The following is a 63,886-nucleotide window of genomic DNA, read 5'->3' on the forward strand; positions in this document are numbered from 1 at the left end:
TGTTGTTATTCTGAAAGTGTGTCAAAATCTAGACAGCAATGGCATTACTTTAATTTGGTTAATTCCCATTGTGAGCAGAGAGAGCTCCTTAAAAATAATCATTAAGATGATAAAGATTCAACACAAGAAAATCAGCTGTAAAAATCCCTAATCTTTGCATTCTTTGCTGCTACTAAGGTCATGGTATTTTATGCTTGATTGTTCAAGACATGTTTGTTCTTGACAAACTACTGCATCTGTAAATGACAGAGAGTACAACTTTATGTGATTACTTTGTATCATCTTCAACATCAATGAGCACTGCTCTGTCTTTATAAGCACTTATATTATGCTTGTCAGTCTTTATACTAATCCTCATCTAGACTCAGTTACCCATTCAGGTCTTTTGGAGATCAGGAAAATGTGTCAGGCTAAATGAAGGACTGCCACATCTCTACCATATCCACTTTCTCAATCTCTCTCTCACACACAGAGAGAGAGAGAGAGAGAGAGAGAGAGAGAGAGAGAGAGAGAGAGAGAGAGAGAGAGAGAGAGAGAGAGAGAGAGAGAGAGAGAGAGGGTCTGTCAGGCATGCTGAGGCTGCAGGGCTCCTTTAACATTCTGATGAGAGACATCTATTAAATGTCACCCTGCTAGGCAGAAAACCACAGGCCCAGATCCTAACACCAGGGAGCAAAGAGAGCGAGACTGAGAATGAGACAGTTAGAAGAGTCTCTAAAGAAATTTTACAGGTATGAGTCACTCAGAAAATGACAATATGCGTAACCTTTTCACCAGCGCAGTGTTTGAGACAAGAACAAGACAGCATCAAACCAGTTTGTCTAATAAGTTCTCTTCAATTTAACTGTACATAGAGTATACAAAACATTCTAATCCATAATAGCCTAGCAGGAGCATCTTAATAATGTTCGTCTCCAAAATGTACAATTCTAGCAAAATAAGTAACTACAAAGAGATTTTTTTATTTTTTTTTATGGACATCATAGATGCCTGCAATGTATTGGCATGCCTCTGAACTGATGAGCCTCTAACACTACAACATTAGAAGAAAGCAAGGCAAGAAACAACAGAACACGATGGTACACACTTAATTTCCTTCGACTACAAGTTTGATGGATTCAGCAAGACTCTAGGGAAGAGCTTTAGAGAAACAGAATCTTTACTGGTTCCGTACAGGCCATATTGCCATGGCAACGCGAGCCCTTTACAAGGGTGTGTGTGTGCAGGGAGAAGCCTGGGATTGCGGTTTGCAGCACTTAATTTTTCTCCTCTTATTTTAGCTGTTAATTTTCACTTATCACTTTTTCTGACTTAAGTAAGAAGCAGGTAAGTTGCTCTTTCGCCCCATTTCATTTTTAATTTATTTATATGAATTTCACACTTGAATGTGTCTGGAAGGTTCAAGTGTATTTTGGGGTCTACATTTAATATGATCAAAACGGTGTTATTAAGAAGCACTAAGGATGTGTTGTAAGGGTTATGTTTAGTTTTCTTCAGTGGATTGTTTTCATGTTGGATTGGCTATTTTGTTTTTGTTAAAAAAAAAGTTACAACAGCTATTATTTATCCACCTCACCTCTTCCTCACTTGCACATGACCGTGTGAGGCATTCAAATAATTAATGTGCGGACAGGGATGTATAAATGTGGCAGGCTGCCCTTTAATGCAGGAACTCTGTCCATCTGTGTTGTTGCAGATTTATGCACACCTCCACATGCTTTCTGCTGCAAGAGGCCATGACACAAATTTCTTGCTTTGCTCTTTTTACTGAAAATTGCATTATTGATTGTCACCCCCACCAGTTTGCACTATCAAATAAGCCTTCAACCTTATAAGATTACAGAGTCAATATGTAAGCATAAGACTAATGCTGAAGTGCTCTCATGGCTCCACAAATTCTCATGTAAGACGTTGTATTATGCAGATGAATTTAACACGCTACAGCACGGGTTCTTAGGGCTTTCGGCCAAGGATAATAACAATGATTTATACAAGCTGTACAGCACTGAAGGAAATACGTTAGTTTACTTCATGAGCATATTAGGAGAAGCACAACAAGAGCCATTACAGCTTACAACAACAATAAGAGAGGATAACTCAGCCTGACCAATTTATGTAATTGAAAATGAGTCTGTCATCACTGAATTATAATACACACTATATTACAGAGAAAAATGTTCAAAGGCTCTTCATTTCTTCAGCACAACCATGTGCATTTAGCGCTTTCTGCTGGGTTTAGATCTGTGTGGTTTTCAGTTTAAATGTATACCTCTAATTTGACACACACACATCTGTCCATCCTCAACCCTGTGCCAAAGAAGTGGAAACTGACAGAATCGTGCCTATAGGATCCATTATTCATCAGTACTAGCGAGGAGCAGCGTTTTGCTCCTGGAGAATATTTATGTAGCTCTATTACGGATGCTGTTCACGCAACAGCATTTCTGCTGAGACATGGGGTTATTTGTAAATGTTACGCATTACGCAGGCTTCCTGGAGACTTTGGGGATTCCGTGATCTGACAAAAACGAAGCACACGTTTGGACAGACGACAAATTCTATAATAGCTGAAGTAACATGCAAGGAATGCTAAATGCATGTTGAAGGGAATGGAGTACATTGCGAAGACGCGGACTGCGTAGGAACGATGCATGTAGGAATTCCTGAGAAGAAATGCAGGGTGGTTTGTAGGTAGTTGGTTTGCATCATGACAGGAAGATAAAGTAAGCACTCAGGCCAGGCCAGGCAGGGACAGTGTTTGGGCTTTTGAGGCAGTCTGGGGTCTTGAGGATCTGAACAGAACAACAAAGTGCCAGACAAAAATGCCCTGAAAACAGGCTCTGAATCATTAAACCAATGCTCCTCCACATGTCGTTTCCGTCTTCCTGTTGCATTTGGTTACAGTGATGCTACGTGCCTACTCAACACATACATACAGTAAAGTGTCATGTAAAGAATTTGGCAAGTGTATCTTGACCAGCACTTTTCTTCAGAGATTTACCAAACTGCAACATGCCAAAACATAAAAAAGGGGAAAAAGTGCTTGCCCATGCTAAACTCACATGAAATGTGATTTTTACAAATCCGTTTCAAGCTACATTCATATGTGATTTGAAATTCTATTCACCTCACGTGAAACTCACTTCACGTGGTTTATGTGACTTCCTCGCGCCACGTAAAACGCAAACGTCAGACGTTGTTATAGGAAACATGCTAAAATTCTCTGCTGAAAAATGACAATATAACGGAGACATATTTTGAAATACCAGCCTCCAACGGTTCTGCTGCTGCCTCAGAACACGCATAGACCAGCGCGCGGCTACACATTTCCATGTTGTTAAATTTAAATAAGACAACATCTCTATTGCAAACCCCTCCATGTTGCGGTTGTTGTTTTTGGCGTATTCCTACCAAGAGCTGCATGGACACACAAATCGGTTCTGAACAGTTGCGCTACACAATGTGGACATCAATCATTTTAGATCAGATTCCAATCAGATACACAAATAATCAGATATGGACTGACCGTGTGAACGTAGCCTAGGTGTTAGTCAAAGGATCGAAAAGGAAAAGGGAGCCCACCCCAAGATGTTTAAGAGTCTGAGATATTTTGTGCTATTTTATTGCCCGCCAGGTCAAAATCTTGAATCAGATTTAGAAAAATAATAGCTTACTATTTCCTCAATGGGCCACATTATTTAAAGTATCATTCATGTCTGTAGCAAAAGGTATGGGATTAACTGATGAATTTTAGTACATGCAAAATGTAATGTAATACATTCAGCATATATAGCTCCTGTAGCTCAGTGGGTAAGAGCATTGCGTTAACAACGCAAGGTTGTGGGTTCGATCCCAGGGGATTGCACATACCTATGTATAAATGTATAGGATAATGCAAAGTAAGTAGCTTTGGATAAAAGCGTCTGCCAAATGCATAAATGTAAATGTAAAATATATACTAACAGGAATAAAATACATAAATTGCCAAAATCAATATAAAAATCTCACCAACCATAAGCTTAATCAAAGATGAACCACTCTGGAATCATCTCGATTATCCATCTGCCTGAATTATTTCACGTTTTAGCTTCCAGTTAGGGTATATGGAGAGCAAAATTAAAACTATTTATCCTTCAACGATCTTCCCTTTTTAAGGTCTAGTTCATTATCAGTTTGTGAGTTACCTCTCACCTAAGCAAAGGCTTGGATATACAAAAATAATACAGGAGCCAGAGGAAGACATACTGAAGGATATGGCTTAGGAAAATACTTTCACTTAAATAGAAATCCTGTCTTCAGAGTCTTCAGTAGTCTAGGAGGTGGGGAACACCACTGGATCAATTAAAAGCCCAGCCTTGACAGTTATGGAGGAGAAAAATACTGCTCACTCTGGCATAAACGCTGCTTTTAACACTTCTTGTGAAGCTGTGCTTGAGGACTACTAATCAGGCGTGACCTAGCAGCAACCTTTTGAAGAAAAAAAAAACTGACTGGGCTTTTATCAGAGCCAGATATCAACATTCTCAGAGGAAAGAAAACAGCCAATCAAAACGGAGTATGCAAGGCAGTTATAGTATAAACTATGCCAATGCAGTTACTGAATAATACATATGCACCCACTCACTCAAACGCACATTCCTGACATTTATTAGACACTCCCACACCATTATCTAAAATATGCAGCAATTGTCATGTTTGCTCACTGAATGGGTTTGCAGAATTCATTTTATTTTTTTCTTGAAACACTCACAAGGGTTTATAGCATTCAATAAGTTTAATCTAGGTCAGGCCGTTATATCAAATAACTTTGAAATCATTTAAAAATATAATATAAAATAAACCAACACTGTGAATGTCGCAATAATTTATTGCACCATTTTTTTTTCAAGCTTTGTTGTACAAGTTAAAGACCACGCAATTAGATAAGCTTTGAGATCCTAACCTTTCTACCGACTTGCAATGGGAGTGTTAAGATGTTTTAATAGCGTCGGTAGCAAAAAATGCCATTTGTGTTGATGTGTTCAAAATGTCCCTTTCATTTTATTTTAAAACTTTACATTTAATATGAGTAAGCACAAGCACAACTCATAATGACTTCTCTAATTCTCAATGATGACACTTATTTTAAGCACTTTTCTGGTTCTTCATTCTTCCGGCTCTGTGGTCAGATAATCAGCCTCTAAATCACTCAGAGCAGACCTCATATTTTCACATACTGACCTGTTTACATTTGGCCTGTTTCAACCTTTGGTTAATAAGAAAGTAAGAGAATTTATATAACCGAGTGCTTATAGAACCAAACCTAAGAGGCATGGTGTATTGAAAGCCACGGACTCTCTCCAGGGAAGTGCTATTATGTGCTGAGTGAGACAGAAGCAATTAGGCTGCAGTAACAGAGATTATAGACATAGATATGAATGTAGAGATGTAAAATGAATGGGGCCTTGTTGATACAGTTCCTTTGTAAGTTTTAAAACACGGTAATTGTTGAGGATCTTCAGTAGCTAAGGAAAAGTCCAGAGAGTTTTTATTTAGCCATCAACTTGTTTGATAAAAATAGTAACAACTAAGATTACACCTATTGACACAATTTAAAGACTGTTTTTGTCCACATAATGAAAGTAAATGGGGTCCAAAACAACACTATATTGGCAAAGAGAGACATATTTAATCTGTGTTCTACAGAAGAAACTAAATCATACAGGTTTGGAACAAAATGAGGAAGGTTGAGTAAATTACAGAATTTTCATTTTAGGGTGAACTACACCAATGCATCAAGGGGAGCTCTATCTGAATTTCCTCGGTGCCAAGGTTAGGCCAGGGGGGGAAAACACAAATGGAGCTGAGCAGAGGAAACTCTGCAGGGACAGAAAATTAGATTTATTTATCTCTTTCTCCCTCCTTTAAAAATTCAGAGAATAGCAATTTATATTCAAGAGGAGATGCAGTTTGTGCTCTAAATTCTCCACTACATTCAGAAAGCAACCACAGGAGCTGAGGACAAGGCAAGAAAGGGACCTAATCTTTCTTCCACATACAAACAGGGCATGCCAAGCTCTCTGTCAGAGTGCCGGGTAAAAGGATAAACAAGAGGAAGTGGTGCTGCTACAGGCCTCTTTTCACCATGCGGTGCATCCTCTAATGAGGAAAAGCTGCTCAAATGCCCTTCTTTAAATTCTTCTTCAGTCTCCGGCATATTTCACACCTAGCTGGACAGAACACACTTGTTAGAAAGAAGTATGGTGGGGAGGAGTTATGAAGGTACACCAAAATATTAATCGTATGAACTTCAATCAACAGGTTTTTTTGTATTATGCAATTACTCAAAAACTACATTTTTACATTTACATTTATGCTCCTGGCAATTGGACCCCATTCACATAGCTTTTACTCTATCAGTTGAGCTACATTTAAGGAACATTTTCTATAAACAGTTCAAGTGTTGAGTAGATTTCACCACCAAAAAGTTAGGATGCAGTAGGTGGTTACCAGGGTGTTCCTCTAAACTTGATAAGGTGTTATAAGCGGTATGCAATTAATAAAAGATCCCTTTCTTATGCAAGTAAAATGATCTACACAAGGTTTTAAATAAAGTCTGTGTGTTAATCAATTGGAAGTGAATTAACTGCAGAAAACTGTGCAGGAGAATTTCAATACAACACTGTCTTGCAAGCACTCTGCACAATAGTGAAAGCTTTTCTCAAAAGTATGATTGAAACGAGGTTAGGAAGGTGAAGCAGGAACATGCCAGTGATTCGTCTGTGGGATTCAATGGAAATCAATTTGTGGTAGTACGGTCACACAAGGGTAGGCTTCAAGGAGACATACAATTTCAAAAGACCTCCCCAAAACAGCACATCAGAGTGTTTGTGTAAACTCTCTCTGATACAAAAAGTCACACTGTGCCATGTTAAACATGAACAATGCCTTTAGATTTTTGAGGGTGTTTTGTTGTTAAAATGTGGGGGGAAATGAAATCCACTCATGAAATAGAGATCCATCAGTCAAAGGACAAGAGGCTTAAAACATGCATACCGAAGCATCCTACAGAGTTTTACTCTGTTTACTTTGTTGTTGTTGTTGCAAAGATGTGACTTTTGACCTCTGCGCTTTCCTCCCAAGAATCAAGATGTGGGAGAATTTTATTTACCAAAACTAGAATTAACAGATCTGTGATATTCCTTGGAGGATCTTGTCTGAGTGATTTCAGATGTGCTTGTTTTATCCATTTATCAAACACTGTGCTATACAGTTGCTAAGCTCAGGCTTGTCACTTGTGTTTGTATCTCATCTCAAGTGTCCCTGGAGAGAATCTTGACTGAGTCTGCCTCTGAACGAGGCTGAATGATACACAACCAGCAAAGTGTTTAAAATTCTTGTAATAACCTTCAGGATCAGATACTGGGTTATATGAACAAAGTAGTGTCAGCATGACAGAAAATACAGGTAAGACTGGGTAAATGGCTCCATTTGGTTCCCCTTTCATAACGTGTAACTTGTATTCTGTCATTTTCAGAGCAAACATATAGATTCTGCATTTTTTCAGTAATTGGCTGCCAGTCTTCTGAATCAGACAGCATGCTTGTATGTTTGCCTGAAGTTTTCATTTTAATGGAGTTGATCAAGACCCTGAAGCATATAAAGGTTTCATATCCTAGTTCCAAAAGCTTCTGACAACGTATTACAGGCACATCAGTCTTTATATAATGAATGCTGATTATAAAGGAATATATTACAAGATTCAAAGCTATGTTATCTATGCTGTGCATTTCTACAAGGTTTACAGAAAGAGATTAACTAATTGACTGGGTCTTAACCAGTGGGTCTTAACCAGAACAGTTGTCGATCAAAAGTCGAGGATCTATTTAAAGGGATGGTTCGGAGTAAAATCAACCTAGGGTCCTTTGCACCATGAACTCGAGCCAAACACCCCCCCCAGAAGCCTTTTTTCCCTTGGTCGAACATTATTAAAGTTAGAGCTTATTTAGAGATATCAGCCGGATGGTTTAGTGCAGGCGCTAATGGAACCAAGGTTGTATCTCGTAAATTACTCCAATAATAATGCCCAGAATGGTACCGAACTTCTACAGTAGTACAAATAGGTTCTGTACTCATAAAACAAGACATTGGAAAGTTTGTAAGTACATCAGGAGTTTATTTAAATAACACTTGCCTGATGGCTCTATGAGAGTACACACACCGGCGGCGCCTTTCGGCGTCTGTCCGCGGCGGCTCAGGAACGTTTTCAAAATCCTGCCGCGCCACAGAGCGCCATTTACATAGTTTTATATTAAATTTACATGTATGTGTCTCAAATCGTAGTTAATGTATATACGGACTTCACCCTGTGCTGCAATATACATTTAGTTTTATATTTATTTACAGAAATCAGAAAATTGCTGATGTTATCGGATTTTCAGGTGACAGTTGTCCTAGACGTGGCGCGACGCGGCGCTGAGCTGCGCGTCCGGTGTGCGGCCGCCTTAAGCATGTAGTGTAACGACGAATAAGTGTTGACAATTTAGTGTTAAATAATAATTGTTGCAAACTGGTACTACCAACAAATTATTAGTGCATTCCTGGAACTGGGCGTCGTTACACTACATCCTTATGCATCGTTTTTTGCCAGGACTTTCACGTGCTTTACCCAAAAAGCATGACAATTAAACACCATGGATTCCTGCCAATTTAAAAAGAAAAATGCTTAAGATGCATTTGACTTGCTATTCTGTCTACTCAACTTACATATCAGTTCTTGACAAAAAAAATGGTACAGTGTATTTCACATTCAACATAATGGTAGATGACCCCTTTCCACCCAGTCCACAATGACATTTACACATAAAACTAAAATGCATTAAAAGAATGAGGACTTTCTGATCTTTCATGAATCATCCTGGTGCCCACAATCAAGGCAGAATTGTGACTATGGATATGACACCAGACATATGGGTTACAGTAATGTTAGGAAAAAAAAAAGAAAAAAAAATTCCAATTACACACAAGAGATCTGTGGAGGTTTGCATATAGTTAGACAGACTCATCTATTCTGAATGTGTTGCACACACATGTTGAAATGTCACTGGTAATGGACTTTTTCAATTTTTAAAGGAGTTCTCTTGCATTGACATTTAAAGGCATGGAAACTCAGATGAGACAGCCTTAGGGCGAAAAGAGAGATGGCCGACTCGCTTTGTTTAGCGTTTTAATTACAAATTTGATGGGACATGGTTCAATTTGGATAAATTAAGATGTGGTACAACTAGAAAATTCTGCAAAACGTTTTAATGAACACACTGAAGGTAGCAGTGAACTAGTAGCTAAAGATGTAACAAATAAACATTTGATAAAAAAAAAAAGAAAGAAGATATTCCATTTTTCATTTCATATTTCATATTTCTAAATATCTGGAGAAAGCTGTTAGCATTCCCATTAATCTCAATGGCAGCAACCCCGCAAGTAAGTGACCTGGACACTGCAATCAAAAAACACTCGGTTGAAGCAATAAAAAATGACTGATCACTTTACATTAGGACACATTGAAGCCTCCAGTAAAATCAATTGTACTTCACACCGTTAAGAACTCTCCTAAAATTACAAATAAAATAAATAAATAAAACAATTACTTTTAGATCGGCTGGCATTTTCAGATTTATAATATCGCAATTTTGTTTAAAATAGTGATCATATAGTTAATTCAATGTAGCTATTTATTTACCTCAAAAAATAATCTGTAAAAAAAAAAAAAAAGGTTCAACGTGAAAACTGTGAACAGAGTTAGGGACTATTTCTCTCCTGAACTGCTTTAAAATATACTGCTAAATGACTATAATTACAGAACCACAGCAAATGTATTTAGTAGAGGTTATTTAGTATCAATATTGGTATCGACAACAGGGATAATGGCCTTGATAGTACTTGATACTGGATCAAGAATAAGATTAGTTACACATCCCTAATGTAAGGATAGTTCTGGCGTAAAAGAAAAAAAAGAACAAATACAGTATAACTTAAGTTGAATTATTAGAATAGTGAGCATTCTGATTCATCTTACAACAAATTTCCTCAAAAAAAGGAGGGGAAAAAAAGCCTTGTACTGCATATACACTCTTGATGATAAACAATACCCAGGTCCTTTGGAAACATCACACATACTGTTGGTGTATGAACTAGCTAAATGATAAACAGAACTTTTCCTCTTAGAATCATTTTGTCTGCTATGATGTTTTAGCACCTGACAGGACACTTTATTCATTACAGCAACTGCCGAGTAGCACTAATGAACGATGAGGTTGTCTGAGCAGAAATAAATTCAGCCTTTTGGTTGAAAAAGATGATTGTGAAATCTTGTCCCTTTGGGCATTGAAAATATATGAGAAGGTAGCTGTACCTTGGACACCAGAAGGGGGCAATGAAGGCCAAATGAGTCAATCATGGTTTTTATTTGCTCCTTTATCTCCTTAATATCTATGCGTTTCACTTTTTCTCTATTACTGTTAATCTGGCTACAGATTAAAGCAATGCCACACAATATGGTCAAAAATGATATCACAACAAAATATTTGATAAATATTGCAAGTCCATGAAAGTTAGAGACTATTATTTTAACTTTAAACTAAAATAAATAAGACATGACTATTCACTGCAGCCAACAAAAAGAGCTACTATTTAAGCATGTTGATGCGTAATTCCTCTTTAGAAAGCTGCTTTTCAATAACAGAGCTATTGACCATATGCACAGTGGAAAAACTCCATATGCTTAGGCAAACTTTTCAAAAAACCACCCCAATCATTGCAGCACCATCAATTACATACTTCTGCTTGCCTAATAGTGTCTCAGCAAACCAAAAGTTTGCTTGGCAAAACTATTTAGAAAAGGTAAGAAAAAAAAAAGTTAAGAATCAAGACAGCGGATTTATTCACTTTTGACTTGAGCTGCTGGAAGAGCATTCTGTCAAAACATAGACAGGGGAGAGGAAGAAGCCATAGGTCAGATTTGGACAGTGGCCATTTCAATTTGTCACTTGGATTACTGTAGATTGAACAGACTGCTACAGACACCATGGCAATGATAGCAGCTCAGGCAGTATGACAGATTTTCTAAGTTTTACTTCTTTTTTGGAGTAACATTCAAAAGAGTAATTTTGTATAGCACTGTGTTTGTGAACATTTCAGATGGCCAAATGGGCAAATATGAAATGGCATATTTTATTGAATATACCTTGAATTACAATGACATCATCTCTCTTTTTTTTTCAAGCGTGTCGTGTCATAACACCATGGAGTTGCTAATAAATGTTTGAAATTGTATGTGCCTTGTGGTGGCAAGGCCATTGCTAGGATTGCAATGAAGCATGGGCGTCAGTTTGGTTTGAAATGTGCTGAGGACTGAGACGCATTCGGAAGTGCATTTTCAGAAGTGCTGGGTACAATGACGCATTCATTTCTTTTCTCTTTCGCGCAGGTTATGTTTTGAAAGACGATGTCCTGTAGCTTACTAATATAAATACATTTAAATGTATACAAAAATGTGATGATGTCCGACTCGTTTTATGAAGAAGAAAGCCTTAAAGGGATACTTCACCGAAAAATGAAAATTCTGTCATCATATACTCACCCTCATGTTGTTTCAAACCTGTATGAATTTCTTTCTTCTGCTGAACAGAAAGGATGATATCTAGAAGAATGTCAGTAACCAGACAGTTTTAGATACCATTGACTTCCATAGAAGGAAAAAATATACTATGGAAGTCAATGGTATCTAAAACTGTTTTACCAATGGTATCTTCCCTTTAAGTTTTCAAAAAGCATTAGACATATGACCCACTATTCTGCTTCATAAGTACCATGTTGACAATGACATGACGTGGTTTAATGTACCTAAACAACAATCACCAGATTTTCTCTCTCATATTGCTCCTCATAACCACTGAAAACTGTCAAAAAAAAATCTAACCCAAAGTCCAATTATTATATCTGACATTAAGCGCTTCTGCTTCATTGAAGCTTTTAGGAAAAAGCCTAACGGTTAATGTAGGCTACCTAAACAACGATCACCAAATTTCTGATTCGATTTTTTGACAGTTTTAAGTGGTTATGATGAGCAATAATATGCATAATAATATGTACATGAGTAATAATATGTAACACTTAATACCAAAAAAGTGGTGGGTACAAAATGACTCATGACGAAATGTCCCCACCGAAATCGACGCCTATGCAATGAAGTATGTATAGCGCTGTCATCATCTTTACTTACTTTACTTCTCTGTGTCGCTGTTTTTCCCCAGTCACTTGCCAGTGTTGTCTCTTCTCCTCTTCTTTATATTTGCTTTCTCAGTATCTTCTGATCATCATTAAACATTTGCCCCACTGAGGTAGTGAATAGTGAAGGGAATGGACACTTCAGAAGCGAGAGACATGATCAGAACAAACTCTTGCTTGTTCTTGCTCTTGACAGACTAAAACAGATTATGATCCTGTCAGAGATGGAGAGGAACAATAATTATGTGACTTCACTGTCAGATTAAATGCTATAACTACTATAATACTCACCCTCATTCTTCTTACTGTCGTCATTATAATAATCTTCATCTCTGTACTGAATGTTGTCATCACCAATTGATTTCCTTCCTCAGGTTTCTTACTTCTTCTCTTTTTTTTTTCCACCACATTTTGGCATGGGTAAAATTCCATGGGTAAAAGTCCAAATACGTCTGGAGGCTACTTTAAATGCTTATTTCTGATGTGACAAATCTAAACAAGGCAACTAAGCGTACAGGTAGTTTCACAGAAAGGCATGTTTGGTATATTAATCCCTCATTCATTCTTTTCCAAATTTGTATTACAACATATCTCATTTGTGCACTTAAGTTAGGGAGGACGTAGCAAAAAGGACATAAGTATAGTTCTGAAGAGTCTGGTGTACTTAAGGTTTAAACCACATTGTAACATTTTACATTAAGATTGAAATGTTTAATAAAATAATATAGGCCTATGTATATATATATATACAGTGGTGTAGTGGTAAAAAAAGAGGTGGGTAAACTATCAATTCTGGTGGACCACAACTTGATCACCCGGTAAGGTGGGCCACTGCCTACCGGTGTATGTGTATCCTGATGACATCGCTATAGGCTATCATTTGATGGTACTACCAAGGGTATCACTGGTTGTTCCCTCATCATAGGTCACAAAATCACTATTCAATTCATACATTAATCGAAGTTCTTGTTAAAGAGACTCAAGAAGGAATAATATGGTTGAAATCTATAAAGTTGACTAAATGACAAAACAGAGAGAACAAAAATATTTAAGAGAGATAGAGAGGGAGGCTTATACCCAGGGCTTCCAATGCAATGCACTTGAACATAATGATAGGGATTTGGGGTTATTTTCATAGTCGATTAATCTGTTGAATATTTCCTCGATTAATTGATTGGTTGTTTGGTCTATCAGAAAAATGTGGATCAGTGTTTCCCTGTAGAGGGAAAAGTCTTTAACCTGGTGCAGGCTTGATTCCCTCTGAATGTCTTGTACAGTTGGGTTTTGACATGCTCATTACATTAAACCAGCTGCCTGTAATGAATTGTTAAAAAAAAAAAAAAAAAAAAATTTTTTGCCTAGTTTGAATGATTTTCTGTTGCGGCTGCGATCAAGTTTAATTCTCGCGCAGCTTGTGTAACGAGCGTGTGTTTTCTGCTCCGTGTGTGCCGTTCTCTTTGTTCCGTGTGTGTGTGTGTGTGTGTGTGTGTGTGTGTGTGTGTGTGTGTGTGTGTGTGTGTGTGTGTGTGTGTGTGTGTGTGTGTGTGTGTGTGTGTGTGTGTGTGTGTGTGTGTGTGTGTGTGTGTGTGTGTGTGTGTGTGTGTGTGTGTGTGTGTGTGTGTGTGTGTGTGTCGGCGCGCTGCGCTCTCTGCTCAACGTTCTGCTCTGTCATTAACGGCCCAAATGCTCGATTCGAATCATGTACCGATCGGCGATCACGCACTAGAAAAGCAAAGTCCGCTCAAATAACGTGAAATTTAGGTGGATAAACGCAATTTGAGGTGGATAAACGCACTTTGGAGGTGGGCAAACGCTATTTCCGAATTTTGGGAGGTGCGTAAACGGCGTTTACGTGCGTTTAGCCTCCACTACATCCCTGTATATATATATATATATATATATATATATATATATATATATATATATATAAAATTGTATTACAATGACAACTGTAATTTAATACATAGGGCTATACGATGATTTCATTGTCCAAGTCCGAGTAAAAGCAATTATAAACTATAACGTTATACTCTCGTATATTTAGCTGACACGCCCCAAAGACATTTTTGAGCGGATTTCTTTCGCTCCTATTGACACGTACCGTAAATAAGTAACTATACTGTCAAATATATGACAAATGTACAATATGTATCAACATTTCAGCAAGTTACATTGCTTACAGCATAAACCTTCGTCATGTTCAAGACATGCCGTTAAAAATACTGTGTGACCTTGACGACGACTATGATTGGCACTTGCCTATAAAACTTGTGAAACTCGAGAAACACTTTTCAACTTACCTTAAAAATATGTGTCGTTGTTGTCAAATATAAGAACTGTAATGGGCTTACTTTAATCAAAGGGGGGGTACATTGGATTGCGAAGCTACAACGCCGTATTCGACATATCTTCTCTTCAGCTGAGGTAAATTCCTTCAAGTTCAAGTCTCGCGCTTCTACCAGAGCGCGCACGTCGTCAGCGTCTTGTCACGACAACACGTCCTTTGTGACAGTTTGAGACCTGTTGCATGAAGTCGATTTCAGCTATCCAGGTAAGTTTGATATTATTTTTTTCGAGCTCAGGGTGTATTGTTTTTTTACTTGATTTTTTTTTTTTTACTTACGCTACACGGTGTAACAATATGTGTATTGTAAAATTGTTGCATGAGACTTTTATTATGCATGTAGCCCATGGGAAGCACCCGGGTTTTTTTTGTTTTACAGTCTATGGTTGAAACACACGGCTAACCGTCTCTGCACTGTCTGCAGGTTTTATTCTGGGTTAGACTAGAGATCTGATCGCAAACCAAAACGGGACCAATCAACTGTTCGAGCAAAGTGACATATCCGATGCAATAAAATACTCCCCCTGCATCTCTTGCTCCAAATTAAAGCAGTTTATAGTGGGGAAAATTTAGAGACAAAATTGGCCGTCTTTTGCAGCTGGTATTTATTAGGCTAGGCTATATTTATTATATTAATTACAATTATGTATTTTAATAAATTCATATTATTATACTAATTAATAACCTAATATTAAACTTTCCATTTACAATTTGTATATACACATACATATATAAATTAAAGCTTTAATATATATACAGATTTTAAACTAATCTTACGTGTGTTCTTGTGAGCTCTTTGTAAATTATTATTTTTTAAATTCAGTTGATTCACATGCATACAGTATTGTCACATATTTTCTTTCAACTGCCTTCCCAAACTCTCGCTTCAGCAGCAGTATTTATTCCTGCCTTGTAAATGCATTTAAATTAATGATATTTTTCATATATTTTTTCTCATGATATTTTATCTCTTCGCTGCACATGACACATTTTCAGGTGCACACGCTTCAGAGTTCGACTCTGGATCATCAAACCCTGAGTTGACAGAACGTGTATCCCGAGCATTGTGAGCCCTCTGAACCTTATCTAAACCAGGCTAGATTTGTATGATTTTGTCAATTCTAAACTTGCTCTGAAACTAGTTTGTTCAACTAGCTTTATGCAACTGGCCTCCGAAAACACATCTTAATGATTTAGGCTAATAATTTAAGTATTTTGCATATAGGCATAGATTATTTCCAATTAATAACAGTATGGACTTTTAACTCATTTAGCTTACATATAGCTAACGTTATACTAAATTTAAAATGTTATTTCACATTTATTTAAAAGGTTTTAGACTCGAATAATAAATGTGCTTTTGGTTGACACTTTGGTTTTGCTACTACTTCCCTTAATAATGATGATATTAACATAAATGACAACAGAGTTAACGTGTATGTCAATGCTGACAATGTTTTTGAACGGTCCAGTGATTTCTTTCGGCAGGTTACATCATTATTATGTCAGTAGGTCGTGGCAAGTGACTGTCTTTATAAATGAGTTATGGACTGCGTCCGAAATCACATACTTCCTTACTATAGGCCTATATTAGACAAAAAACAGTATGGGTGCGTCTCAATCAGCTCCCTAGTTCAGGGGACTGATCAGAGAGTCAGCCATTTTAAGGGCCGTCTCAATTGCAACATCTTACCAGTGCACTAAAACTTTTGCTCCCAAAAAAGTCTCACAATGCACCGTGAAAACAAACTCAAACTGATTCTTCCTCATTTCCTCGCTTCTCCGTCCTCCAGCCCATGACCCGAATATTGATCAGAGTCAGCCATCTTGAAGGACATCTCAATTGAAGTTGAAGTGTCTCTTGTTGAGAAACCTCTCCTCCCCTTATATTACCTTTGCAGTTTAAATGAACCATGTAGTTCACATATTTCAACAGTGTCTCTTGCTTCGATTCCTCTGTCCTCATTTTTTTCTACCCATAACTATAGTTGTCACTGACTTCTAAGTTTGTCCCTTCAAACCAGGAACATCTAACTTATGTTTGCTTATTCTGTGTATTTAGGCTTGCTTTAGCCTTGCATCATTTTCCATACAAGAGCAAACTATTTTTTCCCCAGAATTATATGGCTGCAAATTAAGGACCGTCTGAAACCTCCACATCTGTGAGGCAATTGTTCACCAGGTACAAGCAAAAAAAGTAGTGCAAGTGTATAGTGTGGAAGTATAGTCCAAATAGTGTTGTAGTTTAGTAGATTAAGACCTGTTTTACACATTGTGTTTTTGTGTCTCGTAAGTTGCATACTTTGGTGCCCATATTAAAACGATACAGTTTTAACACTGCCCACATGAGCAACATGATGCTGCCTTCCAGAAGCAGAGCACACGTCGCAAACTGAACTCAGCAGAAAATATGTTGAACATGCACTTCATTCACAATCTTTTTTTTTTTTTTTTTGCAATGGATGTTATGAACCAACATGCAATAACGGAGTGAACTACTTTCATTATTTTCGCAATGAGAGTTTGCCTCTGTAGCTGTGGTCTTGCATTGATGACATGGATGATGTAAGCTAAGTAGTGTTTATTTCAACTGAAGAAGAAGAAAAAAAAAGCAGCAACAGAGAGAACATCTTGTCCCACTTTAAAATGTCTGAAATGAGTACTTTCCTGTGCTGTTCTCTGTTCAAGGTAACCCATCAGAGTGAAACACAAGTTGTTGTCCATGCCTGCTAAGGCCTTGTCCGCACTTATACATTTTCGTTTGAAAATGCATCCGGTTTGGCCTTCCAGTCCACACTGAGACGGCGCTTTTAGCAACGAAAATTAAGCTTTTTGAAAACGCTCTCCAAACTGGATACATTTGTAAACGCCGTTTTCACGTTGTAGTGTGGACTGTAGTGTGGACCATAGTGTGGACTGTAGTGTGGACCATAGTGTGGACTGTGAAACCGGTAGTATTTAAAAACGATGACGTAAATTTAGTCATGTGACGCATATTGTACCAATAGATATTCATGTTTATACCAGTATTGTGCCTGTTATGTGCTATTCACTTTCACACTGTTGCTAAAAATATTCTACATTGCACACTCTTCATATCACAGTCCTGCAAAAATGACAGAATTTACTCACATTTGCTGTCCTGCGGTGATACATGAGAGCAGTTGCGTTTTAGACCAAACATATGGTGCATGCGTGCGACCTGGACCGCATCAGTGAATGCTGAGATATTTTACTAAATAAAATGATCCTGTTAGAAGAATTGCGCGATAACTTCATTATTTATTTTTCCATTTGAATCATATCAGTGATCTTTTGTGGGGTTTTACGCATGCGCAGTAAAGGTGAATTTAGCGTTTTCAGGCGTTTTTCTAAAGTTTCTCATCCACACTGAAACATCCGAAAACATCCGAAAACACCTGAAACCGCTAGTGTGGACGGAGAGTGTAAACGAAAACGATGACGTTAGTTTAGTCGTGACTCATATTGAACCCATAGGTATATATGTTTATACCGGTGTTGTGACTGTTATGTGCTATTCACTTTCACACAGTTGCTAAAATATGATACTTTGCACACTCTTCATATCACAGTCCTGCAAAGATGACAGAAAATTCACTGGCGTTTGCTGTCCTGTGGCAAAACATGAGAGCAGTTGCGTTTATTTAGACCAAACATATAATGGTGAGTGAGAGCGTCCTGATGCGTATCAGTGAATGCTGAGATATTTCGCTAAATAAAATGATCCTGCCAGAAGAATTGCGTGATAACTTGTCATCTCAGTGAGCTTTTCTGAGGGTTTACGCATGCGCTGTAAGGTGAATTTAGCGCTTTCCGATGTTTTAGTGTGGATGATAAACTTTTGGAAAACGTTAGTGTAGATGGAGAGCGTTTTGAAACAAAAACTCAGTTTTCAAATCTATCTAGATTAATGTAGACAAATCTAAGGGCGTTTTTCCACTGGGTTCGTTTGCTGCGGTCCGAATCCGAGTGCGCTAGTTCCCGGCGCCCCCCGCAGCGTTGGTCTGGTTTCACACTCAATTAGTTGTATCGAACCCAGGTGCGTTTGCAGTGATCTTACGTCATCGCAAACGCACACGGAAAACGCATGGAGAATACAACTCGACTGAGCATAGCTGTAATTTGTCTGTTTTTTTGGTGCTATTATGCACAACATAGTGAGAGACAACTACGTTTATGTTCATTACATGGTGTAATTCAGCACATATCCAGGGGACGCCGTGTTTCTGCTGCTCGCAGAAGATTTTTCACTGATGCGACAGTGATACGCATGCGCGGGATACTATACTTCCTGAACAAGCACGCACCCGAGTCCGTGTTGCTTGCACATTAACGCGAACCGCGCCACGGTTCGGGAGCAACCGAGCTCAGACCACCTCCTCCAGGTAGTCTCGGGTTCGGTACTCTAGTGCGCACCCGGGTCCGATGACAGCGTTCACATTAGCGATTTTTCATGCGAACCCCGGTCCGCACTAAACTGCCAGTGTGAAAGCGCCCTAAGACAACTGTTTTTTTCCTCCAGCATTCAGGTCAAGGATCCCTGAGGCAATCATACAGGCTCTATTGTTTTTAACATGTCAGTCGTGGATGACTAATTAAAAGTTACAAATAGTGACTAGAAGTCTATTACTAATCTAGCTATTAGCTAGCCATTTATAGTTGCATGAAAGTAGTTCAGCTTTTCCAGTAACAATCTACTTTTTCTAACAAGTTGGGCCTAGCCGTGGTGTGTGATGAAGCTATAATATTGTATTGCATATGCAAGATGTTGACTGATCCATCCTGGAATGAACAACATTTAATAACCATTATTATAATTTAATTATAAATTATTCTGTTTATTGAAAAAGCATATTTTATAAGCAGCAGTGCAACCACATGAGAACACATCTGCAGTGGCGTTTAGCATGAAGAGTTGCATTGACACAATAAACAAACATACATCATACACAGGAGTTTTTAGAAAAGTGCAAGAGTCAAAAACGTCTGAACAAGTTTTATTTGACAACAAGAAAGTGCAGCCAGCATTAGGCTGTGTGTCATGAACTCAGATTCCTGTGTTAATACATATGGAGATGGAGAATAGTTTTGGAAATTGGAATCAGATGGTGAATCACCTCAACACAACAGCTCGTTAGTTAAACTCGTTAATATAAGTTACTCAGCGGTGGCATATTTGCGTTTGGTTTTTGCTTTCTGCAAGCAGCATCTACACTTTTAAACGACCATCCATCTGGGCGCTTTCACACTGGCAGTTTAGTGCGGACCGGGGCACGGTTCGCATGAAAAATCGTTAATGTGAACGCTGTCATCGGACCCGGGTGCGCACTAGAGTACCGAACCCGAGACTAGCAGGAGGAGGTGGTCTGAGCTCGGTTGCTCCCGAACCGTGGTGCGGTTCGCGTTAATGTGCAAGCAACACGGACTCGGGTGCGCGCTTGTTCAGGAAGTATAGTATCCCGCGCATGCGTATCACTGTCGATATCATTGTTTGATTGCGTTTGCGATGACGTAAGATCACTGCAAACGCACCTGGGTACGATACAACTAATTGAGTGTGAAACCAGACCAACGCTGCGGGGGGCGCCGGGAACTAGCGCACTCGGGTTCGGACCGCAGCAAACGAACCCAGTGGAAAAACGCCCTTAAGGTCCTTCCATTCAGTTGGATGAGTTTAGTTGACTTGATTAACCGCACATGGTCTTACAGATCTGATGTGATTAAAGAAGGATGACATTAAACCTCTTGTTTTCTCCACAGAGTTGCTTGTTATTATTATTATTTATTTTTTTAAAACAGTACATTACATTGTTGCTTGCGCTCTCTGAATATATTATGACTGATGATGTTTGAAAGAAGCTTATTGGCTTAATCACACATTGTTCCGTCAGCAGTGGTCAGGACTATTTTACAAGCAGTAATCCCATTGGATGAAAATGTGATTAATATTCTGACAGCCTGTTGCCAATTTGCAATCTACCAGAGAAACGCAGTGAGCTCAAGGAGAGGTCTTCTTTGAACGTTGTAAGTAAATATTTTTAGATTCATATTTTAAAAAAAAGATTTAAGTAACCTGTAGAGTGCTCTTACTCTTGTCTGTTTTCACATAAACACTGAATGACCATTACCTTCTGTTTAATAACATAAAAATGCGGTTTTATTTATACGTACGTGGTTGCAACCAGTGTTGGGCAAGTTACTTAAAAAAAGTAATTAGTTATAGTTACTAGTTACTTCTCACAAAAAGTAACTGCGTTAGTAACTGAATTACATCATTACAAAAGTAACTAATTACCAGGGAAAGTAACTATTGCGTTACTTAAAAATTTTTTAAAAAAGTTTAAATATAAGAAATTTCTTGGATACCCCCAATATGAAATGTTAAATGAATGAAATTGACACTAAATAGAACATCTTATTATTATAAAACATTGTACACTAATCTACACTATTTTAATGTTGCTGTGGGACAATGTGAGAGACACCTATTAACTTAAATATTAAAATAGTATCATTACTATAGTGCAACAATAAAACAATAGATTGGTTTAGAACTTTTAATATTTATTGCACAGACCACAACTGGCCAACAAATAAGTCTAAAAATAAATTATGCTTCTTAAGAAATGTACCAAAAATAAATAAATAGTAGCCTAATAAAAATATACATACACATACACTAGTGCATATAATTAAAATGATAAAACTCACACACCTTTACAAATGGTAGACATTCTGTATAGCCTACTTGAAGTATTTTCTTCCTCACAATAGTAAGTTTAACAAAAAGTGCTTTCAATATAATACTGAACAATGTATCAACATAAATAATAATAATACAATATAATCTTTTGGGGGTTTATTTTTATAACCTACAGAGAACGTCATTATCAGAGGTTATTTTAGCCCAATTCTAGTCGTGTTTGCCGCACGTGCTCACAACCTTCAAACAAATATGTTTGAACGTTCCCTGCAGGTTATTTTGGAGTTTATGTTATATAAACTTAATTAAAACATTGCATATGATACCAATATGCTACAGAGATTATTCAAATGCTGATATGTGTAATTTATTTATAAATAAAGTATTTATGCTCGGACACATTCGGTCTCTGTCGCGCACTGTCGAGCGCGTTCTCGGACACACTCGGTCTCTCTCGCGCAGTGTCGAGCGCGTTCTCGGACACACTCGGTCTCTCTCGCGCAGTGTCGAGCGCGTTCTCGGACACACTCGGTCTCTCTCGCGCACTGTCGAGCGCATTCTCTGACACACTCGGTCTCTCTCGCGCACTGTCGAGCGCATTCTCGGACACACTCGGTCTCTCTCGTGCACTGTCGAGCACGCTCGCGGCATTCGCCTCGCTTTTGTCGAGTCCCGCGCCTCATAAACACTCACACACCAGAGAAAAAACTTTGCAGCTCCTATGGCTGAGAGAGAGCCTACTCGGATGAAAACCGCTTCAGTGAGCTCAATCTTATATAAACTGTCTCTGGCTCAATTAAAGTAACGCCGCATTTTTATTGACAGTAACGGTAACGGCGTTGTAATGGAGGAAGCAGTAATTAGTTAGATTACTCGTTACTGAAAAAAATAACGCCGTTAGTAACGCCGTTTATTTATAACGCCGTTATTCCCATCACTGGTTGCAACAGTGTTTTAAGTTCTTTTCTAAAAACTACTTGACTGTTTCTTGTACATTCAGTTGTTAAGCTTTCAAATTATATTCCATTTTTAAAGTATGTTCTTAATCAATTTATGTATTGTATGTTACAGTGCCCTCTGTCACCTGAAGTTTTAATTGCAGCAGTGTCCTCATACCTGATCATTTCACCTGATTTGAATTAATTTCTAGATCAGTGTTTCCCAACCCTGTTCCTGGAGGCACACCAACACTACACATTTTCCAACTCTTCCTAATCAATCACACCTGAATCAACTCATCAGCTCGTTAGTAGAGACTCCAAGACTAGAAATATATGGGTCAGATAGGGAAGACATCCAAAATGTGCAATGTTGATGTGCCTCCAGGAACAGGTTTGGGAAATATTGGTCTACTCTAGATCATAGATGTGTACATGCAATAACTTGCCTTATAGACATCCAATGGAATGTGTATGTTAACTTATTATTTTGGAGTTTTCACATTAAAGTGACATTTAATTATATTGCGGAGCTCGATTGATATCTTACAGATGCGGTTGCATTAGTTGAATTGCTCATAAATGAGAATGCGTTTTTACCTCATGCAGTATAACATTATTCTATAAACATTAACATCACTTGTTTATTTCTTTCTGAGACTTGTAGCTTATTAGTGAAATTTGAAGTGTTTCTGATCGTCTCACTGCTGTCTGTTTGTAGGGATCTCTTGGTTTGAGCTGTGAGAGGTCATGAGAAGCAACCAGAGCAGTGAGTGACTTTGGCATGGAGTCTTTTGAGGAGAGCAACTGTTATTCACCTGACCTTTTTCCAGACTCAACGGAGCGAACGCTGTTTGCTGCTATGTGCCTTTGGCAAGACCTCTTGGACCTGTCTGATAACGGTACCAGCTCATACCCATTCTCTGGGATAAAGGTTTTGATAGGCCATTTCTGTTCTGAACTGGCATGTTTGACAATGATCCACTCCAGTTTGTGTACAATAAAAGGATAAATGTGATATTTGTGTGCTGTTCATGATTTCCAGCTGATCTCAGCTTTCTAAACCTCAACACCTGCTGTTACTTAAAATCAGTTGTTCAGTCAGGGTTTCAAATGAGGAATGGCCTCATCTGTCAAATGCACAAATTTATCAGATGATGTCTGGCCCACGTGGTTTAGTTTATATTTTAATGTCTATTAATTTGGACAAGCTGTGAGTGATTTCTAATTTAATGATTGCCAAGCTAAAACAAACCAGTTCAGTTTTCTTCATTAGATATCCAGTTTATTAATGCCTGAATTTTTCAGCATGTGGAAACGCCCTTCAAGTGCCGGTCAGATTGTATGTTTCCCCAGAGAAAGTCAGTCATCTGAGGTTTCTGTGTGATAGACTGAATCTTGGTGGAGTGCAGGTATCTAATCAGTCTGTGATTAAGATTAAAGGGAGTGGCCAAAAATCCACACCCAAAAATGTTTGACTTAGTGTTTTGTCTGGAAATTTTACAAGTAAATATTGAAAATTGACTCTTTACCCATAACCGCTGCTAGATATTGTCTTGGAAGTCCCAGGGGGAGCGGTCTGGATCTTTACTCCCCCTTCATGTCTGGCCTTCTCTCATCCTGGTCATGATCTGATCCGCTCAGTTCTGCAGCTTGTCACAGCTCACGACCGGATGACCATCACGCAACCATGCTTCAGTGACCAGGCTGGGGTTTGAACCCAGGTCCTTCCCACCAGGGAGGACACACTCAGACCACTGAGCCACTGGCACTTCCACAATTACTTTTATATTTTTGGTAATTTTGTCTTTATTTTTATTATTGAAAAACCAGTGAAACTAAACTATTATCCACCTCAAGAGAGAGATTCAAACCAGGGTTGCCCAGGCCAAGGTCTGACGTTAAGACCACTGAGCCACTGGCACTTCCACACTTGCTTCTATATTTTTGGTAACTTTGTCTTTATTTTTATTATTGAAAACCCAGTGAAACTAAACTGTAATCCACCTCAAGAGAGATTCAAACCAGGATTGCCCACGCCAAGATCTGAGGTTCAGACCACTGAGCCACTGGCACTTCTACACTTGCTTCTATATTTTTGGTAATTTTGTCTTTATTTTTATTATTGAAAAACCAGTGAAACTAAACTATCATTCGCCTCAAATCAGGGTTGCCCACGCCAAGGTCTGACGATCAGACCACTGAGCCACTGGTGCTTTTGTACTTACTACTCTTTTTTTGGTAATTTTGTCTTTTTTATTCTTTGAAAACTTGTTCTATCTTGAGCAAGATTAGAACCAGAATTGCTGACGCTAAGAACTGACGTTCAGACCGTTTCACCACTGGCATTTTCACATTTACTAAGTTTTTTTGGGGTAATTTTGCCCTTTTTTGTTTATTGAAAAACGAAACTATTTTTTCACCTCAAGAGAGAGATTCAAAGTCAGATTGTCCACACCAAGCGCTGACATTTAGACCGCTGCTCCACTGGTCCTTTCACTCTTGCTTCTCCTTTTTTGTGTGCAATTTTTTTTCTTTTTCATTCAATAAAAACCAGTGAAACTAAACTTATCCTATCTTGAAGGAGATTCGAACCAGGATTGCCCGTATCAAGAACTAACGTTCAAACCGCTGCACATCCACAGGTCACTCTTTTTTTGTTGTAGTTTTGTCTAATTTATTCAGTCAAAAACAAAGCAAAAAAGTTTTTAAAAGTGAGATTCAAACCAGGAATCTCCACATCAAGTAGTGACATTCAAACCACTGAGCCACTGGTCTTTCTTCGATCATGGGTGTTTTCTGTAGAAGTTTGTCTTAGATTTTGTCTTAAACCCACAACACCTTGCAAACACAGAGAACAACCACAGCTGACTGAAAGCCTCATGTGATCTTGGTCTGTCAACTAGTTAGTTTCTATAACAACCAAACATCCTCAAACTCCTTAGCCTGGGAAAACCCAGACAAACTTTCAGCACATTTAGATTTGCTTTGCAAGTCAGTCTGGCCAAGAGCCCATTCAAGCCCATTTCCAATCTTTCCAAATCTTTGCACCAATCACAAACGTTGAGGCGGGCTTTACACGATGACGATCGCTCTGATTGGTTTTAGGTCTATGCAATTGCGCCTAGAGGCATTTGAGTGTTGTCCGTTGGTGACGCCCCTTTGGAAATGGGATGTGAATGAAGCTTCCCCAGACCCACTCTCAGTTAGGACTATGGCTACAAACTCCTCAGAGTCTCATGAACTCCTGACGGAAGCTCTTCTCATCTGCTCTGAAACTCATGATGTTTGAAGAGCCTTAAAGCTCATTTATTTATTCAGGATGAATAATATTCACTGTTTTTTTTACCTGTGTCATGAATTGATCTTCAGTTTTGTTGGTTTGCTGCTGTTGCTCTTACAGCTCATTTCTCTCAGGTAACTATTTAGAGACTCATTTGAGCTGAGTTATGATTTATTCATTCAAGAATCACTCAAAAGAAACACACCAGAAGATCCCATTAGCTCTGAGAGATGATATATTAGAGTTTCATGTCTTCAACATAATGACATGTGAGATCTTATGGATATGGATATTTTTTTCAGACACCATTTATGATCATGTTATATTTATTAAAAACACAGATTCCTACAGTTTGGGACCTAGTGACATTTATCAATCCTCAAAGATAAAATAGTTATACAGTTCTGTTTAATATAAGGATTTTTCTAACTTTATTTGTTCAATAGATATCTGGTATAATATAGTGTAATATATTTATCAGTATAATTACATATTTCTGAATATTACATATTTCTATTTTGATCTCATGTTGACTTCAATACTGCAGTACTTAGAACAACAGGAGCAGATTATGAAAGACTAATTTATAACCATCTAATCACACAGAAGAATCGGTGTCACCTGATCATCTGTTTGACATGGCAACTGCATTAACTAAAGTAATACAAACATTTCAGGTGTGGCACTGATGACACATTACAAACACCCGATTTACAGCATTTAAAAGCATCAAGCATCAGTTTTAATATCAGACATATTTAATGACCATCTTATGCAGTCGCACTGAAACACAAAAGTGAAATATCACGGATGTTTTGGTTCTGGTGTGAAGTTTCACCACAGTTAGACTCCAGAACTCTCAAGGCTTTCCAGTCCGTGGCAGAGTTTGATTTTAAGAACTCAAATGCTGTAAATCTAAACAGGAGATGTTCCTCAAGCTCTACTGAGCATCAAAACATCATACTCCCTTTCCTCCTTTGAGCAGAGGTCAGAGGTCAAAGGCTTTAGCAAATCTTGAACAGAATGGTCTCTCAGGCAAGAGCAGTGAATCCAGTCAAACAGCTCCTGTTACACTGAAAGAAAAAGAGATCTGTTTATCCATAGGCCGCTGTGGACATGACACTCAGCGGTAGAGTGTGTATACCGTAAAACTTCAAATAATAGCCAAGTCCCAAATAGACGCCTGTCTCTTTCACACGCCTAGTGTGGCTACAGGTTTGGATAAATAAAGGCCGGTCTCAAATAGAGGCCTGGTCTGTTTTTTAGTTTCGGGTTGTATTTAATCTTCTAAAACCCGTCAGATCGTCTGTTTAAGCCAGTTCTATGGAGCAGATTGCGTACGCAAGAGAGCCCTGCGCATCTGGGTGGGAGCTGTTAGCGCAAGCAAGGCAGGCAGAGAGAGCGGAGGCCGGAGAGGGAGAAGTGGAGGAATTCGCCAATGAACTTGTAGTTGAGGATCGTGGTGATGATGATAGTGATGAATAGGGTCCTTTTGTATCACATGATTGCAGTTGTTTTACAGGGTAGCCTTCATTCTTTCTTGTTAATGTGTTTCGGGCAACTAGTTCTTAGGCTCGATGGATATTACCGGTAACTTGTATAGTTCAGTCCATGGCTGTCACATCGTTTCGTTTTTTTATGCTGCCAATAATCTAAAGGCGGTCGCACACCGTACGAGAAGCGCAGCGCCGCGTCGCGTCTATGACAACTCGAGGTATCGCACACCGGACGTGCACTTTGTCAGTTTATGGCCAGCAATATTGTTATGTTTAAGGATATTATGGAATTAAGATCATGTCTGTACTATGTAATGATTGTACAGTACAATTAAATACAATCGCTGCTAGTCTGCAGTCTGAATTCACTTTACCTCAGAGCGTCCGTTAACTGAATGAATTGAGAATATCACCTGAAAATCCGATAACATCAGCAATTTTCATTCAAGCAGCTGATTTCTGTAAATGAGTGTAAAACTGAATGTATATCGCAGCACAGGGTGAAGTCAGTATATACTGTACATTAATGACGATTTGAGACAATGTACACTCATAGAGAATAATGTGTTCGAATTTTAAAGACGTGGCGCTGCGCTTCTCGTCTGGTGTGCGACCCCCTTTAGACATATGGAAATATAGTAGGCTAATTCTTACATTAACTGATTTGGTAACCTCCTACTGTCATGCTTTCCGTCTATCAGCATTTGCTATTTGGATCGTTATCTCTAGGCCTACACTCAATGAACAACATCTCAACACTAAATTAAAGGCCTGTCTCATATAGATGCCTGTCTCAAATACAAGCCGGTGCAGTTCGGCGATTTGGGAAAATAAAAGCCTGGGCTATTATTTGAAGTTTTACGGTAGGTTTATTTTTTTCTTACGTCGACATGATCATAATGACCATGTAAAATCTCCTCACACTCACCAGGTCCCAGCAGAGAGATGTATCTTCATGTCTGAAATGACACAAATTAATCAAAGAAGAGTTGTGTTCAAGTCAGTTGTCTGTATAAAATGCATTTATGATGTACAGTTCAATAAACAAATAGATCGGAAAACAAAAATTTCATGTTGAACTCTTCTTTAGATGTCATAATTTCTCATAATGCTATTATCATCCGCCTGGTCTATTCATATATGTCTAATACTAACGCTTTGGAACATCTTTATGTGGAATATCAGGCTCCAGAGAATTCTGGAAGATCTTTGGGAAGCATCTGGACTGATTTGCTGAAATGTTAAAGAAAATGTTTCCATTAAGGCCCTGTTTACACCTGGTATTAAGATCGGATCCCAAGGGGACGACGCTAAATACCGGTGTAAAAGTGTCTAGAACGTTTTTAGCTTGTCCACTTTCGACCACTTCCAGAGGTAGTTGAAAACACATTCGACCGGATTGCTTTCGTAGTGTGAACGCTTATGTGGTCGAATGCGTTCAAACAGCCAAAAAAAAGACCATCTACTGTACTCTCCGTCTACTGATCTAATGCGTAAACATCATAGGTAGCGTGCTAGCCAAATGGGATTTAAACTTTGTCAGCTGAAGATCCGATTGACCAAAAAGCTTCTTAATAGCAAGTTTAAACAGGCCTAAGTGAGAAAAACAGATGAAAGACATGGGGAGAAAGTGATTTGATCCTGATCTTTCTTCAGTTGAAAACACATTTTTCTGAGTTCCAGCAAAATTCTCCCGAAAACTCCCTGAAACACAAACAGAGACACCAAACAAACACCTAATAGACTCAAACTCACATCAGCGTCTGATTCTCCAACATGATGGTCTGATCACGTCTGTTCAAGTCTGTTCGGAAGATAACAGCACGTTCTCACCTGGACAGAGGGAGGCAGGTAACATCTGATAATCCCTTGGCATTATCTTCTTTAGATTCCTTTAGAAGATCTTCTGGATCTTGGGATGGATCGAGGAGAGGACGTGATGAGCCAGACTCATAGAGGTTGACTGATAATTCTTCACCTACCTCTTGACTGTCCATCCTCCTTGTGTTTCTGTGACAAAACAAAGGTGCACTCGAAACAACACAGCTCACATCTGCAACACTTTATCTACAACTATATGTGAAGAACATTTAATGGTGCTGAATGCATTTTTATAATCCACCAGGTAAAACTAAGTCATCTCACATCTTGACTGTCCCTGCACATAATACAAATAGTGTTCTTTTTCCACTTAACTGATTTCCTGATGTATTCACGGATGAATGACTTTGGTTGGGTTCCATGAAACAGAAAGTGTGTTTGAGACTTCTTCTTCAGGGAGAGAAACCTTGGCCTGGCTAAATGAAGCATTTTCCAAACCTTAATGAATTTCAAAAGAAAATGATCTAGCAGAGACATAATAAAGGGAGCTGAGAAAGAATTGAAGTTCAGAAACAGACAGACCTCAAACCATTAAAAGAAAACCAATGGCGTAAGCAACATAATAGTGTGCCATGAGATCGATAATGATTTTAGGGAGACAATTTCCTGTAAGTCCCATGCAAGTTTATGTGAATTACGGCAAACCAGTGGTGTAGTCTACGTGATACGCAGGTATACGCCGTATACCCACTAGAAAAGGCCAAGGATTTCCGTATACCCACTTAAAAAAAGGCGTGAGGATATGTAACAACTTCGTTTTGTGTCAGAACTTTCACACTTTCATTCATAAATTCACCCCGTCTGTGTTTGCGAAGCGACACGGATAGAATCGCGGAATCCAGTCACGGAATTTAGCTATTTTTGAATGAATAAATCAAAAGTAGGGCTGTACAATGAATCAAAGCTCGATATGGACTAGTGTCTGTGAATATTAAAGTTAAAAGAGACTGCAATTGTTCTACGCGTCTCTGGGAATGAGCGTTCCACACACACACACACACACACACACACACACACTCACACTGAAGCAAGCGTGACTCACGCTCGTGGTGTTTTCGGCGTTTCACTGTATTGAGACATGATGTAGGCTACATATGTGCACTTCATCGCAGAGCTGCTATGAAAGTCACTTCACGAGAATTTCACCATTTCATTTAATAAAACTATCGTCATTCATTCGTTTCATCTTCCACCAGTGAATTACAGTATACTCACTACAAAAAACTAGACTACACCACTGCGGCAAACAGACCTGTTTGACTTGTCTGAAAGTTGATCATTCACTAAATAAGATTCACTGGAACTCATTAATATTAACTAGACTGATATCACTCTTAATACAGATGTTTTGATAAATCATAAAACAGTATTAAGGACTTTGCACATTTTTAACTCTACAATCATGATTCTTCCTTATATATGATACCCAAATGACTGTTATACATCAAATTTCACACTTTTGTTGCACAAATGAATTTTTAGGCTGTCTTAGGAAAATTGACAGAATCATATATACACCGAATCTCTGTGTTTATAGTTCACCACTACAATTAGATTGTAAAAAAATAATTTGAACATCGTTCTCTGTGCTGCCACATAGAAAAATATTGCAAACCTATGTAGTCGTATGAATGTAGCCCGCCGGCCCAAAGTTGCAAGGGTGGTTTTTCGGCTCACAGGCGCTTGGGGGGTGCGAGACGACCACCATTCAACCCGAAAAAATTCACATAACTATTCCAATGACTCTGAAGCTGTTCAGTTAAGGTAAAAAAGTTACTTAGTTCACCTTTAAAGTTTAGCTGGTTTTAGTCATTATCTACTAGTTCTAAGGTCATCCATGTTATTGTTTCTAAACATTCACAAAATTATATTTCAGAACATTCGAATTAAAAAACAACAGTCTCTCACTTCCGGCTAAACAGAGGCAAAATTATGAAGTAACGACCAATCAAATGCTTTCTGGAACGAGGACGTCCCTCCCTCTTAAATTATAAACACTGCATCCGACTAAAGCCGTTTCCGAAGTCGCTCACTTGTTCACTCGTTTGCTATTTCCTATATAATGAGTATCGCACAGGTAGAGGTGTAAAGTCCTCTTCAGTATTTTGTTCCAATCACCTGGATTTGCTAATTAGCAATTTTTCAGCCAGGAGAACTAATTAGTGAAATCAGCTGGCTGAGTTCGTGGGTGGAATAAACATATGGAAGGACTTTTACTTTCTGGCCCCTTTACACCTCTGATTTCAGGTTCAGTTTATGCTATATGCTTTCCATTGCGACGAATATCATGCGAACCACCGCAACGCAGCACAGCTTCTCTCAATAACGCGGTATAAAGGCTTATTCGTCCGATTTGTTTGTAACTGAACTGTGCGAATGTAAGTGCATTAATGACTGATAACATATTTTTATTTTATTTTTTCACAAACCAGGGTGCCATTTCCAATTTATTTGTTTTTTAAGTGTACAAAACGTGTAAAATAAATAGTGCTTCAGTGCACTGTTACGCATCAGAGTGGAATATTGCAGGAATAGATTTGAATAAGGACACATTACGGATGTTAAATATTTGAGATAATAATATTTGACTATAAGGCAGCATGTTTATGCACAAATTTCCAAAAGATAATGAAAGCATGTTGTCTGAGCAATAAAGTTTCAGGATAATTTTTCCCTACAAACATGTGCAGGACTTTCTGCAAATGAAAACTGTAGTATCTTTTCAAAAGCATTTTAAAAGTCAAAAGCTGAATATTTTCTCTCTGCCTTTCTTCCTTCAATGTCCATGAACTCTTCATAAAATCATTATGTTGGCAGTGCATTTTGCTTTATGTAACTGTATATAACAGTAACCTTTTCAGTTTTAATGAAACATAGCATGTCTGTTTTACGAGTTACATAGAAAACATGAGCTACAGTAAGAACAGCCCTTTTGTGATTGTGAGACAGCGTATAATCAATAATCAATGCGTTATCAGATAAAATTTGTCCGTCCCAAAATGATGGCATGATTTAAATAAGTCTGCCGTTTCCTTCCTTCCGCACAAGCAAACGACCTACTCCACAGGTAAGAAGGATATTTTCTTTCTCTGTTTTATGATCAGTTTTTATTACTTAGCCTATACACTGTAAATTATACTAACATACTGTTTGTAGGCCTATAAGCAAATCTGATTGCATTGCCTGTCATTGTTTGATTATTGATGCAATGCACATTAAGACGTGTATGAATTTATGATACTGTTTGGGTATGTCATACAAGAAGTCTTTAGCCTTTGTATTAATAACAGAGAATCATAATGAATAAGTAATTATTGAGACATTTTTGATTTCTTGCATTCTCTCATATTTTTCGGTTTTCTACTGTATTTCCTCCAATCCATTGATCAGTCAAACTCCTCATTGAATCAACAGACCAAACAACAAACATTTTTCATCACACCGCACAAGATTGAGATCATTCAATAAAATATAAGATTGTGGTTTAAAATTACCGGAGCATTACCATGGTACTTATATGTGTCCTGCTTCTCCTCTGGGGTGAGTATTTAATCCGGTCTTTATTATATTTTGAGCAGCTTTGAAAAAAAAAAAAGTTCCTCTCACAATATATGTTTATGCATGTTGAAAATGTAATAGTAGCCCATATTACGTATTTTTCGTATTATTTTATTAAGAAATTATAGATCTTTTCTAATTTTACAAGGTGAAAACTAGTCTATAGTCTCCATTTATTAAATTTTATTTTTCAAAGTGTCACATGTAAATGTTTTTGAAAGATACAAATGCTCTTCCAGTCAAGATGTAAAATAGTATTTCACTAAAAACTGAATATCTGTTCTCAGGTCTTCCCCTTTCAAGTGCTACAGGTCGACTGAGAAAATTCTACTTGATCGATAAAAGAATGAATATAAGTGAAGCACTAAATGTTTGCAGAAGAGACTACACTGACCTCGTCACAATCTATGATGAAAAAGAGAATATGGAGTTAGTTCATATTCTCAATAATAGTACAAATAGTGTGAGTGGTTGGATTGGTGCCAGCAGCTGTAAATGGTCAAATGGTGCTCCTGCCACATTCACCAAATACAGCAGAACTTTTACTGAGGAAAAATACTGTGGTGCCGTAAACACTGATGGAAGATGGGAGTGTTTCAATTGTAATTCAAAAAAAATGTACTTCATGTGTCAAGGTAATGATCCCTGAGCTGTTTATAAATATCTAAATGTCATACACAAGTAAAATTATTATCTGTATCCATACAGGGGAAGGACCATACAACTACAGTTTAATTCGTGAAAACAGAACCTGGTTTGAGGCTCAGCTTTACTGTAGAGAGAATAACACTAATTTAGTCAGTATCAGAGATGAGACGGAAAATGATCAGGTGAAGAAAGCAGTAAATGGGAGCAACTTTTGGATCTGGATCGGCCTCCAATACAATGACAGCCCTGGCTGGTTTGATGGTGAACATTCTACTTACAAACGGAATAGTTCATCTAAAGCATGCTTTACATTTCTCTTCAAATTTTCAGGATCTTGGTTCAAACATAACGCGGGTGACTATTCTGCTCTGTGCTACAGTAAGTTAACAAAATATTTTATGCTTTAAAATTCAAGTCTATATGAAATAAAACATGCAACTAATTTTATTTTATTTTTATAATTATTTTCTTCAGAAAGCTTCATTCATGTCAGTGAGAAGAATATGTCCTGGGATGAAGCTCTGGATTACTGCAACAGTAACTTTTGTGGACTCCTGCGCATCGAGTCTGAGAACGATCAGATAGAAACGGAGCGAGAGCTAAAAAGAAGGAATATCACAGAGCCAGTTTGGGTGGGACTTAAAGAGAGTCGACTCTGGATTTGGATGAACGGGCGTCAAGTGGGAAACTGGAGCAACTGGAAAGGAGGAAGTCCACCAGAACACTGTGGTGCCATAGAGAAGGTGGACGGTCAATACAAATTGTGTGATAAAAACTGTGGAAATAAATATAGAGTTTTATGTGAGAGGAAGTAATAGGCCCTGTGGTTTATCAATTGCAGTTTTCATTTCTCTGCAAGAGGAAAAAGAGTTAATGTGCTCAACAGTAAACAGCTCTATCTTCATGTCTTGTATAATAAAGCTCTCAGTTAGCACTAACTAACCGCTAGTTGCTACTTGGTAATGCTATCCTTAGTGGTCCTGTTGCCTTTTTGGTTTTTATGTTTCTCTCATTTATTTTACCTTTGTAAACCTTTATGTCTCATTCTAAAAATGAATATTAAAAGTTGTTCATGAATGCATATTGTATCATTGAGTCCTTTTTACTGATAATATTGTGTTGATAGCATTTGTACTCAGCAAATCTATAAGTAAACTGAGACACACAGACAGTTCATTAGTGTCATGAGTGTGTTATCTGTGATTGTTGCAATGTTGACGTGTCTGAAAAATTTAAAATAAAATAAAAACAATTCTGGGTACTACATTGACTATTTCCTTCAATGCCAGCCTTTATCCTGTAAAGGAAACCAATTATACCCCTTTTTACAAGATGTAATATAAGTCTCAGGTGTCCACAGAATGTGTCTGTGAAGTTTCAGCTCAAAATACTCCACAGATAATTTATTATACCATGTTGTAAATGCCCATATTTGTTGAAGGGAAAACATGCTGTTTAATGCATATACTGTATCTTTAAATGCAAATGAGCTGCTGCTCCCCGCGCCGCTTTCCAGAAGAGGGCTGTGCCTTTACAGCTCGTGCCTCGGATACTCTGACAAAAACTAAAACATCTATTTGGTTTTGATTATCATCACTATCGCGTTGCGTTGTGACATCATCACGTACAAAATAAGTCCCATTTCATTGGCTAGGCGCCAACCAATAAAACGACTCATTTTTGCCTTCCCTCTGCCCCGCCCCTTTCTCTCTCGCGACACTGAGTTTGCATGTACACAAGTTAGTTATGCATCTAATATATCGCGAAAATATTTTTAAATTGCAGTGACAGATTTGAGAATTTGCAAGTGCCTAACTGATGTTGTACTGTGAATGTAAATGAAAGAATAAGTGCAATTATGTACTACAAGTTCGTGTCTGTCATTGTATTTTTGTGAATGGATACTTGTCTGCAGCTTCAAATTCAGAATACAGGTTTGTGACTATTGTCTGCCAGTGCAAATCTCAACATTCAACATCAGATTTTTATTTTATAGGTTTTCACATTGGAGCTGTGAGTACACTCTAGAAAACCTGGGTTGTTTTAACCCAACTTTGGGTCAAATGTGGACAAACACAAACGTTGGGTTAAAAATGTAATTTAAAAATGTAACCCAACGGCTGGGTTTGTCCATATTTGACCCAAAGTTGAGTTGAAACAACCCAGCATTTTTTAGAGTGTATAAAGTTTAGCGTACAAGTACGAATATTTATTGTACAAGTTCTCAAATTCACATCTACAAGCTCTCGAGTTTTGCTACTCTTTTTCCTTCATAGTTATGTCTGGGAACTTAAACAGCAAGTAAAGACATCGCATGTATTAGATCTGTGTATTAAAAGTGAAAGCAGTGTAATATACAGTACCTACCATTAAATATGCAGTTAATATGAATCAAACAACAAAAGAAAAACAAAATCACTCGCTGCTCTTGACTGAATAACTTTAGTAGTTTTAATAAAAATACATTTCTTACTTGAATGCTGCTGTTGGTTAAAGTCATTAATGACTGATAACATATTCTGATACTGTACAAATTATGTATGTTTTTTTTTCACCAATTACATTTAATAAGCAACAAAAACATGACATTTTTTTCACAAACCAGGGTGCCATTTCCCTTTTATTTGTTTTTTAAATGTTACAAATGTGTAAAATAAACAGTGCTTCCATGAATGTGACACATCAGAGTGGAACATTGCAGGACTAGATGTTTGAATAAGGAAACATTATGAATGTTATTAATATTTGACTAAAGCAGCAAGTTCATGCAAATATTTCCAAAACAGAATGAAAGCCGGCTCTGAGCTATAAAGTATCAGGATAATTATTCTCTACTAACATGTGCGGGACTTCACATTCTGCAAAATAAAAACTGTAGTTTCTTTTCAAAAGCATTTAAAAGTCAAAAGCTGAATATTTTCTCTCTGCCTTTCTTCCTTCAATGTCCGTGAAACTCTTCATAAAATCATCGTGTTTGCAGTGCAGTTTGCTTTATATAACAGTAACTCTACCTTTTCAGTTAAACTTTTTTTTTATGAAAAAATGCATTGGTACTTTATGAGTAACACAGAAAACATGAGCTACAGTAAGAACAGTCCTTTTGTGATTTGACACGTAAACATGAGAACATGTTGTGTTACACCTTTTGCATACTGTATACAATGATACAGCAAATCATCAATAGCCCAATTGTTATCAGACTCAATTTGCCTATGTGTCCGTCTCTGCCCATCCTAAAATTATGGCATGATTTGAATAAAGCCTTGAGCACGGCACAAACAAACGACCTACTCCACAGGTAAGAAGGATATTTTCTTTCTCTGTTTTATGATCAGTTTTTATTACTTACCCTGTAAATTATACTAACATACTGTTTGAGGGCCTATAAGCAAAGTATCTGATTGCATTGCCTGTCATTGTTTGTTTGTTGATGAGATGCACATTTACAGTGCGTGCAGAATTATACACATTTTACCAATTCCAAACCACATTAATCTTAATAACTACTATTACATTTGTATTTAATCATTTATAAGTGATATATAATTGTTCATGAAGGCTGGACATGAAAAACGCCTATTCAGGTGTGCATAATTATTAGGCACGTTTTATTTTACAGATAAAATAAGCCAAAAAAAGAGATTTAACTCAGACTGAAATGTCAAAACTTATTAAATGCCCATGAGAAGGATGCAATACTAATGCAATACTAGAAATTACAGTTAAGGCATAGGCTAACTGCCTTAGGGTCGGGCAGGGTCAGACAAAAACAGGTGGAGAAGAAAAGACACGTTAACTGCAACAGAATTAAGAACTAAAGTGTGAAACCATCAGGAACCCTTTAGTCTCCAGCACCATCTTTTTCCAGAACTGCAACCTACCTGGAGTCTCCAGAAGAGCAAGGTGTCAAGATCTCAGAGACTTAGGTTGACCTCCACTTAATAAGAATCACAAGCTGAAGTGTAGTAAAATACATAAGGACTGTTTTTTTATAGGCTTTATAGACAGACAGATTGAGAGTGCCTCTTGAAGGACCAGCACCACATCCTCTTCTACCACTGTTTGAAGAATTCATCTTCCAGAATCTGACAGTAAGTTTTGGGAGTTCATTTTTAGTCCATCTCCTTCCCTGAAGTCCGTTTTGCAGAGATGGACTAAAAATGAACTCCCAAAAATTACTGCCAGATTCTGGAAGATGAATTCTACTTTACTACCTCTGTTTATCTTCAGTCAATAATGCAAGTTTACGTAAAAGCTGAATATTTTTAACCTTTAGATAAGGTTGTTTTCTCAGGTCAGCAAACAGATGAAGGAAATACTGTACATATTTGAAGTATATAGTAATTATTGAGGCATTTTGATTTCTCAAATTCTCATTTTTCTTTCATCAGATCACAAGAACGAGATTCAGACCGTTTGATTCTGGTTTCCAATATGTCAAACATTGCTCTGGTATTGCTGTCTGCCCTGCTCATATTCTGGGGTGAGTATTAAACCATGATTAGATAATAAGTTGCTGAGCAAATTTGCAAAAGAAAACAAAATAAGGGGGGAGAACAGCTGTTTTGCATGTGAAATTGTAACAGTGTTTTTTCATGTTAAGATATAAATCGCTTAACTTGTGCCACACGTTAAAATGATTTTATCATCAAGGTCCTGGATAGGCGCATGTCTATTATGTCCATATATTAAAGTTTATCCCATGATGCTAAGAGTGACCAAAACTCTTAGCATCATGTATTTTAATTTTAGGTTCACATCTTTTCTCTTTATTCCAGAGCATTCGATGTTATTGCATTGATTATCCTTGAATTGATTATGAAATTGGGATACATTTACCTGACATAATAAATTGTTACATTTGATTATTCTAACTGACTTTGACATTATTTTCATTAAAGAGTTAAAAGGAATAGTCAAACATTCGCTCACTTTTAATGATGCACGGATATCATTAAAACCTTTTCATTTATGGAGTCAGATGAAATAACGAGAAAATACATATTAGAAAATGTATTGCATTTAATCCAAAATACTTTGCCACGAGAAAAGACAGTAACACGTAGAGACCTTCCGCGCTGGTCGGGTGCTGGACTTTGGGCCGATCGAGTGCGAGTTTACACATATGTAGGATAAGATGAGGGAAGATGCTCCCCTTAAAGCGTTAATTTACCCAAAAATTCAATTTATGTCATAATTTACTCACCCTCAGGTTTCAAGACTTTCGTTCATCTTCGAAACACAAATGAAGATCTTTTAATGAAATCTGAGTGATTTCTGTCCCTCCATTGACAGCGACGCAACTACCACTTTGACGCTTCAAAAAGTTCATAAAGAGATCATAAAACGAATCCATATGAATTGAGCGGCTCACTCCAAATTTTTTCAAGAGAGACGATCGCTTTATATTATGAACAGATTGAATTTAGGCTCAATTCATATTAATTAGTTTTACAATCTCTTTATGAACGTTTTGAAGCAACAAAGTGGTAGTTGCGTCGCTGTCAATGGAGGGACAGAAATCTCTCAGATTTCATTAAAAGATCTTCATTTGTGTTCAGAAGATGAACGAAAGTCTTATGGGTTTGGAACGGCAAGGGTGAGTAATTAATGACATCATTTTCATTTTTGGGCCTTTTTTCTTTAAGCCTCGTGTTTTATGAGCAGTAGGATAACCGTATTCATCCACACAGTCACACAGAGCTGAAGCACAACCAAAACAATTTTCTTCTGCAAAATGCATATAATGGCATTACTATTATAAATTATTTATAATGCATATTGCTGTTGTCTGCATTAGCTAAGGGTAAGAGATGACGAGGACTGAACTGTAAGCTTTTTATGTAAATAAAAATAAAAAAAAACTAATGAAAGGACGAAGAGCATATGGCAAAAGAAGCATCAGCCATGTTCTCAAACAGAAAACATATGCAGGACCGAAAGAAGATCCAGACACCATGCCCCGAACATTAAAAAAATCATATAGACAACAGTATATGGCCAGAAAACATGCCAAAATCATGTTCTCAGCCACAAAACACAAAATCGCACAAATAAACTCACAGAGGCAACTGGACCATGACAGTCTTATGATGATTTAGATACAGTAATGTGTCAATAATAATTAGAAATAAAACAATTAATAATCGTTTCTGCACAATGGGTATCGAACAGTTAATGAGACAAATTATCTGTATCGCACTGGTCATCAAAAAGCAGTATTTTTCTGGTAATGTCTTATAAACGATAAATAGCATTTCCACATTATGACGAAACTGTAAAAATGTATATGATCAATAAGTCATGACAACTTATGTATTTACATTACTTTAACTCATCAAAATATTTAGAGTAATTTCAAGTTATTACTTTTTAAGTTATAAGAGATCCAATTTGATAAGTCAGTTTCATATAATTTCAAAGTTGAAATTACTTGTACAGCCAATTTGATTATACTTAAAAATGTAAGGCGTCAATGGAAGTAAACTTTTTAAGTTGATATAGGTGGATTTAATTTTTAATGCATATCTAAAGATTTATCAAGTTTTCATATGTAAAGTTATTCATTATTTCATTATGTACATAACATACTGTATGCACACACATGTTCTCCCAGTTTTTCCAGTAAATTCTAAAAACTGAATATTTCTCCTCAGCATTTCCTCCTCCAACTGCCGAGAGTCGACTAAGAACATTCCACATAGGACCGGACAGAACTTACAGAGAAACTGCTGAGAAAGAATGCAACACAAACTACACTGGCCTCGTCACAGTTTATGACCAACAGGACAATATGGAACTATCTAAACTGATCAGCAAAACTCCAAAGGCGTCTAGTGGCTGGATTGGTACTTATGGAGGAAATCGCAGTATGAAATGGTCGAATGGTGATGATGTCACATTTAACAGAAGTCTTGAAGGAAGATGTGGGGAAATAGGCCCATGCTGTGCTGCTATGAAAGCTGATGGACACTGGGAATCTCTCCTATGCAGCGAGAAAAAACACTTTATGTGTTATGAACAAGGTAATAAAATATTACCTTATAAATATTTAATTTTACAATTAATTAAAACAATGTCATTTTCTTGTACCTATAGATGTTGGGCGAAAATTATACGAATACAGTGAAAACAGAACCTGGTTTATGGCTCAGCTTTACTGTAGAAAGAATCACACTGATTTAGTCAGTATCAGAGATGAGACGGAAAATGATCAGGTGATGAAGGCAGGAGAACAGTATAACAATCCTTTCTGGATCGGCCTGCTGGAGGACAGGGTGAAATGGGCTGATGGAGGACAATCTGCTTACAGAAACTGGATGTTCGCTAACCCTAACCCTAACCCTGTCACCACATCACGTTATCCTGAAGCTTTCATGACTTTAGATGGGAAATGGATAGCAAATTCTGAAGGAAGTTCTGGTGATTCCTCCTTTCCGCTATGCTATAGTAAGTCAACACAACACTTGCTTTGAAATTCAAATAAGTTCTGGTGTAGCATTGCATGCTTTTGTAATTCAAAGTGAAAGTATTTAACTCTTTTTTGTATACTTTTCTTCAGAAAGCTTCATTCATGTCAGTGAGAATAACATGACCTGGGAAGAAGCTCTGGATTACTGCAGCAATCACACGAATACAACCGGACTCCTGACCATTCACTCTGAGAACGATCAGATAGAAACGGAGCGAGAGCTAAGAAGAACCGTTCATAATATCTCCGGGCCAGTTTGGGTGGGACTCAGACAGAGTCGACTTTTCGGATTCTGGATTTGGATCAACGGGCTTCATGTGGGAAACTATAGCAACTGGAAAGAAGGAAGTCCACCAGAACATCAGATTTCCCTCCACTGCGGTGCCATAGAGAAGGTGGACGGTCAATACAAATGGTGTGATAAAGACTGCAGAAAAAAATATAGGGTTTTATGTGAGAGGAAGTAATATAGGCCCTTTGGTTTATCATATGCAGTTTTCATTTCCCCTCCCAAACAAGAGGAAAAAGAGTTCATGTGTTCAACAGTAAACAGCTCTATCTTCATGTCTTCTATATTAAAGCTATCAGTTAGCACTAACTAACTGCAAGTTGCTACTTGGTAATGCTATCCTTAGTCGTCCTGTTGCCTTTTTGGTTTTTATGTTTCTCTCATTTTTTTTTAAATCTTTATAAACCCTTATGTCTCATTCTAAAAATGAATATTAAAAGTTGTTCATGAATGCATATTATATCATTGAGTCCTTTTGCTATTTATTGTACAAGTTCTCAAATTCAATTAAATTCAAAAGAAAAACAAATTCACTCGCTGCTCTTGACTGAATAACTTTAGTAGCTTTAATAAGAATATATTTCTTACTTAAATGCTGCTGTTAAATGCTCTGGTTAAACTCATTAATGACTGATAACATATTCTCATACTCTACAAATTATGTATGTTTGTTATGCTCTTCTCTCTAGTAATATGGCACATAGTCTTAGAGCTCAAACATGACAATCTGGGGCTCAGGTCAGGAAGCAGACAGACTGGCTAAACCGACCGTCTGCTAGCTGTCTCACGTCACCAAGGTCAGATAAATCCCATCACATAGAGACTCTTTCACCTAGATATCATCATATAGAGACTGTGTCTGTTCCCCGAATTAGGACATACAAAAAACGTCCAAACCCATCTAAGGGTAAAAATTTTATTGATCTTCAACAAATAAAAAACCGATATAATACAAATGAGCAAATGATAAAGCTTGGGTTGCTGAATATTAGATCCCTTACTTCAAAAGCACTTCTTGTTAATGATATGATTACAGACTGTAATCTGTGCTGTGTTTGACAGAAACCTGGCTAAAACCAAACGATTACATTACTTTAAATGAGACCGCCCCGCAAGATTACTGTTATAAACATGAACCTCGTCTGAAAGGCAAACGGGGAGGTGTTGCTGTAATTTATAGTAATATTTTTGGAATTACTAAGAAGTCTAGTTTCAAATATAATTCTTTTGAAGTGTTGGTGCTTAATATAGCAATATATAGTGTAAATGATAAATTACGTTTGAGATTTGTGCTGGCTACTGTATACACGGCACCATACAGACTTTATCAAAGAATTTGCTGACCGCGAAGGCGTTCCCCATAGCATTCTGACGCAGTGCGAGTTCCCTTTCGAAAGGGAACATGAGCTACAGTAAGAACCGTCCTTTTGTGATTTTACACGTAAACTTAAGAAATTTTGTGTTACACCTTTTGCATACTGTAATGATACAGCAAATCCTCAATAGCCCATTTGTTATCAGACTCAATCTGCCTGTCAGTCTGACTGTCTCTCCCCAAGGCATGGCATGATTTGAATAATTCTGGCATTTCCTTCAGGACGGCACAAACAAACGACCTACTCCACAGGTAAGAAGGATCTTTTCTTTCTCTGTTTTATGATCAGTTTTTATTACTTATCCTACACTGTAAATTATACTAACATACTATTTGTAGGCCTATAACCAAATCTGATTGCATTGCCTGTCATTGTTTGTTTATTGATGCGATGCACATTAAGACGTGTATGAATTTATGATACTGTTTGGGTATGTCATATAAGAAGTCTTTAGCCTTTGTATTAATAACAGAGAATCATAATAAGTAATTATTGAGACATTTTTGATTTCTTATATTCTCTAATATTTTTCTGTTTTCTATTTCATCCAATCCATTGATCAGTCAAACTCCTCATTGACTCAACAGACCAAACAACAAAAATTTTCATTGCACTACATGAATAAGATTGAGATCATTCAATAAAATATAAGATTCTGGTTTAAAATTAATGGAGCATTACCATGGTACTTCTATGTGTCCTGCTTCTCCTCTGGGGTGAGTATTTAATCCGGTCTTTATTATATTTTAAGCAGCTTTGAAAAAAAAAAAGTTCCTCTCACAAAATATGTTTATGCATGTTAAAAATGTAGCAGCATATTATGGATTTTTCTTATTATTTTATTGAGAAATTATAGATCTTTTTAATTTTACAAGTCAAAATGAAGTCCTAGGCAAGGCACTACAGTCTCCAATTATTACAGTTTGTTTTTTGTCGTTGTTTTTTTACAAGTTTCACATGTAAATGTTTTTGAAAGATACGAATGCTCTTCCAGTCAAGATGTCAAGAGTATTTCACTAAAAACTGAATATCTGTTCTCAGGTCTTCCCCTTTCAAGTGCTACAGGTCGACTGAGAAGATTTTACTTGATTGATAAAAGAATGAATATAAATGACGCACTAAATGCTTGCAGAAGTGACTACACTGACCTCGTCACAATCTATGATGAAAAAGAGAATATGGAGTTAGTTAATATTCTCAATAATAGTACAAATAGTGTGAGTGGTTGGATTGGTGCCAGCAGCTGTAAATGGTCAAATGGTGCTCCTGCCACATTCATCAAATACAGCAGAACTTTTACTGAGGAAAAATGCTGTGGTGCCGTAAACACTGGTGGAAGCTGGGAGTGTTTCAATTGTGATTCAACAAAAATGTACTTCGTGTGTCAAGGTAATGATCCCTGAGCTGTTTATATCTTATACATATCTAAATGTCATACACAAGTAAAATGATTATCTGTATCCATACAGGGAAAGGACCATACAACTACAGTCTAATCCGTGAAAACAGAAACTGGTTTGAGGCTCAGCTTTACTGTAGAAAGAATAACACTAATTTAGTCAGTATCAGAAATGAGACGGAAAATGATCAGGTGAAGAAAGCAGTAAATGGGAGCAACTCTTTCTGGATCGGCCTCCAATACAGTGACAGCTTTTACTGGCTTGATGGCGGACAGTCTGATTACAAACAGAATAGTTCATCTCAAGGATGCTTTACATTTCTCTTATCAAATGGATCTTGGTCCAAAAGTAACATGGGTAACTATTCTGCTCTGTGCTACAGTAAGTTATATAAAATATGTTATGCTTTAATATCCAACATTTCCAAGTCTACCATATGCTTCAATAAATCAAAACATGCTACTAATTTTATTTTATTTGTATTATTATAATTATTTTCCTCAGAAAGCTTCATTCATGTGAGCACGCATAAAATGTCCTGGGAAGAAGCTCTGGATTACTGCGACAATCGCATGAATACAACTGGACTCCTGACCATTCACTCTGAGAACGATCAGATAGAAACGGAGCGAGAGCTAAGAAGGAGGAATATCTCCGGGCCAGTTTGGGTGGGACTCAGACAGAGTCGACTTTTCGGATTCTGGATTTGGATCAACGGGCTTCATGTGGGAAACTATAGCAACTGGAAAGGGGGAAGTCCACCAGAACATCAGATGTCCCTCCACTGCGGTGCCATAGAGAAGGTGGACGGTCAATACAAATGGTGTGATAAAGACTGCAGAAACAAATATAGGGTTTTATGTGAGATGATATAATATAGGCCCTTTGGTTTATCATATGTGGTTTTCATTTCCCCTCCCAAACAAGAGGAAAAAGAGTTCATGTGTTCAACAGTAAACAGCTCTATCTTCATTTCTTGTATAATAAACCTCATAAAGCTAATGCTATCCTGTTGCCTGTTTGATTTTTATTTTTATCTCATTTATTTTATCATTTTACTTTTGTAATACTTTATGTCATATACTAAAAAAATAACATTAAAAGTTGTTTATGAGTGCATATTATATCATTGAGTCTTTTTATTGTGTTGATAGGCATTTGTACTGTACTTGCCAAATCTAAGTAACAATAGAGAACTGTATTGTAATTTAATACATTGGCTATTTATGACTCAGTAAATCATAGAATGTATTTTTAGGATAGGATTTTTAAGGGTTTGGAGAGGTTTTATAAAATACAATCAGAAAAATGGTTATAGAAACTTATTTGTAGGCTTGTAAATCAAAAATATGTTGATCCAAAACATTTAGTTTAGAGACTTACAAAATGTTTAAGAATTCTTGACGTTCAGTGAATATTGAATTCAAATGATGTTGCATTTTGATAGTATTTATAATAAATGAGATTGTTGGTTAACACATTTACATATTTTAGACATAGATTTTCAAACACTATAACATTACACTGTAAAATAATTTTTCTTACATATACTTGTTGAGCTTTGATGATAAATTTGCCATTAAAAAGGTCTTTGGTGAGACAAAGCTCCTCTTCTGATAAATGAGAGTATATCATATCATAAGTGATTGTGCATATTCAGGTACAATTTCAGTCCGAGGATTTGTAAAGATGTATAAAAGTTTATATTTTAAATGATGTCAACATGATATTGTGTAGATCTCAGTCTCTAAATGTACAGAAATTCATGGTACACACACATCACAAATGCAACAAACTGCATTTGAATCACATTACAGTGCAAAAAGGGACATTATACATCAGTGTCACACTTTTAGATGCTTTATAAAGTTAGAAAAACTGCTGTAGGGAGAGAAGTTGGGCATATGTGATGCTGGTCCGTGTGACAGAAACCCTAAATCACATAATGCAGACTCAGCGCTGCACTTATTGACAATCCTATATAGCGCTGAGGCTGAAAGATGCACTTTGATCACTGTGATTAAATAACACGAGCAACACAGTTTACAACCAGCACAAGTTTCCTGTGTGAGCAAATACAGAAGCATCAGTCATGTAGAGAACAAACCCGGCCAGCGTCTGTGATCCATCACAACTCTGAACTCTGATCCAGACCCTTTCATGAGCTTCGCTTTATTCTTTCTCTAAATCACAGCACAGAAGCTGCAGGACAGTGACTATCTCAACACGCCTTCTTCTGTAGTTCCCAATGGGCCCAAAATCCTTAAAAAAAAAAACACTTACAAATGAATTATGAGCACTGATACCATTAAATGGAGAGCCCAGGGCTGGGTTTCCTGAAACCTTCTTAACGCTGCGTCGTTCTTAAGGTACACCTTAAGCTGTACCTTATCGTTAATACGTGTTTCCCGAAACGTTCTTAGTTAAGTATACCGTCTGTAAGTCATACGTTCGGAAGGTTGGTCTGGACCACTCTTAGCTTTACCTTATCACTGTTGCAGGTCTATATGAATATAATTCTGAAGTTTTAATACACCCAGACAGTGTTCAGTTAGGCTAATTCAAGTGTTTTCATGCAAAGAATAAAATTGTCATTATACGGATTGTTGTTAGATTAATTATATTATCCAAAGGTACATCAGCTGGCGAACCATTAAAGGCTTAATAGTCTATTTAAAGGGAATGATTGTGGTGGGAAGTTTGCTCAAACTATGGCAGCGATACAGCGAATAGTTGTTCTAAAAGACGGCGCCGTCCGCGGATCGCTTTTAAAGGCCAGTGAAAGCATACTGTCAGTTAAGTCCTATTCGGACGCTAATTGTTTATTATGGGCTCGTACGGTATTCTAAACATTTACAGGGGTAAGAGATTTTATTGCCGTCCGAATCTATAATGTCAGTGTTTTTTCTCCCCCAACCCGCGTAAAAATTGTTTTTTGACGAATATAATTGCCGTCTGAATCCACATCTCCGAGTTTACAAGAAGAGATTCAAAATTCACTGTTTAAATCCTTTTTTACGTTAGATGTACACTTTTATTACTGAAATGCTGGAAAGTATTTATAAGAACAATATTTCATCGCAGCGCCACCTCAGCGAACAAAAATGGGAAAGAGAAGAAAGCACGTAAAATTTTTGAAATGGTTATTATGGCAGCAATATATGATACAATTTTAAAGGCTATTATTTTTTGGATTATTTTTTATAATATCCCATGAGTCCTAAAAAAGGCAATTTCAACTATTTCTGAAGTGCTTCTTTTATAAACATCGCTTTCTCACATGACGCAGTGAAGCAGTCCCTGCACGAGAGAATAATTGATTCTTGAGTCGTCAAAATCAACCAATTCAGCAGCATCGCCACGGACAGCACCGGGTAACGTCGCACGTAAGAAGGTATATCTTAAGCAGCTTCCTAAGGTATAGTTCGAGGAACACGCCTATCAGTGGTATACCTTTAGTTAAGTTATACCTTGAGAGTCTTCGTAGCGCGCTAATAGACAACGTTATCGGGAAACCCAGCCCAGAAGGTTTATATTATAATTCTGGAGTGAGCTATCTATAGCATTCAGAATCATCTTAATGGCTGGATGAACAGCCTTTCACTAGAAACTACTTTACACATTTATAAACATGCCAGTTTCATATTTTTAAGAGCATGTTGAAATATAAAAGCATATAATGAAATATTTGGGACTGTTATGTTGCTTTAAAAAAAAATGTCATTTCAAATATACAAATAGCCATCAATAGAGATGAGAAATAGAAAGTTTCACCATCTGCCAGGAGCATGCTAACCATCCAAACACAGACAATTTATGTCATAAACATGTCTTATCAGAATAATCTGATAATCTGACTGCAGTCATTACTTTTATGCATTATTGTGTATTGATTCAGATAGAGAGAGATGTACAAAAAAAGGAATTCTTTCTTTCTTTCTGTTTTTTATTTACTTAACAAAGGGTCCCACTTTATTAGGTGTCTTTAACTATGTTCTTACATTTAAATGAATAATTTGATACAATGCACTTATTGTGTACATACATGTTTTTACATTGTACTTTAAAAAATACCATATGTAATTAATTTCTGTAAGTGTTAATACATCTATATTTACAATGTCCTAAACTTACATGTATCCACCTCAATAGTGTTTTGCACGACACAATAAGTGCATTGTACTTATTTTTTTATGTAAGTACATGTTAAAAACAAAAAATATAAAGTGTTACCAAAAAATGTTCTAAGAATGTTTTGCCAACGTTATCGCACGACTAATTCGTACAAATCCGTACAAGTGAGTATGAGGAGGCTAATTCGTACGAATTCGTAGGATTGATGGGGGTGGGGTCAGGGGTAATATGTATGATTTAGCAAAAATCGTACGAATTCGTACCAGTGAGGTCGTATGAATTCGTACGAATTAGCCACCTCATAAAATACTTGCGAATTGCCGTGAGATCGGGTTGGTCATTAAGACATGAATATGTGATTTAAATGCAACACGCGTGATTCAAAGTTGGTTTTTTTATATTTTAAAAACGTTTTTTTCTTGGATCTACGAACGTTAAGGGAACATTTAATTTTGCAAACATAATGGGAACATTACATTTAAACGTTCTCTGCACGTTCTAAAACAAGTAGAACATTTTTTTTACGTTTTGAGAACATTATTAAAGACCAGGGGCCCTATCTTGCACCCAGCGCAATTGACTTTGTACACCGACGCATGTATCATTCCTATTTTGCACACAACGCACAGCGGACTTTTCCCTCCACAGACGCACGTCGGTAAATTAGGGAATGAACTTGCGCTCCCGGGGGCGGTTCAGCGAAAAGAGGAGGCGTGTTCCGGCACAAACGTTCCCTGGTGCTATTTTGCAGTTTCAGAAAACAATTCCGGCACTGACCAGGAAAAACCTAGTCTAAAGTCAGTGGCGCGTTGCGCATGTTATTCATATGCTATTTTGAGGGCGCATGCTTGGCCATAATCAATGTAGCGTGTGCACAATGCACACACTTTGCTTCTCTCATCTACACAGAAGCAGCAGTTTTCATTTTTGCAAATCATTTATTACTATTACAAGGAAAAATATTAACACACGAGGGAACATCTTGTTGTGTCCATGAAGATGTGAAAATAGGCATGAATCTAGCTTACACATTTACCCAAATTATTATACACCTGTTTAACCGAAGCTAATTTGGGTGTGTTTCTCCATCCCCAATGTCACTTCTCTGTGTTTTACGGCCCTGACGAGAACGTCGGTCTCCTCGGCTGTGAACCGCTCCTGGCGTGCGTCTGGCAAATCCGGCATTATAATAGCAATCCGCCATGGCACAAGCTCGTCTGCTCTTAAAGGGAATGTGAGATGTCGCTCTGATTGGTTTATTTTACGTTACACCCAAACCACACCTATGAGTAATGAAGCTACTTCAGACCAACCCATTTTAGATTTGCGTCGGGCGCAAGAGTCATTTATCCCGCTGGTGTAATAGCAACAGCGCCCGAGATCCACCCACAAAGTTACTTGCGTTTCGCGTTTGATACTTGCGTTTCAGATCGTTAAAATAGGGCCCCAGATAACTTTGAGCAAAAGTTCTATTAATGTCACTGAAATAATGTTTGTTCATAACTTTGAGAGAACCTTTCCAGAACGTTCCCTGTTAGCTGGGAAATCAGAGAATAAGCTGTCAGTTTAGTGTTTAGAAAGAATAATGAAGTTGTCATATATACATGCCTCAAACGTGAACTCAACACTGTTAGTTGGTTGAGGCACATCAGAACAGGACATTGCAGAGCCCAGTGAGTTTGAATATGGACACATTATAGATGATATTTGACTACGGCAATTTTGTTTATGCAAACACTGAGTGAATGAAAGCAGGATCTGAGGATCAGGAGGAAGGCATTTTTTTTATATTTTTTTATTATTAATTCAAACAGCACATTTGAATTTATTGGTAAATGGAAGAAGCAGTGGCTGCAATACTCATAATCCATGGAGTGTACAGTACACATGCACAGATGACGTCAGGGTTTATTTACTGTACACATCATTGTCTTTTTTATTTAATTTTTTAAAGCATAGCAGTTCTGAGAATGTACCATTCACACCACAACCACATCACATTAGGACCATCCTATTGCGTAAATGACACAAACAACTTTTTGCACCACTATACTGAAATACCATTTTGGTCCTTTTCTGACCACCATTTTATTTTCACTAAACACTGAGCTTAATCAAATGAATAAACTGATCAGTGATTAATAGTGATGTCCCTGAACATGCATACACACATTACTGAATATTACTGATATGATGTCTAACACCCACGTGAAGCTACTGATTAACTACTGCTCCAGCCCACTATAAAGTTATCTATAAAAGTATGGGTTTTCTTCAGCACATTATCAGCTGAAATCGTCTTCTCACCAGGTAAGACTGAACGGACTTTACTACCTCTGTTTGCCTTCAGTCAAGAATGCATTTTATGTAAAAGCAGAATATTTTTAATCTCTTGTTTTCTCAGGTCAGCATCAGATGAAGGAAATCCTGCACTGTACATACACTGAAAAAAATTATTCGTTGAAATTAATAAAAAATGTTATCGTAAGTGCTTGCATTCAATTGATTTTATCTACATTTAAACAAATGCATTAAGTTGAACTAAAATTGATTGAGTTCAACTTAATGCATTTGTTTAAATGTAGATAAAATCAACTGAATGCAAGCACTTACGATAACATTTTTTATTAATTTCAACGAATAATTTTTTTTCAGTGTATCTCAAGAACACAAGTAATTATTGAGCCAATTTTGATTTCTCAAATTCTCATTTTTCTTTCATCAGATCACATGAACAAGATTCAGACCATTTGATAAAATATCAGATTCTGGTTTCCAATATGTCAAACATTGCTCTGGTATTTCTGTCTGCCCTGCTCATATTCTGGGGTGAGTATTAAACCATGATTATATAATATGTTGCTGAGCAAATTTGCAAAATAAAAATAAAATAAAATACGAGGTGAAAAACCCCCCAGCTGTTTTGCATGTGAAAATGTAACAGTATTTGTTCATGTTAATGACATTCTCTGTGTAATTAAGAAAGAGATCGCTTAACAGGTTAACTGATTTTATCATCAAGGTCATGGACAGGCGCATGTCTATAATGTCCATATATTAAAGTTCATATTTCACATAACACATGTATAGGGTAAGATGAGGGAAGTTGCCCCCCTTAAAGCATTAATCCACCCAAAATTAAAATGATATCATAATTTACTCATCCTCGTGTCGTTCCAAACCTGCAAGACTTTCATCTTCAGAACACAAATGAAGATCTTTTGATGAAATCTGAGTGATTTCTGTCTCTCTATCGACAAACTACCACTTTGAGAAAGTTCATAAAGAAATCGTAAAACTAATCCATATGAATTGAGTGGTTTAGTTCAAATTATTTATTTATTTATTTTATTTTATTTTTGAAGAGACTTGATCGCTTTATATTATGAACAGATTGAATTTAGGCTTTTTATGCATGTTTTGCATGTGAAAATGTAAAAGTGCTTTTTCATATTAATGACATTCTCTGTGTAATTAAGATAGAGATCGCTTAAACTGTGCATTGTACACTTTTTGAGTTGATATAGGTGCGTTTATTTTTACTGCATATCTAAAATGATTTATCAAGGTGATTTAAAAATTATAACTCATTATAACTGATGTATGAGATGGTGAATGTTTTTATGTGAATAAAAGCCTAAATTAAATCCGTTCATTATATAAAGCAATCGAGTCTCTTCAGAAAATTTGGACTAAATTTTGGACTCAGTTCATATGGATTAGTTTTACGATCTCTTTATGAACTTTCTGAAGCGTCAAAGTGGTATTTTGTCAATAGAGAGACAGAAATCACTCAGATTTCCTCAAAAAGATCTTCATTTGTGTTCAGAAGATGAACGGAAGTCTTGTAGGTTTGGAACGACACCAGGCTGGGTAATTAATGACATCATTTTCATTTTTTGGCAAACTATCCCTTTAAGCCTCGTGTTTTATGAGCAGTAAGATAACCGTATTAATCCACACAGTCACATAGAGCCAAAACAATGTCCTTCTGCAAATAAATGGTATAAATAACATATAGCAAGAAATTATTCATTGCATATTGTTGCTATTATTATCTGCATCGCACTGGTCATCAAAAGGCAGTATTCTAATGTCTATATGGTAATGTTTTATAATTGATAAATAGCATTTCCACAGTATGACGACACTTAAAAAATGTATATGACCAATAAGTCATTACAACTTATGTTTTTACATTACTTTAACTCATCAAAATTATTCAAATAATTTCAACTTTTTAAGTTATAAGAGATTCAACTTGATTTTATAAGTACATTGTATATAATTTAAGTTGAAATTACTTATACAGCCAATTTGATTATACTTAAAAAAAAAAAAAAAAATTAATTAATTTTTAAAAAATAAAAAAAAACTTTTAAAGTTGATATAGGTGGATTGATTTTTACTGCATATCTAAAGATTTATCAAGTTGTAAAGTTATTAATTATTTAATTATGTACATAACATACTATATACACACATGTTCTCCCAGTTTTTCCAGTAAATTCTAAAAACTGAATATTTCTCCTCAGCATTTCCTCCTCCAACTACCGAGAGTCGACTAAGAACATTCGACATAGGACCGAACAGAACTTACAGAGAAACTGCTGAGAAAGAATGCAACACAAACTACACTGGCCTCGTCACAGTTTATGACCAACAGGACAATATGGAACTATCTAAACTGATGAAAAATCAAAGCGTGCTTGTGCAGAGTGCCTGGATTGGTACTTATGGAGGAAATCGCAGTATGAAATGGTCGAATGGTGATGATGTCACATTTAACAGAAGTCTTGAAGGAAGATGTGGGGAAATAGGCCCATGCTGTGCTGCTATAAACGCTGATGGAAACTGGGAATCTCTCCAATGCAACGGGACAAAACACTTTATGTGTTATGAACAAGGTAATAAAATATAACTTATTTTAATATTTAATTTTACAATTAATTAAAACAATATAATTTTCTTGTACCTTTAGATGTTGGGCGAAAATCATACAACTACAGTTTAATCCATGAAAACAGAAACTGGTTTGAGGCTCAGCTTTACTGTAGAGAGAATCACACTGATTTAGTCAGTATCAGAGATAAGACGGAAAATGAACAAGTGATGAAGGCAAAAGGAGAGCATCAAACTCCTTTCTGGATCGGCCTGCTGGAGGACACGGTGGAATGGGCTGATGGAGGACAATCTGCTTACAGAAACTGGCCCTCTAACCCTGACACCTCACCTTATGAAATTATCATGCAACGAGATGGGAGTTGGCATAAAAGATCTGGTGGTGACTTCCATCCGCTATGCTATAGTAAGACAACACAACACTTGCTTTAAAATTTAAATAAGTTCTGGTCTAGCATCGCATGCTTTTGTAATTCAAAGTTAAAGTATTTAACTCTTTTTTTGTATACTTTTCCTCAGAGAGCTTCATTCATGTCAGTGATAATAAAATGTCCTGGGAAGAAGCTCTGGATTACTGCGGCAATCACACGAATACAACTGGACTCCTGACCATTCACTCTGAGAGCGATCAGATAGAAACGGAGCGAGAGCTAAGAAGAACCGTTCATAATATCTCCGGGCCAGTTTGGGTGGGACTCAGACAGAGTCGACTTTTCGGATTCTGGATTTGGATCAACGGGATTCATGTGGGAAACTATAGCAACTGGAAAGGGGGAAGTCCACCAGAACATCAGATGTCCGAGCACTGCGGTGCCATAGAGAAGGTGGACAGTCAATACAAATGGTGTGATAAAGACTGCAGATCTAATTTTACTGTCTTATGTGAGGCGAATTAATATAGAGAGCTATAACTCTCTTACTCTGCTAACTACTGTGTGTTCTTCAGTGCTCTATTCTCTGTCTCTGTTATTGAGTGTAATTTCCAAAAACAATGTGATGTAATGCAATTTAAAACACTTACAAGTTGGGAATTATTTCATTCAGTATCAATATTGCTTCAAGTGGTCAAATAATAAATAAAAGTGCCAAAAAAACAAACAAAAAAGCAGTGCAATGTAGCTTCAAATATTCTAAATTTTATTATATGATTGTATGACAGAAACAAATACAGACGGAGAGAGAAAGGCTGGACTAAAAAGTAAAGTTTTTGTTCTGCTTCGTTGCTTTTTATTTATTTGAGATGTAGCACAAGACAATCTGAAATCACAAAATAATGCAGTAAACTGATATAAAAAAAAAAATATATAAAAAAAATCAAAATAATTCAGACTGAAAAGATTCAGAATAATATACTATTCTGCATGTGAAAATCTAATAAATATATATTCTGCTTGTGACCATCTGGTTAAACTGTTTTTTGCTCTGTGTGAAGTGAATTATCATCTTACCGGGGGTTTATTTTGAACAAATCAATGACACGATTTAAAATTACGACACGCCCTTTTCTTGCAAAACCACATGAGAAAAGTTCTAATTGTGTTTCAAATGAGTGGAGCTCCAGCCCTCCATGATAGTTTTCCTTTGTCTTAATTGTTAATTTCACAGTGTGACATTTCAGACAAACCTCTGGGAAAAGGACACTGTAAATGTTCCCGGGAGTTGATATTCCTCAGGGTCCGTGTCCACACTCGCTAGGTGACCTTTCTGAGCTATAGGCAGCATCGAACATGAACCACAGAAGTCACCAGAACTAGTGAGCACTTCATTATTAGGGGATTGATCCAGTGCCAAACTCTGAGTGACCGTCACCAATGCGGACCCTGAACTTCTTCAGTGCGTGGCATTGATTAGGAACATAAACGCAGCTCTGTCGACATTAATGCATTTGCTGCACGCTTCAGGAGCATTAAGACATTTTTATATATATAAAAATGAATATGAATATTTTAAAATGTAATATATTCAGCATCATTACTCCAGTCTTCTTTTTTTTTTATTATTAATTCAAACAGCACATTTGAATTTATTGGTAAATGGAAGAAGCAGTGGCTGCAATACTCATAATCCATGGAGTGTACAGTACACATGCACAGGTGAGGTCAGGGTTTATTTACTGTACACATCATTGTCTTTTACTTTTTTTTTTCTTAAGTATAGCAGTTCTGAGAATTCACACATTCACACCACAACCACATCACATTAGGACCATCCTATTGCGTAAATGACACAAACAACTTTTTGCACCACTATTGTAGCGTTTATACGCCCACGTATAAATATTATTAATTATTATTCATAACGGAATATGACCAATAATTAATATTTTAATTATTTTTAATTATCTTCAGAATTTACTGTAGCAGAATCAATAGTATGATCATTTTATCAGTTCATCCAATGAACAGAAAGCATAAACAAGTATTAACTCTAGGAAATATAATATCTTCCTGGTCAAGAAAGAATTAATCCCCAGCTAACAATAAATTACGAAGTAAATTAAGGGTAACAGCATAGGTAACTTAAATCGAAGTTCAAGACAATAAATCTGATAAGCACACACGAGTAATCTCTTTTAAATACAAACAATACTTTATTGATTATATAGACTACTAACACATAAAGCTAATATCTAACACAAACACACGCACACACACACATACACATTCATACGCGTTGCAGAAAGGGATAGAGTGAGGAAAGAGTGGGTTTAAGAGTGAAAGGATGAAATCTCACGATTTCATATACACTAGACATGACCTGAACAAACCATCAATCATTAATTTAACCCTTCTATCGTTTTAGGCAGGTTATTAAAGTTATATAAATACACCAGTTAAGATTTTAGCCTGCATGGAGGTACTTGCGTATTTGCTTTTGGGGATTCCCTTTTTGTTGCGTGAAAGGGGTTTTCCCGGTCCGTTCGGTCTCCTCGTGCCTGATGTCTGGATCACGGGGTCAGTCACGTGGTGTGCTGGCGGAATGAGAGTCTTTGTTTGAAGCTGGCTTTGCAGAAGAAACGTGGCTCGAAATCTTGTCGCAAAACTTAACTTAGAACCGACACTCACAACGGAAAAGAAATGAAACTAAGAAAAGAAAGGAAATTGAGAGTAGATGATGATGGCTTGAATGAAGCTATTTAACCCATGTTCTTCAGATCTTGATTTGGGTTATTTCGTTTGCGCGTTTACATGGTTCCTATAGAGAGAGAGAGAGCTTCGAGAGCAGCGAGAGAGAGAGCGAGAGAGAGCAGCGAGAGAGAGGGCTTTGTTTTTGGGTCTAAGGTTTTAAACTAAAATTTTGTCCAACCTCCAGGATGAGTTCTGGCCAATTAGACACTGGCTGAATTTAGGAGGTGACGTTCTTTTCAGTTCTGATCGTAAATCATGCTTATCTGTGCTCTCCTTACTAACAGAGAGAACAGGGGCCACAGTTTAGACATGATTTCTAATTAAAAGAAGATCAAAACATATTACACCGATATCATTCAAGCCATCTTGCTAGTTGTGTTCGTAAGATAGCATTGATATGAAACAGTACACACTTTCATTCATTCACTCCTTCTAATAGTTAATATAATAACTATTACCTGAATTAAATGGGATCAAAACATATTATCTTATTAAAATATACATATAAGTGGTGGAAACAACCCAGGATTAGGTAGTTGCATGATTGTTTGATCATGAGTCCATTGAAAATTGTTCTTGAATGATTTTATGTATAGTTATTGATAAGAATCAGTTCTCTGGTGAAGAGACAGAACTCTGTTTGTTCAGAGGTCTTAATGAGGAGGTGTTCAGGAATGTAGTCGGGGGTTTCAGTAACATCTGCTGGTGTCGATTCTTCTTCTAAAGGGTCTTTTGCAGACTCTCTGGCACCGGGATGGGTGACTTATGGCTCTGGTCTGTGCGGACACTGTCTTTATCTTAACCAGTCCGTATTAGGCCACAAAGCTAGCCATTGACCAGTTATGTGATAGTGCCGGGGGCTCCTTCAATTAGTCAGACCGGTGATGATCATGAGACGTTCTGAACAAATCTTCCCCCCTCAGTCATCGAGAAGTAGAGAATTTGAATTAATATTCAAAAAGAAGATTAGTTGGTGGTTGCTTTCTACCCATTGTCGTTACATATCCCCCCTCCGTTCGACGATGTGTTGAGTAGAAGACATCGGTGAACGCTGGAGAAATGGGTAGAGGAAGCAAACACACACGGCAAACAACAAGACAACACCTCCATGACTGGTCACTTTACTGGTGCAGGACATTAGATTACCTAGGCATAAACAGGTTCACTCTCTCAATGTAGTTAATCACGTTGAATAAAGTTTAGTTCAATCTTAGGACCGTTATCCTAGTTCGTTTTGGGACGGTGATTAATCAATTTTGTGATTAAATTTGATTTGTTTGTTTTATTCTCTTCTAAATTGTTCTAGGTTTGGCCCAATTTACCTTTCAATTTGTGATACGAATGATGCAGGGAGTTCTCTGGCTCACATTCGTTTTAAGGTGACTTACAAATATTAGGCGTGGTGTGTCAATCCTATTATTGCGACCTTGACCCTTATAGGGTGGACAGGCATTTTACCTCATAAAAGAAGAAGGAAAGGAAGGAAGAGGTAAAACAAAACAAAGCAGTTGAGTGTTCCTGGTATGACTTATAACTACTGTTGCGCAGCTAAGGTGTCAGGTATCACGATGTAATGAGAGGTGTTCTCAGGTGTACTTGTTGGATGGGTAGTTACCATGTTTCCTATGGTAAGTGTAGCTACGTTGTTAAGCTAGTTTCTGAAGTTAGTTTTTACCTGTGGGAGAAAACATGTTTGTTGCGTGTTTTGCACGGTAGAGGTGGTTAACTTCTATATGTTAGTGAGTATGTTAGGGGTGTTGTGTAGTGTATGCATGTATGCATGCATGTATGTATGTATGTATGTATGGTCAGATCTGTTTCAGTCTGTTTTGCTCCCCCCTTTGCTTGATGGCTTAGCTTTGATGAGCTTGTTGCCTCTTTGCCTTGGAGAAAGGATCTTCTGTGATCTGCTGGGGGTCAAACCAGTAAGGCAGGAAGTTCTCTGGCAGACATGGGGAGGTAGTTTGGCATGGCTGCGTGAAGCTGTAGTGCGAAACTTGGTCTCCGTTGTTGCATTCCTCCGATGGTGCCTTCTGGTTGTGACAACCTTTCTGATCTTCTGTGCTTACTGTTGTTGCTGTAGCACACACATGGTTCTTGAGTTGGAGCTCGTTTGGTGGTTTCTTTATGAGTGATGGGTAACCAGGATGGTGTTTTCTGGTACCTCTGGGTGTTTGTCAGTGGTTGACTGTGAGAGACCACTTTGTTCTGTGTTGTTGTAGAACAAGTGGTTGTCATCTTCATTATGAAGGTGTATCAGATGAGTCGTGGGTCTTCCGTTCCATCGCTAGTCATAGCAAATTTGACTCATCTTGTTGGTCATCCGTGTTCAGCCTGCTTTCTAGGAACACTTCCCGTTGCCTCATTAGTGGTTCCATGTCTTTTCCATGCGGTTGGTGTGGTAGCTGTCATCGGCATGGGAGTCACGTTCTCTGTGCTTCTTACGAAGAACTGTGGTGTTGTCATGCCACTGGTTGTCTTCCAGTGCAAGGCTTGTGTCTTGGCTGAAGGAGTTTGAAATTGTGGATGTTTTCAAACCTTTCTTTGAGGACATCTTCTGTTTGATGTGGGCCTTGTGTGTCAGGTCACGCAGCTGTTGAATTGTCATTGTGTCTGCGCAGGCCTCGAGACCAAGATAATAACTCAATCCGGGGTGCAGATTTCTCAGGAAGAGGTTTTTGAAATTCACATCCTCTTCATGTTCAGGTGAGTTATGTGCACCAAAGAAGGCTTGTCGAAAACGGTGGTAGTAGGCTTGAGGAGTCTCTTGCCGACCTTGCTTAGTTTCCAAAGCGATTAACACACCATGTTCCGACTCTGGGCCTGTGAATTCTTTAATCAGTGTCTCACATAGCAGCTGGTAGTTTGACTTGACATGAGCAGGTTGTCGGTCTAGGAAGCTTCGTACCTTTGGAGTGGATGTCGATCTGAGGATGTAAAACCTGTCTCTGTCAGTCACATGTGGTCTCACCTCTAGGTGGAAGTTGATATCTCGGATGTGGGCCTGGATGTCTGGGCCCTCCGTGGAGTTCAGGTTGAACTGAGTGATACTCTTAACCAGCTGGTTGAGATCTTTACAGGTCATCCCCTGTGCAGCTTTGGAGTCTGCCTGAATGAGCTCTCTTTGTTTGTTGGCAGTGAACAGTTCTGTGGTGAAGGCTGGTGACCTTTCGGGTTGTGGCCATTCACTTCTTTCACTGTATGCCAGTTCTTGGATGGAGGACTCTGTTCTGCTCAGCAGTGGTGATGCTGAGGGAGGTCTCTCCCTTCTTGGCTCTGGTTTCTGTTTGAAAATGTGCTGGAGTTCATCTCTGACCGCGTAGAGCTCGTCGTTGACGTCATCTCGCTGTTGGGTCAGATGGTCGATTTCAGCACTGCACCTTTCCAGGTGGTCTTTCAGAGCAATGATCTTAGAGTTCTTGACTTTAATGTCAGCTTTAGCTTTCTCTAGCTGGTGTTCAGCAGACTGGAGTTGGTTTACCAGGTGCTTCTGGACAGTCTTTAATTCTTGTTTGTCACGTTCAGTGACTGCAAGGGCTTCTTGGAGCTTGTAAACTTGCTTCTTTGTTTCTTGCTTCACTTTGTCGGGCACTTCGAGTTCGACTTGAGCTTTCACTTTGAGCTGGTCAGTGCAGAGTTGAGTGTGCATCAGCTCTCTCAGGAACTCAGTGGTCTGAAGCTTGAAGTCGTCCTGGACTTTCACTTCCAGCTTGTCTATGCGGCTCTGGGCACGTGTCAGCTCCTCCTGAAGGTGGGTGATGTGCTTGTCGCTTAGTGTCAGCTGGGCTGTGAAGGCATTGCTTAGGGAACAGATAATCTTGGTTAGTTCCGTGTGGTTGTGGTTCTGATTCTGGCTTGAATCGTGTGTCAGGAATCTTCTCAGCGTTATGATTATTATTAAAAATAATAACAGTTCAAATGTCTTTGGTGTGAGGCAGTCTGCAATGCCTCCGAGCCAGGCGTCCACGTCAGTGGGGTTTGTTGTCCACGACATGTTGGCACGCTGGGGTGAAGAGACTGACACAGATCTGTGTGGGGTGTAAGCCTATATGTGGTTGAACAGCTAAGTGTCGTTTCAGTGACTGTACAACAATAGTGAAGTGTTGTAATGTCTAAGTGTTGGTCTCAGTGTAGACAGGTAGGTTAGTGATGTGGAAACTTTGTCACTCAACTAAGTGAGGGAAAGAGAGAAAAAGGTTAAAACAAATCTCAATTGAAAGGATTTTTTTTTTTTTGAAAAGCTGGTTTAAACTCGTGATGTGTCACTCAACTGAGTAAGGGGAAAAAAAAGAGAGAGGTTAAAACCAATTTCAATAAAACAAGAAAGAAAATTCTTAAGTAGGAGAAATATTATTTTTCTCGTAAATGCTTCCTATCGGTGAGAATCTGTTTCCAGAAAGGTAAACAATATTATTGCTTATGTTTACAAGGAAAAATAATACAATAATAATGCTGATACCTTTTTCCGAGTTTTACAGGATTGACACCACACACCGTCAGTTGGACCGCTTACAGCTGGGATGCTATGAAGGCGACGGTTGCTCAACACTGGTCTCTGTTAATTGATCTTGGATAAGATGTTAAATTGTAAATTGCGTTTACAAAGACAGAGAGAGTATGGAGAACAAGAGAGGGTTTGATTACAAATCAAATACCTAATAATTGTTTTCTTTGGAAAAATTATCTTTCTCTTTCTTTAGACTCGATTGATGGTTCTTCCAGGTTTGTTTCCTACAAATGTGAAGGATGGGAAATCAGGACAGAACAGGAAGGATGTAAGAAGGAAAGGAGGGAAGGAGATTGGATCCACAAATGGCTCTGGAGCCTTTGTCGAACTACAAGTATAGAATTGATAGTTGCCAACCAACTAAACATTCAAAAATAAAGCTTTGTAAAGAGAGGGTTATCTCTGATTTATTTGAAACTTGTAGTGAGATACCAATGTCTCCTATTGAGGCTCAGGTGTGTCGCTCCACAGCGACAAAAAGAGGTAAATGGGTAAAATAGAATGGTTAAGTTTATAACCACAACTTGAGAAGGAGGTTACAACGCAATAACAATAAATGAGCAAGTAGGAGTCTAACAATATTTGAAATAGGGAAATGTGGGTTGAATAAGTTTACTTAACTTTCAAAGTTCAAAACGTATTCACCTTAAGTGATTAAATCTAAAAGAGTAATTTAGAAATTATGAAAATTATGAAATTAGATTTATTAAAAATAAATCTAGAAATCATTAGAAATTACCTGTTTAGAAAAATAGATTTTCAATTTTAATTTCCTTTTTTAAATCAAATTAGAATTTGACAATTAATAATCATAAACCAGTATTTTCTTTTTCAAGTAAAATGCAGGTAAACGAAATTAATAATTGCAAACGAAATTTCCTTTTCACGGAAAATATGGGTAATTAAAATATTAGACAGGTAAAATAAGAAAGAAGAAAAGACCAACAGGTGTAAAAATCAAGGTGTTTAAATGGTTAAATCACTTTAACGTTGTTCAAACAGACACTGTATTTAACCACTGATGTTAATACAAATGACAAACGTAAATAATGCTTAAGGCTTTAGCATATAGGCCTCACTGTGAACAACTGCCTAGGTTAGGTTAGCTTAGCCAAGGGTTAGCAGCTAGCTTAGCCACCAAAGGGTTTGTTTACACTGTGGTCAGGGCTTTGCTGTGGCTCTGATCATGCGAGGGTCAGAGTTCCCCCGGAAGCGTTGGTTAAGACTTCCGTGTCACGATTGTAACTATGGCGACAAAACAACGCTAGTGGGCAAACATGTGAATTGCAGTTTGTAAACAGTAATGCATGTTACATGAAATGTCGGCACATTTCAACAATGTTCAAAGAATATGCACGTCGATCATATTACGTGAAATGTCGGCGCATTTCAAAAATACAAATAAAGGACACCACTCGTAGTTTTTACGACGTGGGGCTTCACTCAGTTGTTTAAGAGTGAGATTAACTTTAAAGGGCAGCTTTGCGCTGTAATAGATGGAACAATAGCGATCTCGGCGGATCGTCTCTGTGCAATGTTATCTGAGCACACAAAAACAACAGGGTTCCTAACTGTTGGTTAAGTTTCAACGTCAAGCTTTACTTGAACACAACTTTAAATAATTCCTATTCAACTACACTCGGACATACGCAGTGTTTACGCGAGAATTAATTGAACTGACACAGATAAGCTTATAGTTTATCACGGGGATTGCCGTGGGACACGCACGGACAACCTGAGAAATAAAGACTAATCTGTGAGGAGAATATTCGTCCTTGCAGTGGAACACGCACTGAGTGACAATCAGATAAATAAGGAACGTTAGACGAGGGACACGCTCATCCGTCCTTTACATGGTTATTTTAATTACTGCAGTATAATTTCGTTAAGCTCTCTGGCTGATACAAACACACATAAGTTACAGCTTTGAAAGACGCTGGAACACGCAGACGTCAGTAAGCTATAATTAAAGTATTTCAGAGATTGAGGGACACGCTCAATCCTTACCTTATCATTGTGTGAGATCTTATATCTTGGGTTATTTTACTGCAGTTTAAAATAAAATAAAAATAGGCAGGCAGCCTAGACTAGAGTAACAGCTCTCTCTGTGTATTCACATTCATTCAAACAGGGCGCGCGGCGCTCGCTGCATACGTCATACACACAGACTCGGAGGTTCGGATCTCTCCCTTCGCATACTATGAAAATATAATTACTTCGTATATGCTTACAATTTAGGTTAAACTGCCCGCATTCTCCACCAATTTAATGTAGCGTTTATACGCCCACGTATAAATATTATTAATTATTATTCATAACGGAATATGACCAATAATTAATATTTTAATTATTTTTAATTATCTTCAGAATTTACTGTAGCAGAATCAATAGTATGATCATTTTATCAGTTCATCCAATGAACAGAAAGCATAAACAAGTATTAACTCTAGGAAATATAATATCTTCCTGGTCAAGAAAGAATTAATCCCCAGCTAACAATAAATTACGAAGTAAATTAAGGGTAACAGCATAGGTAACTTAAATCGAAGTTCAAGACAATAAATCTGATAAGCACACACGAGTAATCTCTTTTAAATACAAACAATACTTTATTGATTATATAGACTACTAACACATAAAGCTAATATCTAACACAAACACACGCACACACACACATACACATTCATACGCGTTGCAGAAAGGGATAGAGTGAGGAAAGAGTGGGTTTAAGAGTGAAAGGATGAAATCTCACGATTTCATATACACTAGACATGACCTGAACAAACCATCAATCATTAATTTAACCCTTCTATCGTTTTAGGCAGGTTATTAAAGTTATATAAATACACCAGTTAAGATTTTAGCCTGCATGGAGGTACTTGCGTATTTGCTTTTGGGGATTCCCTTTTTGTTGCGTGAAAGGGGTTTTCCCGGTCCGTTCGGTCTCCTCGTGCCTGATGTCTGGATCACGGGGTCAGTCACGTGGTGTGCTGGCGGAATGAGAGTCTTTGTTTGAAGCTGGCTTTGCAGAAGAAACGTGGCTCGAAATCTTGTCGCAAAACTTAACTTAGAACCGACACTCACAACGGAAAAGAAATGAAACTAAGAAAAGAAAGGAAATTGAGAGTAGATGATGATGGCTTGAATGAAGCTATTTAACCCATGTTCTTCAGATCTTGATTTGGGTTATTTCGTTTGCGCGTTTACATGGTTCCTATAGAGAGAGAGAGAGCTTCGAGAGCAGCGAGAGAGAGAGCGAGAGAGAGCAGCGAGAGAGAGGGCTTTGTTTTTGGGTCTAAGGTTTTAAACTAAAATTTTGTCCAACCTCCAGGATGAGTTCTGGCCAATTAGACACTGGCTGAATTTAGGAGGTGACGTTCTTTTCAGTTCTGATCGTAAATCATGCTTATCTGTGCTCTCCTTACTAACAGAGAGAACAGGGGCCACAGTTTAGACATGATTTCTAATTAAAAGAAGATCAAAACATATTACACCGATATCATTCAAGCCATCTTGCTAGTTGTGTTCGTAAGATAGCATTGA

The 63,886-nt window shown here is 37.5% G+C and overlaps 2 protein-coding genes and 1 long non-coding RNA gene across 5 annotated transcripts; all 3 read left to right on the forward strand.

Annotated features, from left to right (window-relative positions):
- The first annotated feature begins 31,801 nt into the window (after positions 1–31,801).
- On the forward strand, positions 31,802–53,996 carry LOC309496714 (macrophage mannose receptor 1-like). 3 transcript variants are annotated; one of them, XM_082166838.1, is made up of 5 exons: positions 31,802–31,997; positions 32,321–32,470; positions 32,776–33,123; positions 33,197–33,514; positions 33,611–34,221. In XM_082166838.1, exons 2-5 carry the CDS (start codon positions 32,437–32,439, stop codon positions 33,949–33,951), a joined length of 1,041 nt encoding a protein of 346 aa, XP_082022964.1. In that variant the 5' UTR covers positions 31,802–31,997; positions 32,321–32,436; the 3' UTR covers positions 33,952–34,221. The 3 variants fall into 3 exon arrangements, with proteins under 3 accessions (XP_082022964.1, XP_082022962.1, XP_082022963.1); XM_082166836.1 differs by lacking the exons at positions 31,802–31,997; positions 32,321–32,470; positions 32,776–33,123; positions 33,197–33,514; positions 33,611–34,221 and adding exons at positions 42,847–42,988; positions 43,314–43,661; positions 43,742–44,053; positions 53,228–53,996; XM_082166837.1 differs by lacking the exons at positions 31,802–31,997; positions 32,321–32,470; positions 32,776–33,123; positions 33,197–33,514; positions 33,611–34,221 and adding exons at positions 42,847–42,988; positions 43,314–43,661; positions 43,742–44,053; positions 44,177–44,796.
- Positions 36,346–40,537, forward strand: LOC309496344 (macrophage mannose receptor 1-like; the record flags this gene model as incomplete). The annotated part of the gene is made up of 5 exons (XM_082166339.1): positions 36,346–36,434; positions 37,528–37,619; positions 39,793–40,161; positions 40,235–40,413; positions 40,523–40,537. Exons 1-5 carry the CDS (start codon positions 36,349–36,351, stop codon positions 40,535–40,537), a joined length of 741 nt encoding a protein of 246 aa, XP_082022465.1. The 5' UTR covers positions 36,346–36,348.
- On the forward strand, positions 50,093–53,036 carry LOC309496742. Its single transcript, XR_014205208.1, has 4 exons — positions 50,093–50,116; positions 50,532–50,635; positions 52,342–52,713; positions 52,788–53,036. It is a non-coding gene; the product is annotated as an uncharacterized lncRNA (long non-coding RNA).
- Positions 53,997–63,886: the final 9,890 nt, after the last annotated feature.

Source organism: Leuciscus leuciscus, assembly GCF_965113295.1.
Source record: "Leuciscus leuciscus genome assembly, chromosome: 4".
Classification (NCBI taxonomy): domain Eukaryota; kingdom Metazoa; phylum Chordata; class Actinopteri; order Cypriniformes; family Leuciscidae; genus Leuciscus; species Leuciscus leuciscus.

Bases quoted from the DNA above. Each gene is read 5' to 3' on its own strand.
- LOC309496714 (XM_082166836.1), top strand. From the start codon at position 42,955: ATGGTACTTCTATGTGTCCTGCTTCTCCTCTGGG. The intron at 42,989-43,313 runs GTGAGTATTTAA...ATCTGTTCTCAG, and splicing joins TGTCCTGCTTCTCCTCTGGG to GTCTTCCCCTTTCAAGTGCT. The intron at 44,054-53,227 runs GTAAGTTATATA...ACTTTTCCTCAG, and splicing joins CTATTCTGCTCTGTGCTACA to AGAGCTTCATTCATGTCAGT.